The following is a 72,089-nucleotide window of genomic DNA, read 5'->3' on the forward strand; positions in this document are numbered from 1 at the left end:
TTACTGATTTTAAATTTTTAATTCCTTTGTGATCAGAGAACACACCATGTATAATTTCAATACTTTTTAATCTGAGCCTTGTAGAGCCCAGCATATGGTCTATCTTGAATTTACCATGCATACCTCAAAAAAAATAGTATTTTGCACTTGTTGGATGTAGTGTCCTATAAACATCAGTTAGATTGAGGTGGCTGATAAAGTGGTTCAGATTTTTTGTCCTGATTTGTCTAATTGTTCTAATGACTTCTAAGAAGTGGGTGTTAAATCTACTATGGCAGAATTATGTTTCTCCCCACAATGCTATAAACTTTTAATTCATGTATTTAAGGCTATCAGGCATCCTACATACATACTTACAATTGTACTATCTTCCCAATGAATTGTCCTGTTTATCATGAAATGTTCCTATTTTTATCTATGATAATCTTTGTCTTAAAGTCTATTTTTATCTGGTGTTTATATAGCCACTCTAGTCTTATTATGCTAATTTGCGTGTTCTTTGTTTTCCATCCTTTAACTTTCAACTTATGTGTTTCTTGTAGGCAGCATTTAAATGAACTTCTTGATTAGAATGTTAATGTGTTACTAATGTAATTATTGATATAGTTGGACCTTGGCATATTTTATTAGTTTTTTGTTTGTCCTCTCTTATTGTCCTTACCAACTCTCATGCTTTTTTTTTTTAAGGTCACTTCTCCAGGCTTTACTCCCATCCACAGTCAGTTTGCCTGTGTTTACTTTTTAAGTCCTCAGGTGGGTTGCTTTTCCTTTCTTTTTTTCCATTTTACTCAGAGTTTATCATCGTAAGCAGTGGAGGGATGGGTTATAGGGGCTTACATTGTGATACTGGAACCAAAACTCCTTGCATGAAGGTTTCATGGCTGTTCTCACTTACGCATAGACTACTTTGAAAGCATACGCAAGAAATTGGTGATTGTGGATATTTAGAGGGAGAAATTGTGGGGACCAAGAGGAAAAACTTACTTTTCAATAAAGGCCCTTCTGCACTTTGACCATTAGTATGTAAACATTTTTCAAAAAAGGCATTAACAACTAGTCAAAATAATCAATTTGGGATGGATTAAACATTAGGTAGTTTAAAGGACAGATGTAGCAAACTACAAAGGCTTTAACTCAAGCACCTAAGAAGGTAAGCCCATTGATAGCTACAAGGAAGATAACGGTATCTGATGTGTTAAATTCCAAGCGAAGGTATATGTTGCAGATAACCAACCATATGTCTCTTCAAATATTTGTTTAGGGCTGCCTCCTGGCCCATCACCTTTCACAAGGCACATTTTCCTTAGAATACAGTCATCTATTGTCTTGATTTTTTTTCCAGGCTGTGCACGTGGCTACTAATTCTGACAGGGGAAAGCTTGGACATAGGTGAGGCAATTAAAAGGCTTCCCAATTCTAGTGGCTGCAATTCCTGCAAGCATACTGAAGAATTCTGGCTGGCACTTGTAGCTACGAGATTCAGTTGTATAATGTTTTCTTTGGTAATTGCTTAGTAGAAGGCCTGTAAAATAAAACCCTTACCAATTATGCCTTTTACTATAGAGCAGCAGTGTCCACTAACCATTAGCTATTGAGCACTCAAAGTAGGGGTAGCCCAAATTGTGATGTGATAAGCACAATGGATTTTGAAGACTTAGTATGGAAAAAGGAATATAGAATATCTTGGAAATAATTTTTAATGTGTACATGTTAAAATAATAGCATTTTGAATATATTGATTTCAGATATACTAAAATTTCATGTTTCTTTTTAGGTTTTTAATGTGGCTAAACATTAAAATTAGATAGGTAACTCACCTATTTTGGAGGGGGAGGGGAGACAAAATAGGTCCTGCTAGAGTTTTTTTTTTAATTGAAGTATAGTTGATTTAGTGTTGTTAGTTTCAGGTGTACAGCAGAGTGATTCAGTTTTATATATTCTTTTTCAGATTCTCTTTCCTTATGTTATTATAAAATATTGAGTATAGTTGCCTGTGCTATACAGTAGGTCCTTGTTGGTTATCTATTTTATATATAGTATTGTGTTTATGTTAATCCCAAACTCCTAATTTATCCTTTTCTCTCCCCCCTTTCCCCTTTGTTAACCATAAGTTTGTTTTCCATGTCTGTGGGTCTGTGTTTTGTACATAGACTAATCTGTATCTTTTGTTGTTTTTTTTTATATTTCACATATAAGTGATATATGATATTTGTCTTTCTCTGTCTAGCTTACTTCACTTACCATGATAATCTCTAGGTCCATCCATGTTGCTGCAAATGGCATTATTTCATTCTTTTGTATGACTGAGTAGTATTCCACTGTATATATATACCACATCTTCTTTATCCATTCATCTGTCCATGGGCATTTAGGTTGCTTCTGTCTCAGCTATTGTAGATAGCGCTGGCTATGAACATTGGGGTACATGTATCTTTTCGAATTATGGTTTTCTCTGGATATATGCCCAGGAGTGGGATTGCTGGGTCATGTGGTAGCTCTATTTTTAGTTTTCTAATGAACCTCCATATGTTTTCCATAGTAGCTGCACCAATTTACATTCCCACGAACAGTGTAGGAGGATTCCCTTTTCTCCACACCCTCTCCAGCATTTATTGTTTGTAGATTTTTTTGATGATGGCCATTCTGACTGGTGTGAGGTGGTACCTCATTGTCATTTTGATTGGCATTTCTCTAATAATTAGCGATGTTGCGCATCTTTTCATGTGCCGTTTGGCCATCTGAATGTCTTCTTTGGAGAAACATCTATTTAGATCTTCTGCCCATTTCTTTATTGGGTTGTTTTTTTGATGTTGAGCTGTATGAGCTGTTTGTATATTTTGGAAATTAATCCAAAACAAAAAGACAACCTACAGAATGGGAGAAAATATTTGCAAATGATGTGACCTGCTAGAGTATTCTTACTGAAAACCAATGACCAACTGGACATCCACATGCAAAAAAAATGAACCATATACCCTTTACAAAATTACCTGAAAATAGCTCAGACCTAAATGTTAAATTGAAAACTATAACTCCTAGAAGATGACACAGGGAAAAATCTAGATGGGTTTGGTGATCCATGAAAGAAATAATTGATAAGCTGGACTTCATTAAAATTAAAAAATTCTGCTCTGCAAAAGACACTTTCAAGAGAATGAGAAGACAAACCACAAACTGGGGGAAAATACTTGTAAAACACATATCTAATAAAGGACTATTATCTAAAATATACAAAAAAAATTCTTAAAACTCAACAATAAGAAAACAAACAAACTGCTTAAAATAGGAGCAAAAGATCTGAATAGACACTTCACCAAAGATATACACTTGGTAAATAAGAATATAAAACATCTTGTCATTAGGGAAACGCAAATTAAAATGAGATACCACTACACACCTACTAGAATGGCCAAAATTCAAAACACCGACTCCACCAAATGCTGACAAGGACGTGGAGCAACAGGAACTCTCATTCACTGCTAGTGGGAATGCGAAATGGTATAGTTACCTTGGAAGACAGTTTGGAAGTTTCTTACAAAACTAAAGATACTCTTACCATATAATCCAGCAATTGCACTCCTTGGTATTTACCCAAATGAACTAAAACTTAAGTCCACAAAAAACCTGTACACGTTTATAGTAGCTTTACTCGTAATTGCCAAAATTTGGAAGCAACAAAGATGTTCTTTGGTAGGTGAATGGAGAAATAAACTGTTACATGCAGACAATGGAATATTATTCAGCACTAAAAAGAAATGAGCTATCATCAAGCCATGAAAAGACATAGAAGAATCTTAAATGCATATTACTAAGTGAAAAAAGCCAATCTGAAAAAGCTAGATTGAATGAATTGTATAATTCTAGCTATATGACATTCTGGAAAAGGCAAAACTATGGAGACAGTAAAAATATCAAGGGTTGCCAGGGGTTCCTGGGAAGGGAAGATGAAGAGGCAGGGCACAGAGGATTTTCAGGGCAGTAAAATGATTCTGTATTGTACCATAATGGTAAAAATGTCATTATACATGTGTCCAAACCCATAGGATGTACACCACCAAGAGTGAAGCGTAATGTCAACTATGGACGACAATGATGTGTCAAGTTAGATTCATTGATTGTGACAAAGGTACTTCTTGGGGGTGGGGCTCTCAGGATGTGGATAGTGGGGGAAACTGGGGTGGGAGCAGTGTGCAGGCAGGGAGTATATGGGACCTCTCTGTACTTTCTCCTCAGTTTTCCTGGGAACCTAAAACTGATCTAAAAAGTCTATTAGAAATGACAACAGTGTTCAAGCATTTTATTAAATCAGATAAGGAATCTCCACATTGTTGCACATACCAGATTGTTTACAATTATAAGGGCATATCACTTGTTTACGAAGACACAGCTGAGCAGTAAGTTGACAAGTCTAATAAACCATGTTTAGCCAACTAAAATTTCAAGAACATTCAAAAGGAAACACAATAAAGGTCATGCAAGTTCTAGAATAGTGAATCATGACAAAGCTCAGTCGTTTTATACTTTACCTTCAAAATGCACATGACATCTAAAACCAGAAAAAATCTGAAGACCAGTTGGTTGCCACTAGTCAGATACACATTTCATTCAGGAATATTAAGCCTCTTACCACTACTGACTTGTTTGATTGTAAATAACTTAGTCCTAACTACAGAAAAGGTTTTTGAACAGATTTACTGTTGTAAAATATATGCCCATTGTTCATAATATGCCTTGAAGTCACTGAACTTTCATTAAAATACGATAAAGCATGATACTCAAACCAGGAATCCCAGCTATGACCTTTTCACTTACCACTAAATATCAGTTCAAGATAAAACACCATAAAGACTAAAATAGACTGTAAATGGTCAAATCAGTGAGACTGTATTAATCTACATCTATTTTAACTTACATAAATGACACTAAGTTTAAGAATCTGAAGAGACCCTATGGACTTTTTCTTAGGCGACAGTATTGAACTGCCTTAGAACAAACAGCTGATTATCAGGTTTATAATGATGGCTGAGTAGAAAATAAAGTTCTAACTGATGTAGCTTCAAACTTATTTGTTCACATCTATGTTTAACTTATAACCACCAAATCCTAATGGTTGGGGAGACATGATCAAATACCTTTCTGCAAACTTCATCTCCCCAGTCCCTCCACTCCTCCCTCCCCGCCGAATTCCTATATAAGTTTCCCCTGCTTTAAGCTAAAAGGTCAATTCTGGATTCAAACTTGTATGAACTAAGTTTATAGGAGATAACATGCAAATAAGGGGATAAAGTTAAATTCATTTGACAACAGCAAACATTATAAATGTATGCTACTATCCCGCTAAACAGAAGACCTGGGGAAACCACAAATAAAACACGTTAGGTTTAAAAACAAAGACTCTTGAAGGAAGTAATTTTATTTTACAGTGGTTGAAGTTATCCACCAAATGCTTAATGACCTCCATGTTTCTGCAACTAAAACTAAAAGAGAATTATAGGGAGCTGGGAATACATGTTAGATACTAACGATCTTCAAGCTTTGAAGACGTCATTGCATGAAGAAAATTATGGGAAACACTGTTCCCGATAATTACGTACACCCTTAGTGTAACATATGGAGATCACTGTCTCCGATATAGACACTGTGGTAGGCAAAAACTACCTTGTTCTTTATACATTATGGAAGACACTGCTCCCGATAATGTGAGTTAGGTTTGTGACAAAGGTACTGGAAATTTTGCAAAATTCGAATTAAAGTTACACCTTGGATAAATCGAGTTGTAAAATTTTGCATGTATGAGTACACATCTTTTAAGTGACGTTAATTTATAACTTGGTCACAATTCACTGCATTTAGGGGAACTGCTGTTTTTATCTGGTTAGCTAAATAGAAATTTACCTTGATTAGCAACCACTAATTAAATTTAATTCTTCTCCAAGACTTAGCTTTATAATTTTATTTGGCTTGCGGTTGTTTTCTAACACCATAAGTGTCGACCACAAATGCAAAACTTCCAGTATCTGTTGGGTTTTATTAGCAGATGCTGCTATTATTTAAAAAAAAAACGACAGTATAACTGTCATAATTATGGAAGGCACTGCTTCCGATAATTATCTTCTATAAAAAAAACACCATTTATAGTGAACTCTGTCACTGATAAATAAACAATAAATATCTCAGTGCCAAAATGACAGGAAGCTTTTCCAAAAAATTAACACTTTGGCCAAAATTTGGCAGTGTGTTCTTTAAAGTCTGACGAACTGAGTTTGAAATTAAACACCTAAAACTTGGTTCTCTTTCAAAATACCTTGGAAAAAACGAAAACAAAAAACTAACAAAGGTTTATGGGACAAGGGACAGAGGAAGAGAAAATATACTAGGTCTTTGGCTTCTGGTCTCCTCTTTTCATACATAATCTTGAGGTTAACACATTAAGGCCTTACTCCTGTGATAAACAGTTGAGCCTCCTTTTATGCAGCTGAAGGACCTCTATTTCAGACCTCACTGGCAAGAAAACAAGTCCCATCTCTTCTGAAAATGAACTGTTTCACTTTCAGATGTGGAAACGAGCTAAATCCTTAAAGAAGGCAGAGATCTCATGTGGAGAGTAAAGCCTTACAGCCTGGGATCTCCTATCCAGCATCCAGTGAAGGTGGAGGATCACACTAAGCTACCACTTTCCACCTTCAGCAGGTATCACCTTCCTCCTCCAATTCAAAAGATACCAGTTCACATACTTAGGATTTAGAGCAATAGTTCACGTAACTGGTTCTGACTTTTTCATAACTGTAACAGGAAAGAGGCAGTTACCATTACAAAGCACTTAAAACTCTAGAGATAATCAGAGAAAATATTCTATCATGAACATTTTTTTAAGTGGTTAGTCACTTTAACTTGAAGTGCAGGTACCTACCCTGTATTAAAAGCTGCTGCCTAAAGACATCTATTAGTACCAAGATTGGGTAGAATTTTAACAATATTAGGTTTTGTAGCCCTACTGAAAATTTAGCACAACCAACACAAGTCTAGGAACCACACTACCCTGATGTTCTTATATAAGTTATAGGTATCACATTTAAAATTCATTGTCAATGTCCCAGATGTCACCAGAGAGGGCATTTGCAGCTCCCTGAATAGTCCAAGTTGCTAGAGCCAACTGGTTTTTCAACAGTGTTTGATTAAAAGCACCGTTATTTTTCTGCCGCAGCTTCAAGTGCTCTAGTAAAGCTGACAGAGTGTGAGAGCCAGAGCCCCAGAAGATATGTCGGAAAGGAGACTCTCTTGGAGATACATAGGGTGACAGGAAGTGATGTTCCACCTACGAAAACAAAACATACAGGGGAGCTTACACAGTGCTGTGACTTTTGTTGTGAGGAAAGGACCTGATAGAGTAAAACAACTGTCATTCTCTCACTTCAAATGTTAAAATTTCCCTGAATTTAAGAATGTTGAGAACAGGCTACTAATCTTCTAATGTTAAAATTGTAAAGCAAGTTGTCAATTCCTTTGTAAACTCTAACTGCATTGGGTTTTTTTTTTTTTTTTTTTTTTGGTCGGAGCCTATATAGGGAAGGGTTACAAGTTTCCACTGTAATGCAGTCTTCTGCTTCTTCCAAGCAGACTAGGCTAAAAGCAGCTAAGGGCTAAATTAAACAGAAATACAGAGAAAGTGACAGCTAAAAACCATTAATGATCCCTTCTTTAAAATGTTTTTAAAGCCTAAAAAAGTTAATACGAGGTCAAATGTCTTTTGTATTTCCAGTTTAGATATGTTGGCTTTATACCTTGCTAATAAGTAAAAGTTAAAATTTGTGCTGAATTCTAAAGCAGCAAAGGATTCTAGGCTTCTGGAATTATTACTCTACTTTTTAGAAAGACAAGATTTACCAATTAAAAATGCACATACTTGAATTCCTCCTTTTCTAAGGTTTTACGTACTTTCATGATACGGTCATTGATCTCCCTCATGACAAATCTGTTTGTTCTCTCAGCATTCTTATAATCTGTTGTTAGCCTAGACGTAGCACGGAAGAAGTCTCCACGAGCAGAATACAACCACTGTAGATTCAGACCCATCTCCTAAAGCAGAAAGACATTAAACTCACTATTTATTAGACGTTATATTTCTAAGGGTGTTATTCTATATACCTTTCTAAATTTAGGTGTACTAACTGAAATGATTCTGATAAAAGGGGGTGAGACTCACAGACAAGCTCAAGCCAGCAAAAGCTAGACTTAACCATCTTGTACAGGAGGTTCCAAGCTCTATAAACTCATAACACACTCATATTTAAGCTCAGCAGATAGTACAATTATCCATTCTTAGTCTCATAAGAAAACCATCCTCATCAAGAAATGTAACATAATGTACTTAGTAAAAGTATATAATCCTGTGTAGTATATTCTTTCCAGTTCAATTTCCCTTTGGTGGCAAACTTCAAACATTTTGGTTTAGTGAACTTCAAAATCTAGTTATTTCCATCTGGTAAGTCCCAGTTTCTGATCAGTTACAATTAGTTTCATGTAAGCCAATCCTAATAATTAGGATTCGGTTATCAATGATTTACTTCACTTAAGGGATATGTTAAATTGACTTCTAGTACCATAAAAGCCACTTATTAATTAATTTGGTTTTATCAAATGTTTGAATATTAGACACAAAGGATCAACACTAAACAACACTTTAACCACTGGCTATGTTCTCTCTCCATCCATGTCATCTCTGCAAGGCACATGTGGCCCAAACTCATAGGTTCAGAGTCATAGTTGAGATCTTTATATTCTCTAGGCCTAACTTCTTTATGGGTTGCTTGGAACACATGAATGAGAGAAAGCTTAACACCATTTTAGATTCTGAAAGACTTGCTGTGGTCTATCCTATATCTATAACCTTCAGCCTCCCAACTTCCCTTTCAAATGAGTTATGGATTCTAAGCAAAATTATACTTCAGTTCACTTTAAAACATACTTTGGCTACCAATCATGCTGCCCAGGAACAGCTAAACATTATTCTTCAAACTGCTTGATACTTCAGCAGTAAGAACCTGATTTTAGTTAGTGCTCACCTTTATGTCTGCTCTGAACTGGTTCATTTCTCTCACAAACCAAAGTATTTTGTCATTATACATCTCATAGTTCAGGTTCAATTCAACATCATGGGTAAGTTTAATCACAAGCAGACCGGCTACTTCTGCTGCTGCACGTGCCATTTTGTTCAACTGAGGAACATTCTGATTCAGTACCTCATAGGTATCCATGGGAGTACCCAAATAAGGGTAATCTTTGTCCTGGAAAACAAAGGTAGGTAAATGTACTCAGGTGGGTTGTAAGACTAGGAACCTCACATTCTAGTTTCCCCATCAAAGTAATAGTAACTGTAATTCTTCCTTTGCTTCTAATATATTCCTACTCCAACTTTATCTCATATCCACCTACTTTAAGAAGATACGGCTCTGAACCTAGCCTACTCCTGGAATGATTAGTTTCTTCTAGGTTCCATAGAATCCCTGTTCTATCACATCACAGACCCTAAACAGATTTCTAGCCAAATTCCTTGAGGTTATATCCTTATTCCCTTCTCTCTGGGAAGTCTGGACCATATTAATGAGGAAAGAGGAGAGCACGCATGAAATGTACTTTCAATATAAAGTGTTACTTTTAGACAAAAATTTACCTCCTTCTTCATGCAGCATTCATCCATTCATACATGTTACCTTTCTAACAAGACCGTCTGATGCTCACAAGAACTTCTCTCCACTTTCACTGGACAACTTTAGTAGCTATTTCTTCAACTCTATAACTCTATTCCCTACCACTGTCCCCAGTGACAATCTCATTGCCAATCCTTTGGTTTGACCTCAATTCTTTACTTTCAGACTGTATATATCTGTATTACCTATACCTCTGAACCAGCACTGCTAGGAATCATTAAGAAGTTTTTTAAAAAAGACATGACTTCTGAAGGTCAACAGAAATCATCCATAAGTTTCCTCAACCCTAGGACCTGACACTCCGTTCTTCCTAAAGTACTAAACAGACATAATGACCAGATATTTCAATACCATTCATACTGTTGCTCTAGCAGAAAGTCAGGGGAGTTCCAGCTATGTTAATCTCCAAATCCAGATCTTTCATCACTCCCTCACTTCACACCTTTCCGTCCTAGTTCCAGGCTAAAACATCCAGTGGTAAGAAGTCTATTAAGGACCTGGCCTCTACTGGATCATCAATTTGATGCCAAAGTCAACAGCTTCCACTCTGACTCCCTAGACTAACCCTGGGATCTCTTCACACCTCTGAAGAGCCTGCTACGGAGCTGGTTTTCCAACTCTAGCCTTCAGCACAGAAGCCTTCATCATGCTTTTTACTCTGCCTGGTTTTCAGTGCCTTCTAACTGGCTCTTGTACCAAGTCAATCTTGTTTTCCAACTTGGTCAGTTCAAAGTTCTGTCTCTTAAAAATCTTACCTCTGTTTGGTTTTTCTGCTTTTATCTATAATCCCCGCTTAAGAGACTAACATTTCAGGATGAACATCTACAACCATATTTCAACAGGCATCAAGAACAGTATTATCCTGTAGAACTTTGTTTGAAGGAAATATTCTATACTGCACTGTTCAATAGACGTCCTTGTTATTAAAACTCATCATGCATAACTGAAGAAGTTTAGCAAATAAACTCAAATGCTAACTAAGCTGAGATTAAAATTCTATCTTAAGACTGATAATAAGGGAGATTATAATAACTGCATGTATCTAACTTCTCAAAACATACTAAGCACTCTAGGAAACTTGGCCTCAAAACTGACGAAAGAAGATCTAAGATATAATGCCGTAGCGTTCTTCAGACTTACCTCACAAAAACAGAAAGAGACTGCTGGGATTCCAGAATATGCAAGGAAAGGGAAAGCAGCATTATCATAAGAAAGTTTCTCGCTGCAAGAAAAACAGGAATGTGTTTTTAGAAAGTTACCTAAAGAAAAAGACTGTGCTACATGCAACCCTACCCTACCCCCAAGTAAATTTTAACTCACTGCAAGGTTATGTTTAAACCTCTACCTAACACAGTAGGTGCTACTTACTGAGTGACTCTGCTTTTCTATTAGCTATTCGTTCATTTTTCTCAACTTACACTTTGTTGATCCAGTTGCTGTCCCGATATAGAGAGAGCCCAGTAACTGGATGTTTCACCTGTCAAATAAGGAATTATTTTATCATTACAATGAACCTTTCTAGACTTATTCATTCAGGCTACTCACTAACATTTTTCTCTATAAACATTTATTAAAAATATTAAATTTTTTATTGTATCTTCTTGAAAACAATTTAAGACAGTTAAAACAATCCCAGATTTCTGAAGTTACTTCTACTCGTCCTGTTAGTTCCTCTAGTTATGATGAGAAAAAAAAGTTTTCCTTCTTAACATTTTAAAGGTGACTTCACCACAGTTTTAAAAGCCCTCTCTAGTCTTTATGATCTGCCTATCTTCTTTCTGGTTTCTTCCTTCCAGCGCATTTTATACTACTGCCAGCCTAACCTGTAAGCACATTACTGCCCTGTTGGGGACCCTATAGCAATCCCTAGTTTCCCATGGGATCAAGGTCAAGTTCCCTGACCCTGCTGTCTCTCCAACTTCAGTCACTCCAATATATTGTCTCTAATCCCATCAGGGAAACTTTGTTCCTCACTCAGTCACATGTCTGTTTTTATTCAATGACTATCTCATCTGGCCTTCTTATTTAAGTCTCAGGTATGGTTCAAGTTCATTTAAACCTTCCTTAACATTCTGACTCTATAGATAACCTCTGTGGGCACCTACAGTTTAAATATCAATGTTTTTCATCTTAATTTTTTGTCTAATTTACATTACACTTTCATAAGTAGGTATACACTCACATCTTGCATCGTCTTCTCAATAAGCGAATACAACAGTGGGCTGGAAGAAACTTTGAACTTGCTGGTACCTGCAAAGAGATTATTTTAACATTGCTCCTTCTTTAGTCAAGCAATTTGCACACTGCTACTTCTATAAAACTACTTGGCAAACAGGAAGACAATAACCTAGATCAGTGGCATATACAACAACTATCCTCTTAATGAAGTAGATTAAAAAATGGTTGAGTCAAGCTCTTTCGTGACTGATAACCCCTAATTTCACTCAACTGAAGCTCTTGCTCCCTGAGTTTGCATATTTAATGTTAATGACTTGTTTTTCTGGTAACTTTTTGGTTCACCCATGTGAGGGCAGGCATCTATTAGCTACAGTAAGCTTGCTATATTCAGTACATTCTGCTGCAAAGGTAAAATGGCAATGACTAATCTAATAAAATTTAGTTTAATTGTAATGCCTTCCTTTTTATTCCCAAAGTAGACATTTCATTACTCTCCAGTTCATCCAGTTTATTCAGCCAGTTCATCCACTAGCTACATCTGTACTTTAAATAACACCGAACTCTTTCAGAAGTTTGATTATCTTGTATTTCTATCCATGATGCCACAATCTAGCAAGTTGTGAATTAGTCTCTAGGAGTAATACCATTCTATTGATGGTTTAGTTCCTTCTGGTCCAAAGTAGAGAACTAGTGTTTCTCAAACTTTAGTGCAACTGAATCACCTGAAGCACCTGTTAGAACACAGTTTGCTGGACACTATGCTCCAGATTCTGATTCAAAAATTCTGGGGTAGGGCCTGAAATTTTGCATTTCTAACAGTTCCCAGGTGATCCTGATGCTGCTGATCTGGGACCACATTAAGACCACTGCTCTAGACAAGGCAGTCTGTACCCATTCTATAACTTAATCCACTATTTAAAAGGAAGCTAGGGCTTCCCAGGTGGCTCAGTGGTTGAGAGTCCGCCTGCTGATGCAGGGGACACGGGTTCGTGCCCCAGTCCGGGGGGATCCCACATGCTGCGGAGCGGCTGGGCCCGTGAGCCATGGCCACTGAGCCTGCGCGTCCAGAGCCTGTGCTCTGCAACGGGAGAGGTCACAGCAGTGAGAGGCCCACGTACCACAAAAAAAAAAAAAAGGAATCTAAGTCAATCTTTTGATCTGGTTATATCCGATGTAAATCGTAAAAAATAACAAGTGCTGCTTTAGAAAGCTTTCTTCTACTATTCTATAAGTAGTTGATAAATTTATAAACAGCTAATGAAAGGATACTTACCAAGAATAGCTTTATCCAGGTTAATGTAAGTGAAAGCCTTTAAATGCAAGGAGGAAAGGTATCCCTAGAAGAGAAGGAAAAATACGAATGTACTAATATGTATTAACTTAATTATCACAGACAGTAGCTATTATTCGGGATTTCTGTTTAAGTTTGGATTCTATTGAAACTAAATATACAAAGGTAAAAATGATATAATCACATTTAAAAGAGCATGGTTTCTGGAGGACAGCTTAAGCCAATACCAGTTCAAGTGCCCATTCTGGGTATGGATGATATATAGACAATACCTCTAGCCATTCAGTGGCACCGATAGCTCCAAAGTCTCCACCACTCCAGCTGGCAAAGACAATGCTCCTGCTGGGCTTAAACTGACCTAAAAGACAACAAAAAGTTAGTTTTGTCTTGGTAAAGGTTATAGGTAGGAAACTGACTTAAGATGAAATCAGAAACTTCTAATTCAAGACTGCAGATTCAGAAATATTTCTTTTCCTTTTGAGGCCCCAGGTGAAAGAACCAAAAAAAGAAATAGAAATAAAATTTTAAAGTAATGTAGCAAAGAACAGGATAGGAGACCATTTGCCAATAAGATCTTAAGTACATAGTAAGGACCAGCTTCCTAGACCTCACTCTTTTACACTCCATTCTTTGAGTCCCTTATAACTTCCAGACCAAGAGATATTTGAAATCACAGCCAAAGTATCTTCTTTGAAAACAATTTGCCTAGAGGTAAGTCACTTAAAACACTAGATTACTTTCAAAACAACTGTTTGAAATAAAATTAAAACTCACAAATTTAAGTTTAGGAAAGAGTGAGTTTTCAGAAAAATTACATTAATGGCAGCTCCTTTCGGGGTTTTATGTGCAACTACCCTCCATCCCTCCCCCTCCCCTGGGTATGTACTTTTCTGCATTAATGTACTTCTGTATTAAAGTTAAGCACTGCAACTTACCCTGTGACCCAAAGATTCATGAATGTGATGGGGGTTTGCATGTGGGTGGGTATAAAGGAGTGGCAAGTACTATGGGAGAAAGGCTTGAAAGGAAGCCTTACATAAACAAATTATATACTATAAATATTATATATTTATAAATCAAATATATAAATACATATTCTATGTTGTATTTATAAATATTTAAGTTATATATTATCATTTTATAGCAAAACTATAGAACATTAGTGCAAAGGTATGACACTGCTTGCTTTCAAATAGATTCCTTAGGGACCATGTTAGATTTGCCATATCATTCTGGATATGTCAAACTAAGAATTTAGGGCCCAATATAATGCTTTCCAGAATCTCAAAGAAACTCATGATTCCCAGTACAATGAAGACACTGCACAGAAAGCTGTTTCAAAGTCAAAGGCAGATACAACAAAAGACAACCTGCTTTGTACTTAAGAATTCAGGGTCTAACACAAGTGAACCATAAGAATACAGGCAAAAGTGAGCAAAGCATATTATAACATTTGGAAATACAGTACATAGATGTTCAAGTTCTCAAAATTTGTACTCTACCTTTTAAGACCATGTCGGAAAGTATCTGGGCAAGTTTCAATAGGAGACTTGTTCCTACACTGGACTTTGCAGCTCCAGGACCCCAGGCATCCCTCTGGGCCCCTACTATAACATAGCGATCTTAATTAAAAAAAAAAAAAAAAGATAAATTATACAATCAGCTTTTAAACTGTTTTCTAATATTGAAGTCTAGAATAAGCACGTTAGTAGAAGGGTAAAAATGTAGTATATGTATTAAGGGTAAGAGAGCCTTCCTTCAGATCTGACTTAGGACTCCAGGGATTAAAAAATTCACATGACAATACTGGTCTCTTTTCCCTTATTCATACTGCTACTCTTTTTTCTACGTTACCAATAAGGTTACTCACTGACTACTTATTTGTGCTAGTTGTCTAGTAAGCACTGAAGTCCAAGGGCTTTCCTTACCAAATATTATTATTTGATGGCATTCAGATACATTGGCAGACTACAGCCTGCATGCCCATATTGTCCATGGCTATTTTTATGCTACAATGGCAGAGTTGAAGAGTTGCAATGGAGACTGTATGGCCTGCAACATGTTTATTATTTGCCCCCTTAAGAAGAAATTTGCTTACCTCTGGTCTATTTAATAACTTAACAAGAGATTTTCTAGTCATAATGGTCAGTTTTTGACAAGTTAATTTCCTAGGGCCTTATTACCTCCTACTAAAACTGACACCTGAACAGTTCACTTTAGGACAGATAAGATTTAGCATTTCAAGAAACCAAGCCAAGTCAGCCTTCCTACACTCCCTCCCTCTGGCCACATCCTTAAGAGTAAGGAAAACAAACGAAAAACCCCCAAGGATCTTTACCTGGTTCTTCAAAGCCCTTAATAACTCCAAAGATGTTAAAAATTCTTATCTCTTTCAGCACATTGTTCACAGTGAGCTTCACATTCTTGTTCTGTGAGGATACCAGCTTACATGAAGAGTCTATTCCCCAAATAGGAGGACAGTCTCCTTCCATATTTCTAGAAGTAGAAGACAGAGATCAGAGTTCCGAGTTATTGTTTACCTCCCTCCAGTTTACAAAATCAGTCCTTCCTACTGTCCAGTAAAGTTCTAGGTTAAGAGGACATATAAATAGAACATACAAAATTATTCACTAGTGGCCAAACATTTGTGTTTTACTCTGATCTGTAGGCGGTCATTTGAAAATCATGAGTTACTTCCTAATTTAACCAATGTTCTCTAAAAAATGTATTACCTATCCCGTCTCTGGCTCTCTGCCAGAGACATAGCTACAATTTACATTTGAAATAGATTCCAAGATGGACTCGGAAGGAAGTTCTTATACATTAAAGTCCATTAATATATTCTCATGTTTCCTAACTCTCCACTAACAAGGGTAGTATACATTCTTATTTCAGTTAAGAAAGAATATTCTCATGCTGCTGGTAGTTAGGTTAGATATCTTCCCCTATCTGATTCCTCATGTGTTATCCAAATGCTGACTACTCTAAAAGGGCTTACTTACATAAATATGTCAAAATATCATTACTCCCCACTACACAAGAAGATAAGGGCCTGGCTTCATAGGTTAGGAAAGACTTGTAGATGGTAGGAAGAATTAACTGATTCTAAGTTTGGTTTTAGTCAAAAAGAATCATCCATTACAAAAACCTCTTAAACAGGATTAATAGCCATATAGGATATTTGAAAGTCCTTACATGTAGATGGCTCTTCATTTGATACCAATAACCCTGCTAAGTAGAACATACTTTATAGCTATCCAATTAAGTCAAAGAAACATGATCAGTGGGGTTAAGAGTGACTTGTTCTATGTCACATAGCAAATAAATGCTCACATGAGTTTTGAAACTAGACTGACATCCCATGCCAATACCAGGTGGGAAATATATCCAGATCAAGATAAAACTTAATGACATGTACTCTAATCAGACTGAGTTCTATTTCTAAAGAGGGATACTAATACACTAGGGAGATATCCAGAAGGACTAATCATGACTATAAAGCATCTGGAAAGTGTCATGAGAACTGAGAATATTCAGTCTATAGACAAGGAAACTTGAATCATTCTGTTGCTTAAAAAGAAAATCCAGAACTAATGAGTGTTCCAGGGAATAAGATTTCAGCTCAATACAAATTCTTACAGATCTCCAGTAATTGAACGGGTTGCCATAGGTAACAAAATGCTTTACCACAGGAAGTACTTAAGCAGAAGCTATGCCGGGAATATTACACAAGAAATTCACTGGGTGGATTGAACAAGGACTCCTTGAGTTTATAAATCCAATGTCTATTATTAAGATCACTTTATGGAGGAAAAATTTCATTTTTATCTACACCAAGTTAACAGCTAACCATCCCCAAAATGTGGAAAATTATAACCAATTGTTCTAAGATTTTATCAAATCAACAAATTATTATTATTTCTCCCTAATCATAAAACCTGACCCTGCATTACAGTTTTCAAATAAGAACTTACTGAAATAGCTTTTCTGCACCAGCTCTGGAAATTGTTTGGACAGGTATGTTAGGCAATCCTGATGACTGAGATGGTGGAAACTGAGTGTGATTGAAAGAAGGGAATCCAGGTGTGTAAGGGTCACCTGTTCCCAGATGAGCCTAGTAAAACAAAAGAATAATTAGCTCAGGCATTTATTCAAGAAATCCCTATAAGATTCAAATTCAGTATGGGGCTATAACCTGAGTTTGGTTTAGCACCTTAAAGTTTGAAAGTCTGAGTGGTTCTATAATATGTGACTCTTATTTTTATATGGCATATGTCATATTCTCAATTCAAGATACTATTGATAAAGTACTTTTAGCAATAAGTAATAATTAGGTCTCAAAGTCATGTAATTCATCTTCTCACTTACTGCTAAAACTCTCCAAGGGAAAAAGAGTATTTAAGGATGGCACAGTTCTCTTTCTATTAATGTAGATGGAATCCAGCAACAATTCGGAGAACCCAGTAACTCATTTACTCAAGAAATAAAAACTCACATGTCCAAAAACTGGAAGATCTGCATTAACAATGGGAAATTTAGTCTGGTCCATGTATATCAAGACACCAATTGCATTTAAACTTTCAGCATTTGCAGCCTAAAGAAAAACAGGTAAAGCTCAGAAAATGAAGATCTAATCAACCAAAATTAGAAGAATACATACTGAACTTATACTGAAAGACAAAGGGTTACAGCAGACTACACCAGTACTCCCAATGTTTCAAATAGCTTATATGTTTAGAAAAAAATACTTGCCTTAAAATTTAACTCTTTTTTAAAAAATTTAACTGAAATTTTTAATGAGATAATTGTAGATTCATTTGCAGTTTTAAGAAGTAATAGAGATCCATTGTAAACTTTGCCCAGTTTCTCCCATTAGTCAAACTTTGCAAAACTATAATGTAACAGCCTGAATATTAACACTGACACAATACAATCCACCAATATTATTCAGATTTCCCCAGTTTTACTTGTACTCATTTCTGTGTTTGTGTGTATTAAGTTCTAAACAATCAAAATATTGAACAATTAGTTTTAATACCACAAAGATCCTTCCCATTGCCATTTGATATCCACACCTACTTCCTTTCCACCCTCAACTCCTGGCAACCACTAACCTAACCTCTCCTCCATTTCTAAAATGTTTTCATTTCAAAAATATTATATACTCAAAAAGCTAAACAGAGTTACCATATGACCCAGCAATCTCACTCCTAGGTAGATACACAAGAGAATTAGAAATATCTATTCACATAAAAACACGTAAATGAATGTTTATTGTAACATTACTAATAAAGCCAGAAAGTGGACACAGCCCGAATGTCCATCAATTGACAAGTAGCCAAGCAAAATGTGGTATATCCGCACAGTAGAATTCTATTCAGCCAGAAAAAGAAATGAAGTACTGATTAATGCTACAACATGGATGAACCTTGAAAACATTATGCTAAGTGAAAAGAAGCCAGTCAAAAGACACAAAATATTGTATGAGTCCCTTCATATAAAATGTCTAGAAGAGGCAAATCCATAGAAACAGAGAGCAGATTAGTGATTGCCAGGGACTAGGAGGGGGAATGGGGAGTGACTGCTGCTGGGTATGGGGTTTCTTTAGGGGACGATGAAAATATTCTGGAATTAGATCATGGTGACTGTTGCACAACCTGTGAATACACTAAAAACTGAACTGTACACTTTAAAGAGTGAATTTTATGGTATGTGGATTAAAATCAATTTAAAAAGTAAAAAAGAAACAATTCAATGTGGCTGCACAACAAAGTTTAACTAACTCTTAAGGAGAGTTCAAAAGATAAGAGAAATAATAAAAACCCATCCAAAACAACCACTGTCTTTCCATTCTAAGCCCTGTGTAGGTGACTTTTAATTTTCCTTTTTATGAAACATAGTTATAACTGAATTTTATATATATAATATATTCTATATATAACTCAGTTACACAGACACAATTTAAACTTCTTTCACTGAAGCATTTCTGATTACTGCATTTTTATTGAAAGACAACGACTGCAAAATACTCCAAGTGGATACGCCAGTTTTGGAAGTATCCTATAACTTTAGATAACTGGAACTTATTTGATTTGTAGAGTACTTTAATAAATTATATTATCAGGTATGAGAGTTTAAGACAGATGGTTTTCAGAATGTAAGAAAATTAACAATACCATTTAGCTGAAGAATGTTACGATACCAATGTATTTAATAACTCATACTCACCTTTTCAGCAAAAGTAATTTTCCCTGCTCTAACAATCACTAAAGATCCATTCACAGGCATATTTAAATCCTCAAAGTCTTTTTTAGTGCCAAAATTAGCATGGACCAGTTTACCCTAGAACAAAGACATTAGATTCAATGAGCATTATGGTATTAGAATAGCGACAGAGTCTGCCACCAAATATTTTACAGGTCAAACCTAAGAGAGAAAACCAAGAGAGAAAAAAAAGAAGGCCAAGGCCAGGAAAGAATATATGAGAGTTCTAAAGTCAAAACTGGTCAGGGTTAACAGGAGTGAAGTCAAGATTTCTGGTCTCCTATATTCATGCCATTTATTATCTTATGATGCCTTTAATTAACATTGATTATTTACATCAATTAATTTACATTGCTTCAGATATTTGGGGGGAAGAGAAAGGATAATAAGATATCCTTAAGCAAAGAGACATCTATCAATATAAATATGGTAGGCTAGCCAAGGCAGTACCAATTACATAATGTTCCCACACTTGAACTCCAGACAATTGAGGACATAAGAATTAACTAAAAGTTCTGATAATAAATCTGTCCAAAAATTGTTTTACAATAAAATGACTTGCATAGATCAACTTTTGATGTTTTTATAAGCTCTTATCATAATGCTTCTAAACTCTATCAGAGTTCAGACATACAGCTATAAACTGACATTAACAACCAAGTATCTAAATATAGACAGCTCGCAGGTGAACCAAAACTCTCCGCATTCTTTAACAGAACAATCTACCCACCTCCAAACCACTGGCTTGTGGGTGGCCTGGGAAAGTGATACAGCACAGGTGAACCAGGAAGGCAGAGAACAACCCTAAAACCTCATTTGGCTCAGAAGGCAGTTTTTAGATAGACCCTAGCATATAAATATGTGGTTTTTAACCTAAAAAACCTAGATAGATCTATGTAGCTGTTTTTTAATTTCTATAGTAGTCTGGCCATATTTGTCTAAATTTTAAAAGATCAAGCATTAACGAACCAAACTAAGACTCCAGCTGAGATGGTTATTTATATCTGTCCCCACATAAGGGGGTACCTGATACATGAATTCATTTAGTAAATACTACCATGTGTCAGGCACTGTCCAAGACTCTGGGACATAGCAGAACATGAAACCAACCCCTAGCCCTTCGTGTAGTTTACATTCTAGTGTGGAAACAAGTAAATAAAGTCAGGTGCTCTAAGTACTAGGAAGAAAAAGAAAGCAGGATAAGGAGAAGTGATTAGAGGAAGGACATTTTTGATCAGATAATCAAGGAAGACTTCCCTAGGGAGGTAATGCTGGGAAGAGACGTGCACAGAGTGAGGGAAGAAGCCATGCTAATATTTAAGGGAAGAGTGGGCCAGGCAAAGGGAAAGGCGATTTCTATAAAGGCCGTGAGGTGGGAGCATGCTTGAGTTTGAGAGTTTGAGGAACAGTAGGGAGGTTAGAGTGGCCACAGCAGAGTGAGCAAAGAGGGGAGCAGGAGAAGTAGGGCCTTGCTAACCAAGATGAGGACTTGGGATTTTATTTTAACTGTGGCATAGGAGGGTTGAGAACAAAAATATCCCAAGGTCAGTTACATTTTATAAGTAAATTTATATTCAGAACAGTAAAGATAATGAGTGTTTGAGCTATTCAACAGGGAAAAAAATGTCTCACGCACGGTTTTGCCTTACTCACAGTAACTGTCGTAGCCTTACTGTACGCCACATAACCCTCGGGATTCTCCACCTGGTACGCCATACTGCTGCTGCCGCTCTTACTCACTATGGTCACCGAGTTGTGAGCACTGCTAAAAAGAGATTAAGTTAAAATGAAGCTAAGACATTCCTGAGAAACAAATTAAATGGATTTAATACATTTAGCGTTTGACTTGCATTATTTATTTTGAAGGTCTTCGCTATAATTAGCACACCTGAGAATAGCTACTTCTTATAAAATAAGGTTACCATCTTTCAACATACCTGCCTTTGACCTGAATCTTAACAAAATGTTCATCATGCCAGACTTTGCTGAGTTTAAGTTCACGGAATTGATTTTCAATGTAAAAAGCAAGGCTTTCATCTTTTTGAGATCCAGCCTCACGAGGGACATAAGAATTTCCATTCAGCATCCTGGAGGAAAAAAAGTCACTGTTAAATGAACTAAAGTTTAACCTAAAATAAACATTGAACTCAAATATCAAGCAAATCGTTTTAAAAGCATAACTCAAAAAAATAAATTAACTGTGACCCAAAATCCTGGATTAACCAGATAGAGACAAGCTTAGAAGAAAAAAAATGTGTGCCCATATTTTAGGGAATTTGTGATGTCAAACTTGTTAAAACCTCTTTATCTGATGTATCTGCTTAGGGTAATTTTAGGGGAAATGAGTAGCTTCCAGAAGATCTGCTATAAACAAAATGAAAGATAGTATTACTACTGGTGAACTCAAGATGTACAGCTTCAATTTTCACTCTTTTGAAGCATTCTGAATACCCCGGAAGCAAAACTCCTCTTCATTCCGCTTTCTTTCCCATGACTCTTTGTAAATATACACATCATATTAGTTATATGATCTTTTTTTGATAGACCTTATCCTCACTTTATCCATAATGCCTAATATACAGTATACACAGAAGTATTCACCAGATGAAGTAAAAAATGCCAAGATTTCTAATTTAAGACCAAAAGAATTACTGTACCATTGAAACTATAGGGGGCTAACAAAAGGTAAAAGATGATTTGTTCTTTATACAGAGTTAGATATGTGTCCAAAGAAGACCTTAAAAATCTAAGGACAGGAACCTTAAGGACACTTCTTAGGGTATAGATTGAGTGAGAACCAGAAGAAATCAAGAAATACTAGAGACATATCAAGCTGGGCAGTCAAGTTAGTCCTGAACTAGAGGATGAAAAAGGCTACCGATGCCGTTATGGACAGTAGCAGGGCTCAGCATGACTTATAAGGGGTTGAGATGGAAAATCGGAGCAGAAGAAAGTCTGACAGCAAGCCACAGGCTACAAAGAACCAGACGACAAAAAGATCAAGAGCCTGTGAATTTTCTTAAAAAAGAGGAGAGTCCCCACAGAAATTCTAACATTTTTTCCTAACAACATAGTTTGAGTTCTTTACTGACTCTTTACCCTCTAACTGAACGTGGGAAGTCTCGCCTGCTCTATAAAGCTATTCCTCCAGACTATCACCTTTGTTTTGTTCCACTGCACCTAATAATCAATATTTGTTTAGGCACTGAGGTTGAACTTGTAAAGCAGCTCAAGCTTACCTGATGGCACTGGTGAAGTCTATGGCATCCAGTCTCTCGGACAACATTGATTTGAGGTCTGCCCAAAATATGCGACGTGTTTCGGGGAGCTGCTCTTCTGTTTCGAAAGGTTCTGTCTCGTCTGTGCACGAAGGCTGTCCTCCTGCCGGTCTCTCACAATCGGCTTTTGGTTCTACACGTTTACAATAGCCCAAGTAGCCAATCATAAATCCTAAGGATAAAAAGTTTCAGAGCTGAACTCATAGAATTTCATTTATAATCTATTCCTATAAGAATTGTTAATATTTTCAGCTAACCCTTGAAAATACTGGTTTTAATCAAATTGTAAGCCATTTGAAAGTAAGTAATGCATCTCTATTTTGTCTATTTTAAACCAGTCATTCTATTATATAATAATTTTATTTTAAACAGTTACCTTTTCAAAGCAAAGGTACCTTTTCTTCCCCAAAGCCTTCCTTGAATCCTCAGGTCCAGGGTCTATGCTACAAATATCCTGTGCATATTTCTAGTATAACATTTGCACATTACACTGAAATGATTCATGTGTCTCTCTTCTCCCACCAGGTTAACCTCAAAGGCAGGTACAGAGTCTTAGCCATCATTGTATTCCTAGTGCCTTGCACAATGGCACATAAAAAGGTACGAAATAAATGTTTGCTGAGCTGGATGAACAGAATTCCTAGAGTTGGTGACAAGGAACATTTAAGTTTTGAATGGCCATTCTTACCAATCAAGAAAAAGACGATTACAGCAATAGTCCCATAGCAGATATATCCATTTAACCTTTTTGGTTTTGTGACATTGGTGTGGTTACCCCTCATGTTATTGTCAACACTTTCTTCTTCATCTACAGCTAGTTTCATCTCCACATGACTGTTATCGCCATCTACTTGCCGAGCCAGACTAAACCGGGTGTATGACAATGGTTCTCCACCAAACTGAGATTTAAAAAAGAAAAAAGGACAGAGAGAAAGCATTATGAAGGAGAAGAAAGGGAATAGGTACAGTTAAAGAAAGTTTGGTGAGGTGTTATACATATTATTGGGCCATTACTATGACTTGCTATACATTCTCAAGGAAAAAGAAGTTCCCCCTTCAAATCAGCGTTCTCCCCTGTGCCCAGTTCTGTCAATGGCAGATGAGGGCTGGATCACACACTGGCCTTCATCTCATTCAGACTTTTCATTCAGGGTTTCTGTTATGCATGTCTACTGGTATACAATTTGACCAGTGCTTTCTTTAGTTCATCTTATCTACTTGATTTTCTCTCTGCCCTGAAACTTCTTACAAGATTTTCCATAATTAACTCTACTCAAGACTGAATATACCCTTCCTTTGTGAGATCAGTTATGCCTCAAGACCACCACTTCAAATATAAATGAATACCTGATGACAGCTTTGGGTATTATTTCCTGCTTACTGGGTGAAATCCATCCTTGTATACTTCGTATTCTTGCAAACTGGTGACAGAGAAATCTTTCTTACTGAAAATCTTACCAAGTTAGAGAATGCTGATCTTGCTTGATCCATCATTGCGAGCTGCCACACAGAAGAGCCTAGTAGTAAAAAAGAGAGTTAATATAATGAGATAGATACCACTGTATCAGACTGGTGAGGACTTTTCATTACCACACTAGATTATTATATATCAAATATCCTTTTAAATATATTATCACCTTTCTAGAAACGGTCTTTAACCAAGATATTTAGTTTACATGACAACTAAATTTAGTGTGATCCTTGAATAGATCCTGAATTGGGGCGGGGGGGGGCAGCTTGAAGGACATTATTGGAAGAAACAAGAAATTTGAATATAGACTATATCCTAGATAACAGGATTGTATCAATATTAGATTTAGGAGTGTGATAATGGTATTACATTTTTTGGAGGAGAACGCCCTTGTTCTTAGGAGATTAATGCCAAAGAATTTAAGGATGAAGTATTGTGATGTCTGTCACTTAATTCCAAAGAGTTCAGTTTAAAAAAGTATGTAAGAAATAAAGGAAATGTGGCTATCAATCAGTGAATCTAGGTAAAGGGTACTTGGATATACATTGTAATGTTATTTCAGCTTTTCCTGTAGGTTTGAAATTTTTTTAATTAAAAATATGAGGAAAACTGGGACTTCCCTTGTGGCGCAGTGGTTAAGAATCCGCCTCCCAGCGCAGGGGACACGGGTTCGAGCCCTGGTCCGGGATGATCCCACATGCCGCGGAGCACCTAAGCCCATGCGCCACAACTACTGAGCCCGCGTGCCACAACTACCAATGCCTGTGTGCCTAGAGCCCGTGCTCCGCAACAAGGGAAGCCACCGCAATGAGAAGCCCATGCAGCACAACAAAGAGTAGCCCCCATTTGCTGCAACTGGAGAAAGCCTGTGCGCAGCAACAAAGACCCAGTGCAGCCAAAAATAAATAAATAAATATATTAAAAAAAGAAAAAAATGTGAGGAAAACTAGTTAGAATGTTATCCATGGTAAGTAGATTTAAGTAATTGAATTTAGTAGTCATAGAAAAGGGACAAATACAAAAGAAAATAGACTAGCACCTGGAAAAAAAAAACCTAACAAAAGTAAAATTAAGTCAAGACTGGTTATGCTACACAAATCAGTAACAAATCACCGTCAATAGAAAAGGAGAGAAAACCTGATCCTTCTGATTAAATGAACAGTTCCTAACAAATGATTTGATAGATCTTCGATGCAAAAAGAATAGGTAAAAGTAAAACAGAGTATGCTATTTTACAGATGAAAAGGCCAGTTATTTGAGACGTTAAGTGACTTGCTCAAGGCTGAAAACTGATAGTCTAAAAATGAAGTCCAATGGGTTTCTATAAAACTGGTTTTATAGAAAGCACGTTCTCATCTCCAGAAATTTAAGAAATTAATTTCAACTTTTTTCAAAGCAAACTACACCTCTGTAACCAAGAGAGTCTTAAGTTAAAGCGTAGGTATTAACTGAAATCTAGATTTTCTAATTAATTTGCTTTGAGTCCATCTAGATGCTTGAAAGTGATAGTATGTTGAGGTGTATAAAATGGACATTTATTTCATACTATTTTAAAGCTTCTCCTCCACTACAAGTACGCTCACAGCACATTTAACACCCACATTGCACAAAGCAAGCTGTGATATATATGCAGGTTGTAAAACAAAGAAATTATAAAAACTGGCATTAGAAAGGTCTACCAAAACCTATTAACAAAAAAACAATTTTTAATCCCCAAGCTTTAAAGACCGGAGCCAATAAGCAATAGATCATATTCTTAGAAGCACAATCTCTTGCCCCATGCGGTACAAAAAGGTTATCACTATCACTGCACCAGAACCGTACAGACCCAATCACTAGAGCCAGAACTAGAAGGCCCCACCCTGAACCAACTTTAATCACCCTTTTCTAGGAAAAAACAGCTTACCAGTTTAATATTCATCTGACCCAGCCATTCCTCAAGGCTTCTGGTTTTAAAGACTTAAGTGACAACATATTTAAATAAATGATCTACATAAAAGATTTAAATAAACAATGAGACTGAGTGATTGCAAGTCTGAAAAAACAGATATTAATAGCACATGCCATGATTTTGTATAATTAAAAGTATATTTTTTACTGAGAAAACAGATACACTATTTCTATTTCAATCCCCAAACACAAAATTAAGACTATAACATAAAAGAAATCAAGTCAGAGGAAAAAAAGTGTGACCTAGGTAATTTCCATTTTAACTCCATCATTTAACCCCACATCTGTGAAGAACACAATTAATTCTATGATATCCACAAAAGTTATTCCTGAAGTTTTACACATAACAAAATTGAGTTATTCTTTCAAAATAATCTCACACACAGTAAAGCTATTTCAAAGACCCCTTAATGAATTTTCTTCTAACTGAAATAACTCTAATTTACATGCTCTAAAAGCATGGGAGAGAAACTTTTCATACCAGTTATATACCAGTCATATACCAGTCTATAAACAAGTAGTTCTCTTACAAGACTATGTATAAAAGGCAAACAACCCTTATTTGGCTTCTTTCAAGATGTCACCACCAATGCTAACAATCTATTACAAGAGACATACCAAACATCACGTTGATTTTTATTCATATTAGCATCTTGTATGTCCTTGGTGTTCTCAGTGATAACTGGGAAAACTATTCAGTTTCTCACAATAATTAAAATTAAGGTAAGCAAAACCAGTGCCCCACGTGTTTTGAACATGAAATGGAAGGAAGATCTGAAATGTTTTTTAATTGAGCCATGGGATGGAAGACAGGAGGCAGGCAAAGGTACTCGCTAGACTATACCCCCAAACTTCTTTCAAATACAAATCATCTTATTCCTACTTTCTTGAAATCTGGCATTAATTTCTATTTAATTTTTTTAATACAGTAATTATCTTATGGTCTTAAGCTACTTTGGGATGTCTTAAAACAATAGTTCTGTACAAAATATGTACAGCTAAAAGGGCTGTGGGGATCAGGTACCAAAATACACTTTCACCTATATATAAAACATACCCAAAGCTGCTACTCCACTTTACCTGAAATAAAAATAAGACACTTGTTTGTTATTATTGAAAAGCCCATTTCAATTTAGAAAACAAGCCATAGTTTCAAGTCCTTGGAGATCACATAAAATGAAGTTCCTCTGCCTGCTTTTGAGGCTCTGTTCTAGAGACCTACACTACCTAATTACTTCGCCGCCCTCTACCTTCTCCAAAATGAGACAGAATCCAGCCCCTGCCTGTACCCACTAACATTCTTCCTCTGTTCTTAAAGTCCTACTCATTTCTTCCAGGATCTGCTCAAGGGCCATCTCCATGAAGCCTTCTCTGACTGATATCCCTATCCTATAATACTTGATATGCAATTATATCATAATCAACAAAGTTTAAAGATATTTTATTTGTTAACAGTACTGGGGCATGCTTAATGTATATGAAGTTCACTTTTCATATCATTTGGAAATTATATGAAAGAGAATATGATGAAAACCTTGGATGTGGGATCTTCCCATCCTTGCTACTATTTTGGTTTATCCTGAAATCACTGGGTAAAGCTTGGGTAGTAGGGAAACTTTAAAAAGTAGAAAAACTGAGGGCTTCCCTGGTGGCGCAGTGGTTGAGAGTCCGCCTGCCGATGCAGGGGACACGGGTTCGTGCCCCGGTCCGGGAAGATGCCACATGCCGTGGAGCAGCGGGGCCCGTGAGCCATGGCTGCTGAGCCTGCGCGTCCGGAGCCTGTGCTCCACAACGGGAGAGGCCACAACAGTGAGAGGCCCACGTACCGCAAAAAATATATATATATATTAAAAAAAAAAAAAAAAAAAAAAAAAAACTGTAAAGAGACGGTTGGTCAAGGTCTTTACTAGCTTCAAGAGTTAACTTTATGGGCCTAAAATGAAAAGGCAGTGGAGGAAATCAAAGAAAACAAGCAAAATCTTCATTCCTATTTAGCTTTCTGAAAAGAAGATTGCTCAACTTGAAGGTCAGGACCACCTGAAGTCCCTGCGGTCTATTTGTGTAGTGCTCATCTGCGAGAGCAGACAGAAGGCACACACACAGAAGAGTTCCAAAAGGCCTCAGAGAATCATTTTTAGGAGCTTTCAGTTGTTGTCTGATTCAGGTTTAGCTGGGAGCCTTCTCCATTACAGATAACTACATTATCAGAGGCAAATAAATGCCACCCCTTAGGGCACAGTTAGCTGAGTTGTTGGCTATCCAACAATATTCAGCACAGGCTAGGTTCACAGCCACCACTACAATGTTCTTGTCAGAACATTCCATCAAAGAAAAATTAGAGGATGCTATGCTATATATAGACTTTTGGAAAATATTTCATATCAATGACAAAATTTTTTTAATTCTGGATTTTCTTGTGAAGCATATTGAGTTTATTATAATCCAAAATTGAGAGGGGGAAAAAACAGCAGGGCGAACAAGTATACTTTAGATAGCCTAACCTTAATTTTCAAAGCAGAAAATCAGGGACCTCCCTGGCAGTCCAGTGGTAAAGACTCCGAGCTTCCACTGCAGGGGACGTGGGTTCGATCCCTGGTAGGGGAAATAAGATACCACCAAAAAAAAAAAAAAAAAGGCAGAAAACCACTTCTGGAAATCACCTTAAATGTCTTTGTCAATAAGGTCAAACTCCCTAGCTCAGAGACCACAGAATCAGCATCTAGTATTCCAAAGTCCTATCGAAGCCTAGAATAAAGGTATCCAAATACTTTTGTAACACGACAACTATTTCCTACTTCAATCTTCTCCGAAAAAAGCAGCAGCAATCAATTTCCTTGGTATACCCAAAGTCGCCACAAGCAGTAGGCAGAGGAAAGACGTTAACCCGAGTCAAGTCACAACTTACCCACCTGCCCCACTACGAGCTTAGAAAGCTGTCCACCCGAAACAGTGACACAATGGGCCTCTAAGCCCATTTATACCATACGGCACAGCCTTTTTATACCATATCCCTAATTTCCTGAAGGCAAAAGCCGATTCCAATCCAAATAGCTTTTATTTAGCCTCTAGACCATAGCTTTCACAAAGTATAAGTCTTATTCCTACGGTCTCCCATCAGTTAGTGAGGAGGGCCTAGCAATCCGAATATTCTTAGTATGAACACCTGCGGCTTTCAGTCGGCTTCTGCCTTGGGAAAACTGAGAACCCACACACAAGGCCAACGCGCAGCGCTGAAAGATCAGGTTGTACTAGAGTTCAAATATACAGCTTATAGAAACCCCCGCTTAAATGCCCAGGACACAGTCGTAATGCAGTCGAGGACAGCAATGAGACCAGGGCCCGGGCGGGCCCCGAGGAATCCAAGGGCTACGAGCTCAAGGTCACCCACGCACCGCGACAGCCATTCCCTGGGAACTCTTCCTAGAGCGGCCACGTGCTCCCCGCAGAGCGGCTCTGCGCTGCGGCAGAGTGGCTCACGCCTCGCTCCCGAGCCCTCAGGCTAGGGCTGTCCCACGAGGGCCTGCATCTTTTAAGGGCAAGCTACTGAGGACAAGGGATCCGGGTGGCCTGAGGAGCCGGAAGAAGAATGGCGGGGCGCAGAGCGACAGTGGGGCACCCCTCATCTCGCCCTCAGGGCCCTAACAGAATCCATTCGCCGGTCGGGGGCCGAGAGGAGGAGGGCACCAAGAGGAAGAGAAAGGTAGGGCAGACCCTCTCTGCAGCGCGGCTCCACCCTGCTTGCACTTGCAGCCTACTCCGCTCTCCGCCGCAACCCCTTCCCCGCCGCCACGCGGCGCGCATCCCCTCCTGCCCCACCCGGAGGCGCTGCAGCCTCCCCGCGCCCCCGGCGGCTCCCCGAGGCTGCTGGACTGCACGCCGGAGGGCCGCACCCGAGACTGCTCGGAGCAGCCCCGCAGGCTGAAGGGAGGGCAGGAGGGTCAGCGGGATTCTAGCAGCAGCGTGTCACTCACACAGGCGCCTCCCGGGTCCGCCGCTCCACTACCCGTCACCGGCCGATGCTGACGCCCTCTGATGGGTTGGTTGTCTGCAGTCAGCCGTTTATAGTCTCCCGCCCTCTCCAGATCCTCGGAGACCCTTTGCGTCACTTCCTGCCTCACGTACACCTTAGGAGGCGCTCTGGAAACAGACAGCCCGGGGCTAGGGGTGGGCACGCAGCCGGATGAGGGCCCTTCGCTGAAGCGCGGGACCCGAGGAGGCGAGGTCGGAGGGAAAAGGCGCCAGACTGCAAGTGCCGGGAGGGGTCGAGGGGGTGGCGCACCAGCTTCCTCCTCGAGTCCTCGGCTAGCCGGCTGGCGCGCGGGCCGCAGCCCTTCCTCCCGGAGCCCTCCGTCTAACCTTGACCGGTCTTCTGGCCCTGCAGTGCAAGGTCAAAGGGTGTTAGCGTTTACTCCTAAATGCTGGATACTTACACTGAAATAACACTTTAAAGTGTATGTCGTTGATGGAATATTAGGTAGTCACTAAAGCCATGTGAATATTTTTGCAGCATCAGAAATACTTAGGATAAGTAAAAAGGAAAAAGAAAAGCAAAATGCAACTGTATAGCACAGGGAACTATAGTCAATATCTTGTAATAAACTATAATGGAAAAGAGTCAAAGAAAGAATATAGATATGTACATATATATGTATAACCAATCAGTTTGCTGTGCACCTGAAACTAACACAATATTGTTAATCAACTATAATTTTTTTAAAAAAGCAAAATGCAAATTTGCATTTAGGATGTGTAAAAGCTTCCCGTGAATCCCTAAGGCTGGCACAGAGCTTTGCAGAATGTTTTAATGCATGAGGAAATGGAAGATAAAATAGAAACAAGCGATTTATTAGGATCATAGAGTTGTAGAACTTTCATGTACATTTTCATTGTTATTATAGGATTGTGCAATGCATAATAAATAAATAAAATGGGATTGTTGTCACTTTCTAAACTCTTATAAACATTCTCACCCTCTCCCTCCCTTTGGTCGGTAACCTACAGTCCTGTGAGCGCGATTAGACAAGTTTACAAATAGCCAGGAAGCGAGAATACGTCTGGGGCCATAAAAGGGTTACAGATAAAGCGCTTTCCAGGTCAGAGCCCAGAGGGAGGCACAATAGCCCTTTGAAATCCAAATCCGTTTCCCGGCCTCGGGCTTCTGCTCTTCCACTTATTACGCGCCGAAATAAGGAAGTACAGGGGGGTGTGCCCGCCGCCCTAAAATCTCTCCCCAATGAGAAATATTTTAAAATCTTTAAGTAGGAATACCGCTGCACCTTAGTGGCTCTACAGAGGAAAAAGTTAAAGCAGGGAATGGGATGGATTCGCTGTAATGGGGCCAACTTGAAATTCTGACAGTAGGTCCCAAGTCCCTTCTCTTTCCCAGACTGGTGGGACCTTAAAAAAGAAAAGAAAAGAATGCTAATATGCAGGTGAAAATCTTATAATCACGTGGAGAAAATAGACTTAGGAGACTGGAGGTCAGGATGGAACCTATGAAAATCCAAATTTAAAAGTTTACATTCAGCAAAATGAAACAATAAAGAAGACACTAAAAAAGCACGTCAATCATATGTTTATTTTCATGCTTTTATTAGTAATAACGGATACTGTGCAATTACATTCCCTTCACTATCCCTTTCTCCCTGGAAGCTTTGCGGGATCTCCCTCCTCTGCAATTTCAAGTAGATGAAAATAAATTTGTCTTGCTTTGTTGTAGAATCTTTTTTTTTTAATTGGGGTATAGTTGTTTTACAATGTTGTGTTAGTTTCTACTGTACAGCAAAGTGGAGTTCCCTGTGCTATACAGCAGGTTCTCATTAGTTATCTATTTTATACATATTAGTGTATATATGTCAATCCCAATCTCCCAATTCATCCCACCCCTCTTTTCCCCCTTTGATGTGCATATGTTTGTTCTCTACGTCTATGTCTCTATTTCCGCCTTGCAAACCAGTTCATCTGTACCATTTTTCTAGATTCCACATATATGCATTAATATACGATATTTGTTTTTCTCGTTCTGACTTACTTCACTCTGTATGACAGTCTCTAGATCCATCCACGTCTCTACAAATGACCCAATTTCGTTCCTTTTTATGGCTGAGTAATATTCCATTGTATATATGTACCACATCTTCTTTATCCATTTGTCTGTTGATGGGTACTTAGGTTGCTTCTATGACCTGGCTATTGTAAATAGTGCTGCAATGAACATTGGGGTGCATGTGTCTTTTTTTTTTTTTTTTTTGCGGTATGCGGGCCTCTCACTGTTGTGGCCTCTCCCATTGTGGAGCACAGGCTCTGGACGCACAGGCTCAGCGGCCATGGCTCACGGGCCCAGCCACTCTGCGGCATGTGGGATCTTCCTGGACCGGGGCACAAACCCGTGTCCCCTGCATCGGCAGGCGGACTCTCAACCACTGCGCCACCAGGGAAGCCCGCATGTGTCTTTTTGAATTAGGGTTTTCTCTAGGTATATGCCCAGCAGTGGGATTGCTGGGTAATATGGTAATTCCATTTTTCGTTTTTTAAGGACCCTCCATACTGTTCTCCATAGCAGCTGTATCAATGTACATTCCCACCAACAGTGCAAGAGGGTTCCCTTTTCTCCACACCCTCTCCAGCATTTATTGTTTGTAGTATCTATACACACTGAGAGGCAATTTTGCTTTGTCTGGTATTCCATACATATGTTCAAAGATTTTATTTTTTAAATCTGATTTTCATTGTTGTTGTTGCCATTATTACATAGCATTGGGTCCCACTTCTAGAGACCCAGTAACTTGGTTGCTTGCAATGAAATAAATTTTTGGTAACTTTATTTAAACTATCCAGCATAACTGAAATGGACATTATTCAATTTCCAACTTTCCACAGACTGTTACACAAGATTTACCTTACAGTGGACCTAAAATTATTGTGGTTCTTCCAAAAGGTACACAAAAAATTTTTTAAATCATGTATGCTAGAATTTTGCATAAAGGAAATTGGAGGTTGGAGAGGGATGTACAATGTGCTTAAATAATAAACAAGCAAGTAAATAAATAAAAGCCCTGGAGATCTGGGAAAAGAGCACAAAACCTGGAGTTGAGGAACTGGAGTTCTCAACTTTCTTGAGCTTGAGTTTTATCAGCTCTTAAATGGGGATAAAAATACTTGCCTCACAGATTTTCTGTGGGTTTAAGTGAGATAAGGCAGGTGCAGTCTCCTAAAAACACACAGTAATAGTGGTGAGAGTGGGCAACCTTGTCTTGTTCCTGATCTTAGTGGAAATGGTTTCAGTTTTTCACCATTGAGGACGATGTTGGCTGTGGGTTTGTCATATATGGCCTTTATTATGTTGAGGAAAGTTCCCTCTATGCCTACTTTCTGCAGGGTTTTGGCACATATATACAATGGAATATTAGCCATAAAAAGAAATGAAATTGAGTTATTTGTAGTGAGGTGGATGGACCTAGAGTCTGTCATACAGAGTGAAGTAAGTCAGAAAGAGAAAAACAAATACCGTATGCTAACACATATATGTGGAATCTAAGAAAAAAAAAAGGTCATGAAGAACCTAGGGGTAAGACGGGAATAAAGACACAGACCTACTAGAGAATGGACCTGAGGACTTGGGGAGGGGGAAGGGTAAGCTGGGATAAAGGGAGAGAGTGGTATGGACATATATACACTACCAAATGTAAAATAGATAGCTAGTGGGAAGTAGCCACATAGCACAGGGAGATCAGCTCGCTGCTTTGTGACCACCTAGAGGGGTGGGATAGGGAGGGTGGGAGGGAGGGAGACACAAGAGGGAAGAGATATGGGAACATATGTATATGTATAACTGATTCACTTTGTTATGAAGCAGAAACTAACACACCATTGTAAAGCAATTATACTCCAATAAAGATGTTAAAAACACACACACACAGAGTAAACTGGCACAGAGTAGACTCTTCATTGAGTCAATCTGGGTGGGATGGAGGAGGATCAGGCAGGAAAGTAACACGGAAGATGTCTTCAGGCTAGACTTGGATTGATGAGGAAGAAATAAGGTATTTAGCCAGAGGAGACTGGCTTGCCTGTGGTGTGTATTTCCTACTCTATGTAAATACCTCAGGGAAATCACTGGTGGAAAAGAGATTTATAGAAATCAGCTGCACAATTCTCCCTCCCTCTCTTTTTTCTTCACCTTGAGATGAAAGCAGGAATCTTCCAATTTAGTGAGGGAGGAATAGGAGGGAAAAACAAAGCAGAGAAGCCACTAATGTACTGAAAAGAGCCCCGGCCTCGAAGTCAGCAACTAGTCCAGAGCTGTCACCAATTGTGCTGCAGAACCATGGGCTTAATGGCTCTATGCCTCAGTTTCCCCATTGGCCACATGAAGATAACATCCCTTTATGGCCTTCACCAGTGGATTAAAAAGTAGGAAAGCTCCTTTAACTACACAGTTATACAAATACAAGGTGCTGCTAGTTCAGAGCCCAAGCCAAGTGAGTAAATGTGGCCTGAGGGGGAAAAGCCTGGAAACAGAGAAATTCTAAGCAACTAGCAATGAGGTTATTGCTCCAGAAAAGGAAAGTTGTCTTCAATGGCATTTGACTGCCCTGATTCCAGTAAAAATGACTCAGTTATTGATAATGGCTGAGAAGAAAAAGTAATCAATTATCATTTATTGCATTTATACAATTACGTTTATTGAATAGTATTGTGTGTCTGGCAAAGACACGTAAAGAGATAGGAAAGGAATCTGTACCCCTGAAAAGGCAAACAATGTAGCTGGGGAAACAATTTATACTTAAAGGACAAAAAACAAGGATGCAAATATGAAATATAAGCAAAAATAAAAGTGAGTCAGTGTCTGTAACAGACAACTGCCCAGATCTGAAGAGGAAGGTAAGACTGGTATGCTCACCAAGGCACACTGTAGTTCTCTAAATCTTGTTCCAAATTATATGCCTATTTAGATTCTAGTTAATTACCTGCTTTTTAACAATCTATTTTGTAATGTAAAAGTACAATTGAATGTAAACACACTCTCCTCTCTAACTCAGTCACAGGTACAAAAGGGGACTTTTGCTACTTGCCCCATAAGATCAAAATCAAAACATACACCTGTTCTGGGAGATACAGACCAGGAACCTAGTCCTGGTCCTAGTCCTAGGAGGAAAAACAAGGGGGATGGGAGAAGGGGGACAGCATTGTAAACCCAAACCTTTAAGATGATACAAGTTGGGGATGGGAGGTTTTTAGTCTTTAGACAAAGGCATTTAGTGCTTTTTCCCTTACATTTTAAAACGTTAGTCTGTTTATGTTATGTATATTTTATCACAATTTATAAAAATACATTAATCTGTCAACTCAGTAACAGAGGATCCAAAATCATTTGCTTTTTCTGGGGTCCTCTCTGTGGCCCAAATCCTAAATAGGTTCTCTTAGGTCAGCATTTGTCAAACATTTTTGACTGTGCTCCATGGTAAAATGTTCACTTTACTGCACAATCCAGTATACACGTGTGTGTGTGTGTGTGTGTGTGTGTGTATATATGGGTATGTGTGTGTATTCACATGAAATAAGCAAAAGTTTTATTAAATAAAACTTGCTGTGTGCAAAGAAGTCTGGAATTTTCTATTTAATTTTTTTAAATGCTGATTTCAACTTATTAAATTGATTTCTCAATTTAATGGGCTCAATTTAATGGTCGTGGGCTACGACCTGTGTTTGAAAACCACAGTCTTAATCCATCTCCTTTCTCAGAGCATAAGTCTTTCTAGTGAACAGGACAAATGACTTGCTCAAAGTTAAATATCAACTTGCAAGTTTTCTCCCTGTTACTTTGCCCACTGTTTCGACTTTCTACCACCCTGCACTTGAGCAAATATTGAGGTTTTATGAATTGGTAGGCAGTGTTAGAAAACAAAACATAGATAAAGCCTTTTCAAATGCTTTCAAACATGCTTTGGTCAGTCATGGCCGTACTCTGCTGGTCACATAGTAGGTCCTCCCAGCAACCACTACAGACGCCACTCCAACCTACATTCAGCTCTGACCACAGCTCCTATTTGACAAGCTGTATCCACTTTCTTTACTTTGGAACCCTAAGCCCAGGGCAATCACTTTACGGCCAGAATCATAAAATAAAAATATGGAGCTCTGCACACTGGAACAGGATGTGTTCCAGAGAATGAAGGTGAATTGTCAGCTCATATATTTGAGGTTGATATTTGAGGTTGGTACTATTTTCCATTTTATTTTGCATTTTTTCCCTTTAAAATGTACTTGGAAACCTTCAGTTTCCTGTCCTAATACTGCTGACTAAATTATTCTTTGTTTCCCCTGTGCTAAAAGGAAGCTTACATGGGAGAACATGGAACAGGAGCAATCCAGGTTAATATGGTGGAATTTGCCCCTACTTTATAGCAAGTGGCAAAAGTTACTCAGGTCAGGGAAAGAAGAATATATAATTAATTTTAAAATTAATTACAAGAATATTTATGACAATGAGTATAGTGGTCAAAGTCAGAGTTTTGAGCAGGATATAAGGTCCTATTTAGCTCTTCTAGTTTCATAATAGATTTCAAGTCTGGCAGGAATATACATGGCCTGTAACAGATGTCCACTAAACATATGTTGAATTCATTTGACAAAATTCCTCTACTTTACCCCATCAAGTGGTTGTCTAGCTTCTCCTCAATCTTTCCAATGAGAACAAATTTATCACTTCCCAAACCAGACAGCCTTGGATGGTTCAGACAGAAAGTTTTCACCTAGGGAATTCCCTCGGTGGCCCAGTAGTAGGACTCTGAGCTTTCACTGCCAACGGCCCGGGTTCAATCCCTGGTCAGGGAAGACCCTGCAAGCCACACAGTGTGGGCAAAAAAGAAAGAAGTTTTCACCTATGTTATACTGAATTCTCTTTCCCTCTATTTTTGATAAATTGGTTATTGTTTGAAGACTGCTCTCATGTCCACAGCTGTCTTCTCTCCTTCAGGCAAAATATCTTAATCCCTCCTAAGGGCCACCACAGGATGCGATTCCACGCCTTTCTACCCACTAGTCACTTTTGGAAGCATGGTCTGACCAATCCAGATGGTCAAACAGAGGACTGGAGCAGGGCTACCTCCATTCCTCTGTTCCAGAGGCTTCTGCCTGTACACATCCCATTTGTCTACCACCACATTCACTGCATTAACAACCACTGCACGTTGTCAGCTCATGCTGAGCTCTTGGCAACAGGGTTCAAAGAGAACAGATTGGCCTTTAGAGCAGAGAGACCTGGGTTCAAAATCGAGTTTTGCCATGTACTAGCTGATTGTGCTACTATTCTGTATTTCTCTTTCTTCTGTGGATAATGTGATATCCACATATTGTTGCAGTCTGATACACTATGCATAGACTATCTTCCCCAGTTTATTGCCACTCTAGTTAGCGAATGATGGGGAAGAATCTAGTCTATTTGGCTGGGAACATCCTTGAATATAGAGCTGAATGACAGACAACAGTTAAGATTTACTGATAATCTACTGTGTGCTGGTAACAATTCTAATCCCTTTATAGTATTAGTTCATGTATTCCTCATAACAATCCTTAAAAATAAGAATAAATATTATCTCCATTTTCCAGGTGTGGAAACTGGCATTATACAGAGGGAACTTGCCCCAGGTCACATGGCTAATTAGAGGTGACAACGAGAATTCAAATCTAGGCAATCTAGCTACTGAACCCAGCCCCAAAGGACACCACTGTACTGACTCATTATAAATCTAACCGTGACACAGACTGACTGCAAGTCAGAATTTTTATGAAAGACGTTCAGGGAACATCCAAGTGGGATTTGAAAAATTTGAGGGTGGGAAGGAGACGCAAAAGGGAGGGGATATGGGAACATATGTATATGTATAACTGATTAAATTTGTTATAAAGCAAAAAAATAAAAATAAAAATAAAATAAAAAAATAAAAAAAAGAAAAATTTGAATATTTGGGGGGATCCATTTATTTTTCATTTCAGATTTAATTTTATTTCAAAATTTTGATTCAGATTCATGTTGAGGGGGAAATCTCAAATAATTCTAAAAATAAGACTTTGGAGAGTGACTGATGCTCCAGAAATCTAAGTACAGGTTTAACAGAATTGCGATGCAAGCTGATTTATTAAATTCTCAGTATGTGTACTTATCTTTGATAAGGAGAGTTACTGAATTAAAATAATTATACTTGTTTCTAAAATATCAGTGAATCAGTTTCATATTCCTCTTTTTGACATCTGTAGCTTACAACTCTTTCACTTATGTCTTAGTTTCCCTTCCTCTATGGTGTAAATCTGGAATCTTAATAATACGTCTGATAAACTCTGTGCAGTATGGCCAAACCTAGTATAAGTTGAGGTCTTAAAAAAAGGGGGGGCTAAAAAAAGAGGCTTTTGAAAGAATATTGTGAAGTGCTGGCTGGCTGCTGATGTAAAAGGGGAACATGAACAAATGTGTAAAGAAAATATTTGCAAACATAATTAAATCTAAATCCTAAATCAGCAAATCCAGGGTTTGGAAAATATCATATCATCTGAAACTTTCTGGTTTCTTTAGCTTAATATATACAAGTAGACAAATGTTCCCTTGGTTTGGAAAATTATCCTGCCAGAAGTTTTATTTCTCATACATGGAAATGTGGTCAAGGAGGCGACTGTTTGGTGGTTACATCCGTGAGGGCTGGCCTGCCTTCCCTGCTTTATCGCACACAGTCTCTTGAATGGTAGGGAAGCCGTGTCCTACGGCTAAGATTCCCAGGTGTCAGTCTATTAATATTCACTGAGCCCCTACCCGGTTTGGGTAATGGGCTGAGTGCTTATACTGGGTCAATTTTAGCCTGCCAACAATTCTGTCAAGTAGGTACCATATCCGTTTTATAGATGAATATGTGGGAGTGAAAAGAACACACAGTAATTTATTCCAAGTGGAATAGCTTAGCTTCAGATCTTGGAGATCTTCTATCTCAAAGCCACCTTTCACACATCTCAGGTATTGAGACACTGAAATACTATCCAGCAGGCAGATGGCTGAAGCTCTGTGCCCAGAATAGAGTGACTTACTGCCAGGCTCCAGCCTGGACCTTGTAACCATAGCCATCTTAGGAAGGTTTGAGTCCAGTTTATATTTGAATTTGATGCCACAGGCATGAAATAAAAGACCCTAAAATATAAAGACAAGGTCACTAAGTGCAGTGTGCCTGGGATAACTATCCCCCAGAATGTTTCCTAGAAATAACCTGTGCTAGAGTGAGATTTGAAATTTGCTTAACTGATGACATGAAAGTCCACAGCCCCCAACCAGGTGATCAGAAAGCAGCTAACCTAAAATATAATCATTGTAAACCATCTCTAAACGTCATAAGGTTACTGCTTCTGAGACTGGATTCAGACAGTGAAGCATTTGAAGAGACCCACGACTTCCACAATAAAGTCCACACCAGAACTCAAAATAGGCAATGGGTGCAGAGAGCTGCAGAGAGAAAGAGAATCCAGGAACAGGAGGCAGCCCTGCTGAGCCCAGTGCCCTCCCCATTGCCAGCGGGGGATCCCGGGTCCAGCCTTGAGGGACCCTGTGGACAGGAAGGGCTCCCTGCGGGTGTTGAGATGAATCAAGATGATGTGGATTTTGAGATCCACATGGAGCCTAGACTCTAGCCCAGGGCTTCTTTTTTTTTTTTTTTTTTAACATCTTTATTGGCGTATAATTGCTTTACAATGGTGTGTTAGTTTCTGCTTTATAACAAAGGGAATCCGCTATACATATACATATATCCCCATATCCCCTCCCTCTGTGTCTCCCTCCCACCCTCCCTATCCCACCCCTCTAGGTGGTCACAAAGCACCAAGCTGATCTCCCTGTGCTATGTGGCTGCTTCCCACTAGCCATTACATTTGGGAGTGTATATACGTCAATGCTACTCTCTCACTTCGTCCCAGCTTACCCTTCCCCTTTCCCATGTCCTCAAGTCCATTCTCTACATCTGCATCTTTATTCCTGTCCTGCCCCTAGGTTCTTCATAATCATTTTTTTTTTAGATTCCATATATATGTGTTAGCATATGGTATTTGTTTTTCTCTTTCTGACTTACTTCATTCTGTATGACAGACTCTAGGTCCATCCACCTCACTACAAATAACTCAATTTCATTTCTTTTTATTAGCCCAGGGCTTCTTAAACTATAAAAAGCATGGGTGTCCTGGGAGTCTGTTAAAATGCAGATTCTGACCCCAGGTGGGGGCCTGTGACTCTGAATTTCTAACAAGATCCCTGGTGATGCCCAGGCAGCTGGTCTTCAGAGCACACTTGAGTAGGTTTTAGAGCAAGGAGAAGTTTTTACTAGCAGTTTCTCCAGTACTCCCACAGAGAGGACACACTGTGTGGCCAGCTGGCATGAAAGTGGTTTCTGCATGGCAGCAATCTTTATGTGGCTAAAGGCAATTACTGGGGCTATCACAGCTTAAGTAAACAACCCTCAAGACCATTTAGCTTCTTTGCTGGGAATCCACAGTTTCCAAACAACCCACTCATCCTGATTTGAGAGAATTTTCCCCCAAGAAGCCCCTAGACCCTGATGTGGAGATTTGGCCTAGAGGACAGTTCTCTTGCTCCATACAAGTTAATAAACAGGCCTTAGGAATCAGTGTTTGTGCCCCTGGGTAGCAGATTACCTGATGACCCTGGGTGAACTGATAAAATTGAGTCTCCGAAACAGAGGAATGTCCTAGAACTGTTGTGAACTTCACCAAGGACTCTGGTCTGAGAAGACCAGTCCCTGCACACTCTGCTCTGGAACCTCTCCTGAGACAGGGCCTGGGCTGGAATGAGGGTAGATATTTTCAAAAACAAGCACCACCCCCAATTTCCCCCACCCCCACCCCAAACAAAACAAACCAACAAAAATTCTTACTGGAAAACTAAAGGGAAACAAATACTAAATCACTATCCTGCCTCCTTCCTCAACCCACTCACACATTCATAGCATATGAAACAGATCACAGACTGCACATCTGGAAGCCTAGTTTTGGAGCCTAGGTAAAGGTCGGCTTGAGTAGGCACTCGCCTTGACCATTTTCCTTTTCTTCACCTGAGTTGGCAGAGGGAGTGGCTTCTGGGTAAGGACACTCATACTTGGAGCTGGGGAGGGTTGGTGCTGGCACAGTGTGGGTGGCACAGCCGACTCTTGCCTGGGAATGCACTGTCAACGTTATCCTTTCCCTCCCCCCACCCCACCAGGATTGCCCTGACCTGAAACATCCCTGGCCACCCAGGCCCTCCACTAGAAGCTGAGCCTCAGGTGAGCCCCTGATCCCTCCCCCAAGGCCCTGCCCCTCTGCACAGTGCCCACAGATGACACTCCAGCCTGTCTGGAAAGCACTGTGTGGTTAGCTCCTGGAAGGCCAGGCCTTGCCTTGACTCATTTCTTTCAGTCACTAGGCTCAGTCACGAATGGCCCTAAACCAGCATCCTGCCTGAGTGGCAGGGGGCACATACCCTGTGCTTGTCTGCATGGCGTCAGCTCCCTCTGCCAGAGACACTGCACTACCTCATCCTGTTTCTAAGCCTGAGCTTGCTTTGGGACCATCTGTCAAGTCCCCTCTCCCTGTCTGAGGGATAACTCTGATTTTCCACATGTTCAGAGAATAGAGAAACTCTGTTCCCATTCTTCTCACCTTATTAACAATGTATTGGATGAACATTTGTGGAGGATCCACTGTGTGTCAGGCACTGTGTTGAGCCCTGGTGATGATAAAGAGCTGCCTCAGAATGCTTTCCTTGGGTTCTCTCTGATGACTTACCCGTCTTCCAGAAGCCTACCATTCCACTTCTATAGTATCAGAAGCCTTTGAAACATTAAGAGAAGCTTCCTTGTTTCATATTAAGATATCACTTAAAACAAAATGACCAGCACAGAGGGCCCATAGAAGTGTTTCAGTGTTATCCACTTCCAAGAATTTTTGTAAAAACAAGCTAGGCAACAGATGTGCAAATGCCATGAGTTATCAGAAAGAAGATAAGTGATGAGTTGAAGGTCAGGTACCCACATGCTCCCATCTTCACCTCTACAGTGGAATTCATTCTGCTCGCTATACAAACACCAATTTGTGTCCTCTCTAAGTGCCAGATCTTTATTCTCAGGTGCCTGCTGGATGGCCCCACCTGGATGACCCACTCAGGTTCAACTTGTCCCGAAGAGAACCCAACACCTTCCCCCACAAACTTGGTGCCCCTGCCTCCTGTCTTCCCTGCTCCATGACACTGTGCTTTACAGATTCTGGGGACAGTCCTGACAGTCCTGGGGACTCTCCCACAGTCACCTGTTGGTGCTCAAAAATGTTTATTGAATGGAGCTCCTAAAACAAACTGCATTTAGAAAAGTACATCGGCGCGTACCTGAGTGCACAGAACATAGCTGAAAGGGAGACACCCCAGACTAACAGGTTATTATAAGGGAAACTGAGTGTGGGAGATACATGGGAACTCTGTACTATCTCTATAATGTTTCTGTAAACCTAAAAGGGTTCTAAAAATTAAAGTCTATTTAAAGGGAAACAAAAAAGAGTAGGAAAAAAATGAAAAGGTAAGTTGTTGGACGTTCAGGAATTGCAATATAAATGCAAAAGTTCAAACTCAAGGTGAGATGTGCTTGCTGAGGAATCATTAGACAAGGGTATCTGGGAGTTCAGAGGAGGAAAGACTGTGACCAGGGATCTTGGGGTGGCTCCTGGAAGAAACAGACCTGAGAGTCCTGAAGGTACCGTCTGCACAGGCTGTGAGCACTTTGATACCCCACCTTTAGATGTTCAGGGTTGCTCACAGACACAAAGAAGGCAGCTCTGAACCAAACAAGCCTAGGTGTTTGAACTCTCAACTTAAGATCTCTGAGTATCTTAGAGATATTCATCTCTAAGTATCTTAAACTCTCTAAATCTCCATGATCTCTAATCTGTAAAATGGGAATAATAATTCTCACTTCACAGGTTTAAGTGAGATAATGCATGTTAAGTGCTTAGTACAGTATGGGCACCTTAGAAGGACTCAAAACGTGTTAACTGTTGCTGATGCTGTGTCAAAACTTCAGGTCAAATACTGTATGACGTCACTTACATGTGGAATCTAAAAAATACAACAAACTAGTGAATAAAAAAAAAAAGAAAGCAGATTCAGAGATATAGAGAACAAACTAGTGGTTACCAGAGGGGGGCAGGGAGGCAATATTGGGGTAGGGGAGTAAGAAGTATAAACTACTAGGTATAAAATAAGCTACAAGGATATATTGTACAATACAGGAAATATAGCCAGTATTTTATAATAAGTATAAATGGAATATAACCTTTAAAAATTGTGAATCACTATATTATACACATGTAACATATAATATTGTACAGCAACTATACTTCAATTTTTTTAAGTATATGAAAATTTGCCATTTTTGGAATCCACAATAAAAAATACTTCAGTTTTGGAAAAACAAAAAACAAACAAACAAACAAAAAAAACACTTCAGGTCAGAATGACTCCTAAACTAACTGTCCTCCCAGTTTCTTCTCCCCAAGTCTCTCACTCTCAGCTCCCATTCGGGTCAGACTGCATTTGCCCCCATATCCTGACTTTCTAGGCTGACTTCTTGCATCTTTCTTTCTCTTTACCTCCTCCATTCAGGCCCATGGTGTTCTCTGCCATGGACCCCTTTCCTCTTCCACAAATAGGTTCTTATTCTTGTTGTCTCTCCCCATCACTGACTGTGGCTTCCTGACTCCATTTCTCCCCACTTGTCCTAATGTGTGTCAGTTCCTCTGGGTCTTGTTGCAGCCAGCACCCCCAATGCCATATTTATCTGTCCCATCATAGCTATATCCTAAGATTCATCTTTAGTTGTAATTCAAAATTAACAACAAAGGGACCACCTTATCCTATAACACTTCAACCCAAATGTATACTTTTTTTACTAGAAAAGAAAGCATTTTCTGAGAAGTATAATATCTGTAGTACCCTATGGCATGGTACCATCTGGTTTATTGGGAAGGGGTGAAAAATAGACATGGCCTGAGGGAAATCTCAAGTGAGGGTTGAGATTATCAGTTTAGTGAGGAAAGAACCCTTTCTCTCTGTAGCAATAGCCCTTTACTATTAGCAGAATGAGATGTCCTTGGACATCTGGTGTTTATAAGGTTAGCCATTGACCAGGAGACTGATAAAATTAATCAAAGGGTCCATATCTCCCTCCTAGGCACACCCTTACTTTCCTGCAGTCTCCCACAGCCTTAGATCCATCAGAGCAGTAAAGAGCAAGATTAGCATAGGGCCATAAATTTAGAACCTGAGTCATTTTTGCTGAAAAGCTCTCTATCACAGTGTATAAGAACCCTCATTCATTGCTGGTAAGTATGCAAAATGGTAGAGCTACTCTGGAAGAGAGGTTGGCAGTTTCCAATAAAGTTAAACACAGTTTTAAAGAACAATCCAACAATCGCACACCTAGGCATTTACTCAACTGATTTGAAAACTTAGGTGCACACAAAAATCTTCACATGAATGTTTAGAGCAGCTTATTCATAATCTCCAAAAACTGGAAGCAACCAAGATAGTTGCTTCACCAATAGGTGAATGGATAAATAAATTTTAGTGTATGCATACAATGAAATACTATTCAGCAATAAAAAGGAATGAGCTATCAATTCATGCAAGAACATGGAAAATATTGCTAAGTGAAATGCATACTGTTAAGTGAAAGTAGTCAGTCTTAAAAGAGTACATACTATATGCTTCCATCTATACGACATTCTGGAAAAGGCAAAATTATAGAGACTGAAAATACATCAGTGGTTACCAGGGGTTTGGGGAGTGGGGAGGGCTTAATAAATGAACTATATTTTAAAGCAGTAAAACTATTCTTTGTGATACATGAGACTATGCATTTGTCAAAACCCACAGAACTTTATAGCACAAAGACTCAACCTTAATGTATGCAAATTAAAAAAAATAAATTAGTAGGTCAGGGGAATCCTGGAGTGGAATACAGACTGTGATAAAAGAATATTATTAAAATGTACTATATAACCTTACTGAAGAGAATGGAGGGTAAGTGCTGACATAAGTGACTTTGGAAATGAGTGGAGGCTGTAAGACTAAAGACTAAAGGAACTGTACATAAGCACTGTACTCTAATTGATGAAGTTGTTTCCCATGGGGGCATGGGTTAACAATTCTGAAACCACTATACATGTATACTGAGATTGAACAAATAAATAAATGAATGGCAGATAGTGGGAGGCAGATTTCTCACTCTTGGAGTGTGAAGTTACAGATAAGCAAGAGGGGAGTCTAGAATGAATCATGTGATACTACGTAGTTGCAGACATCACTATGAATCTGTGTTTAGCTTAATGTGGATACAGATAGATATAACAGTAACAATTATGGATGTGTGTATATACACAGATTAGTATATACGTATGAAGATAGAGAGAAAGTCAACAAAACCAAAGTTGGTCCTTTGAAAAGATCAGGAAAATTGACAAACCTTTAGGTAAACTGACCAAATTTAGAAAGAGAAAAGAAATCCACTCAAAACCTGAAAATCAGGAATGAAAAAGAGGACATCATTACCAAACCTACAGAAATTTTAAAAGACTATAAGGCAATACTACGAACAACTGTATGCCAAAAATTAGATAACTTAAGATGAAATTGACAAATTCCTAGAAAGGCACAAACTGCTAAAACTGACTCAAGAAGAAATAGAAAATCTAAATAAGCCTATAGTAAGTAAAGGGATTGGATTAGTAATTTTAAAATTTCCCACAATTTAAAGCCCAAGCTCAGATGACTTCACAGGTGACTTTTAACAAATGTTTAAAGAGGAATGAATAAAAATTCTTCAAAAACTCTTCCAAAAAATTAAAATGGAAGGAACACTTTCCAGCTCATCCTATGAGGTTAGTATTACCCTGATGCCAAAACCAAAGACTTTACCAAAAGAAAGAAAGAAAAGAAAAAATAGAGCAATATCTCTTATGAATATAGATTGGAAAATCCTCAACAAAATACTTGCAAACTGAAATCAATAACATATAAAAAGGATTAGACACAATGACCAAGCAGGATTTATCCCAGAAATGCAAGGTTGGTTTAACATCTAAATATCAATTAACATAATCTACCATATCAATAGAATAAAGGACCAAAACCACATGATCATCTCAGTAGACAGCAGAAAAAGCATTTGACAAACTCCAACACCCTTTCATATAAAAACACTCAACAAATAGAAAGGAACTACCTCAACATGATAAAGAGCATTTACAAAAAAACCCACAGCTAATATCATCCTTAGTAGTAAAACACCGAATGCTTTGCCCTAAAATCAGAAAAATGACAAAGATGTCTACTCTCACCACTTCTATTCAACATTGTGCTGGAGGTTCCAGCCAAAGCAATAAAGCAAGAAAAAAAGTATCCAGATAGAAAGGAAGAAGTGAAACTATCTCTATTTTGTAGGTAATATGACTTTGCCTATAGAAAATCTTAATAAATGTACTAAAAACCTATTAGTATATACATGTAAATATATCTCCTAGCTCTGCTACAGAGAGGGCCTAGAAGCAACAACATTCAGGTACAATGAGCACATCTAGTACCAGATCTTGGTTTTTAATACCATTCTCCAATAAAAATAAACCAGGCTCCCTGGAGAAATGGCTGGGGCAGGGAATATCCAAGATGAATCTAGAGCATATTCTGGTGCCCAAAATAAGGAAGTGCTCAAGGGACAAAATGATGGAGATATGTCTATGGCACAGGAGCCAACTGAAGGAGCTCCCTGTGGCCAAAGCTGGAACAATTAGAGCAACAAAGTAAATAGCAAAATACTAGATTATCATCCAAAGCATAAAATAAATATTGATGAGATCCTACTAATATAAATAAATGATTGACTAAATTAATAAATGGGAAAGATAGACAAATCTTCTGTACAGAAGAATCCCTATACAAATAATATATGTAGATACTGTTCCATTAAAAAGGTGGAACCTAACTCCCTACCCCTAGAGTGTGGACTATGCACAGTGACTTCTTTCCAAAGAGTACAGTATGAAAAAGGGAGAAAAAAGAAAACTTACAAATAGTAGTACCTCAACTAGGTAATCAAAGTCAACATAAACAGAGATAAGCAATGTTGATAGGACTCTTGATATAATGTGATGAAAACGACACTTTTCTTCTGTGGTTTTCCTTCCCCAAACCCGTAACTCCAATGCAATCAGATGGAAATATTAGACAAACCACAATTGAAGGAAATCCTACAAAATATTTGACCAGTACACCTTAAAACTGTGAAGTTCACCAAAAGAAAAAAGAAAAGCCTGAGAAACTTGTACTTTCTAGAGGAGACTAAGGAGACACAACTACATGTAGTATGGTATCCTGGATGAAATCCTAGAACAGAAATGGAACGTTAGGTAAAAACAAAGAAATCCAAGTTAACTATGGACTTTAGTTAAGAATATGCATCAATTTTGGTTCATTAGTTGTGGTAAATGTACCTCAGTAATGTAAGATAACAGTAGCAGAAAGTGGGTGTGGAGTGTATGGGAACTCTCTGTACTATCCCTGTAACTTTTCTGTAAATCAAAAACATTTTAAAGTAAAAAGTTTATTTAAAAATATATATATGGGTGAACGAGGTCAAAAGCTACAACTTCCACTTATAAAGTCATAAATGTCACGGGGATGTAATGTACAGCATGGTGACTATAGTTAATAATACCGTATTACATATTTAAAAGTTGCTTAAAAAATACACACACGGGGCTTCCCTGGTGGCGCAGTGGTTGAGAGTCCGCCTGCCGATGCAGGGGACACGGGTTCGTGCCCCAGTCTGGAAACATCCCACATGCCGTGGAGTGGCTGCGCCCGTGAGCCATGGCCGCTGAGCCTGCACGTCCGGAGCCTGTGCTCCGCAACGGGAGAGGCCACAACAGTGAGAGGCCCGTGTACCGCGAAAAAAAAACAAAAAAACCCACACACATTATACAACACATATACCTAGTTATAGAAAAGGAATAGAAGAAAAAATAACAAAAAGTTAATAGCAAACGATTAAAATTTTTTTCTTTTTCATTAAATGCTCCTTAAAGAATGTATATTACTTTGAACATAAAAAAATTGTTTTTAATAAAATAAACCACTTTGCTGGGAACTTCCTGGCAGTCCAGTGGTTAAGACTTGGCTCCTTCACTGCCAAGGGGCCGGGTTCAATCCCTGGTCAGGGAACTAAGATCCCACAAGCCCTGCAAAAAACAAAACAAAAGAAAACAAAAACAAAAAAAAAAACTTTGTTGTTGTTGTTCTTTCCAGCTTTATTGAAGTATGGTTGACAATTTAACCTGGCATATATATATATATGTGTATATATATATATATATATATATTTTTTTTTGTCTGCGTTGGGTCTTCATTGCTGTGTGCGGGCTTTCTCTAGTTGTGGCGAGCAGGGGCTACTCTTTGTTGCGGTGTGTGGGCTTCTCATTGCAGTGGCTTCTCTTGTGGAGCACAGGCTCTAGGCATGTGAGCTTCAGTAGTTGTGGCATACAGGCTCAGTAGTTGTGGCTCACAGGCTCTAGAGCGCAGGCTCAGTAGTTGTGGCACACGGGCTTAGTTGCTCCGCGGCATGTGGGATCTTCCCGGACAAGGGCTCGAACCCGTGTCCCCTGCATTGGCAGGCAGATTCTTAACCACTGCACCACCAGGGAAGCCCTAAACTTGTATATATTTAAAGTGTACAACTTGATATACACAGACATCATGAAACATTTACCACAATCAAGCTACTTAACATATCTATCAGCTCACATAGTTACCACTTCTTTTCTTTTTGTGGTGAGAACACTTACGATCTATTCTCTTAGCAAATTTCAAATATACAGTACAATGTTATTAACTATAGTCATATTGTTAATAACATTAGACCTCCAGAACTTATTCATTGTGCATAATTGATATTTTGTACACCTTGACCAACAATTTTTCTTTCCCACAATGTTTTTTTTAAACCATGGAAAGAGAAAATGAGTATTTGTTTAAAAACGAACCCTGGCTTCTCACTTCTACTATTTTATATCTACTTCTATTATATAACAGGAGGCACATCTTTCTCTTCTGCTGAACATGGTACAGATAATAGATTTGTGTAGGTAGCTAACTCCTTCTGAGCACATACAACATGCATTTATGCGTCAATCAATTTTCATAACAATCCAGTGAGGTGGGTACTAATGTAATCATCCTACCCATTTTCCAGCTGAGAAAACTTAGAGTGGTTAGGAACTTGCCCAACTAATAAAGGGTAGAGGCAGAATTTGAATCTACGTCAACTGACTCTATGAAACCTGCAGCCTGCAGGCTGGCTGATGTTGGTTAATACCCAGGGTTCAGAGTGATGGCAGAAGAGTAGGTAGGCAGGTCCTGAGCATCTCCGCCTGGCAGACACCTAGGCCACAGTCCCCTTGGGGCTTCCTGGTTCCCCCCAGACCCCAACCACTGTAGAGCCATGGGGATGGAGTGGAGTCTGTCCTTCCCTCCTCTGCAGTAAGCCCCCCCTTCTTCCCAGGAGACAGTGAGGGGAAACAAGGCCATTGTGGACAGGGTCACTGCATTGCACAACATCCACGTTTGTGAGTGGTGCTCCCTGGAGCTGCAACTCAGAGGTACGATGGCCAGTGGCTTGGTCTGTGAGATAAGAGAGGGGCCATCCCAAGTGAGGGAGCAGAGTGGGCCACAGTATGTGTGCACCAGCAGCTTCCCTGTGGCAACAGGTCTAAGCCAGAGACACAGGGCCACCTTGGAGAGAGCGGTTCCTCTCAGGAACCCTCATTAATACCGGAATGCCAACTTAACAATAATGAGAAAGAGAACACAGAGCTCTGACTTGGGACCACACTGTTGACATCTGAAGCCTTCACTAAATTCTTCTTTAGCATAATGCTATCTGCCTTCATTGAGGGACTTTATAATGAAAAGTCATAGGAAACTCATGATTGAGCTTATCGTAGGAGCCATCAAGGAGGGTGGCCATCAGTCTCTCTTGTGAGGTTCTAGGAATTTTTCTAGGGTTTCAGTACCAAAAAAGGCTGAGCTTCTCCTGATCAACTGCAGAAACATTGCTGTGAACCTTGCTCCTGATTGTGTTTCTTTCTCTGCTGTAGCCCGAGGAAGTCAGGAAGAATCCATTCTAGGGCCCTATTCCAACAGCTGTGAAAGACTTCAGGATGTGTGTTTTTTAGACAGAGGCCCAACCCACCTTGCTTCATCGTATTTTCCTGTCATTCTCAGTAGGAGAATGGCTGAAACAACAGACTTGGAGTCAGTCCAACCTTCTGCATTGCAATTTACCAACTGTGTGACCTTAGACAAGATACTTCACCTCTTTGAGTCTGTGTCCTTATCTGTAAGATAATAGTACCTACCTCACAGGGTTGTTCTGAGAATTAATAAAATTATCTGTGTAAAATAATTAGCCCAGTACACAGCCTATACTAAATGATAAATGATAGCTAATGTAATAATTTTTAAGTTGTATTTATTCTCCATTGCCACCTCAAATCCTCTTTTGGAATGATATAGGGGTAAAAATAAGTACAAAGATGAAACTCTTAGGTAGTCCAGACTTTCCCCATGTGCCTATGTGGGACATTCTTTCCCTATTAGATGAACACAGAAGAAACCAAAATGTAATCAGAAGAGTGGTAGGTAGAATGGAATTAGGGTAAGGGAAGTCTTTCTCTGGAGATTACCCGAGGCTGAAGAGACCTGCCTCCCCAAGGTCATACCTTCCCCATGGAAAGGGTTATACCAGCTCCAGAGCTTCCTGTTGTAGGGTTAGCTGAGGCCTTGGTCACACCTGCAACCCAAGCCAACCTCTCCCAATCCAGCTGCACTCCCCTCTCTGCAGATGTTAATCCTGAGGGCATCTTTAATAAACTTCCTGTGTGCAAAGCTCCCTCTTGGTCTGTTTCCCAGACACCCTACCTGTGACAGTTGTAAGGTTTGATTATCAAATGGCCCCATCTCCTACAGTCTAATGCGTTTTTCTCTGTGATGGGCACGTACCCTCCTAGTTCCCCTGACAGGGCACTGTCCCCCCAGGGATCCCTCTAGACCTGGTAACCTATAGAAGCTAATCAAAATTAGAGACTGGGAGAAAATGCAGAAATCCTAATGTTTCCTACATAAAAGAAAATAAAATTTTAATAATCCCATGAACCACTAAAGAGGAACAATCCAAACCATACTTCTCAGAAGTACTTTGTATTGAAGTTGCTTCACTCTAAAAGGCTCTTTAGTAACAACTGAGTTTTTGGCTCCTTCCCCCAACACCCCAGCTCAAGTTAAGCAAAAAGGGAAAACCCACTGTTTGCTCTGGGTAAGAAACTGTACAAAAATTTTAGAGGCTAATCAAAAGTTTAAATTTTAATAGCAATAATGAGTTCCTTGAAGGAGCTCTCACTGCCTGGATTTGAGCAGAGGGGGAACATACACAGAGGTGTCAAATTTCAGCTTGCAAGATGAAGCTTACCCCTGAAAACACTATATGAACTAAAGCCTGTTCTCCTAGGTACCTTGCAGGTCACTGATTCAATTAGAGATACTAAAAATAATGCATCTGGGGACTTGCTTGGTGGTCCAGTGGCTAAGATTCCATGCTCCCAATGCAGGGGGCCCGGGTTTGATCCCTGGTCAGGGAACTAGATCCCACATGCCGCAACTAAAGGTCCCACGTGCCACAACTAAGACCTGGCACAACCAAATAAATAAATTTTTAAAAAAAATGCATCTGTAGTGATTTGGTTGAGAGGGGTAGGGTTGTAGTAAACCTTATGGAACTCAGGGGCAACTATTCTAAATTTCCAAAGAGAGTCCTTAGAGATCCTTGACACTGTTTATAATTATACACACATGAAGTGTGAACATGTTTTTGAATGTGTATTTTACCACTTTTGGGGGACAGAGTCATAATAATAATTATTTACGTGGGCAAAATTTTCTCCAGGATATCACTGGGGTGCAGAGTGGGTGCTGGCAAGTGGGTGAGCAGCTGAGAGAAGGTGTCTTCTCCGAGGAAACGGCTCATTGACCTCTGGTCCACACCGCCAGGTTTAGCTTTATCTCTTTTTCGAGGAACCTGGTCTTGGGTCTGTTGGCCAAGCTCACCATGATCTATTATCAGATGAGATACATTCTGGATTTCCAACGGACACAATGTATGATAGACACTGAGCTTCACACATAAAATTTTAGTTATCAAGATCATATTGGCTTTATTTTGATATAACTTGATTTTATTATTTGCTTTGGTTCACACCAGCATCACATATTTGTTCACTTTTTTAAAATATGCTCTAGAATGTGCTTATGACTTAAGTAGGATATCATGTTAGCCATTTCTCTGCATTATATACTTTATTAAATATCAAAGTAGCCTTTCTTTTTCAAGGATTTATTGGTCTGTAGTGCCTCTACCTCAGTTCCTTTTTGTTGATTATTTTTAAAAAATATTTTAAAATGTATGCCCATAATGACATTTATTTGCCCATTTAGGTCCCTTGAGCATCAGAGGCTTGGAAAAAAGATCCTCAGTGGCCATCTCATCCCTCTCCATAGTGTACAGATGCAGAAACTGAAGTCCAGTGAGCCCCTATAAAGAGGAGTAGTTTCTGGTAAAAGATTTCAGAAATACTGTATTTGTTGGTAAGATTAACAGCATGATTCCATTTGTGTTATAAAAAAGGAGATATAAATATTTTTTGCTTATAAATATTTTTAAATAATTTCTGAAAGGACACATAAGATATTTTTGATAATGATTAACTTCAGGGAGTGGGCCAGGGAAAAATTCATTTTTCGTTTTATAGCCCTCTGTAGTATTTGAGATGTTTTCTTCCCCTTTGTTCATATATACATAATACGTTATATCATATATAATCCCATACGGCTTGTGGGATCTTAGTTCCCCAACCGGGGATCAAACCCAGGCCCTGGCAGTGAAAGTGCGGAGTCTTAACCACTGGACCGCCAGGGAATTCCCAGGAATTTTTTATATTGAATGAGAAAGAACTCCCCTAACAACCTCTGTTCTACAAATGCAAACATGATAGACTATCAGCCTTGAGTGGTTTCTCTACAGTAGTAGTGGTAGGCTCATGGTAAGCCAATTGTTTTGACCTAATGACCCAAACGTGGCCCCATTGATTTTAACCATAATTATACCTAGCTCTTGGAGCATTTAGCCATGTGAGTACCATACTTGTTTGTAAACATCTATCCTACTTGTGAAAAAGTAGAAGGTGATTGTAAGATCTTAGGAAAAATTTCTGGACCACAGCATATCTCTGTGGAGAAACATAAGTAACAAAATAGAATGTGAACAAAACCATAGGCTCACCATGACATACCAGTGTTTACCGGATACATTTCAAAGGACGTGAGTTTGGGAATCCCCAATGGCCCATAGAACCCCTATAAACCTCTATATGTGAAAACAATGAATCAGGAAGCTAGAAAATATGTTATGTTCTCTTTACCAGTAAATTCCTAATTAATGATTCAAAACTGTAGCAATCCGTAATTTCCTTTTTTGTTTCTATACAAAACCTACTTCTAGGGCTTCCCTGGTGGTGCAGTGGTTAGGACTCCGCCTGCCAATGCAAGGGACACGGGTTCAAGTCCCAGTTCAGGAATATCCCACATGCTGCAGAGCAGCTAGGCCCGTGTGCCACAACTACTGAGCCTGCGCTCTAGAGCCCGCGTGCCTAGAGCCAGTGCTCCGCGAAGAGAAAGGCCACCGCAATGAGAGGCCCACGCTCAGCAATGAAGAGTAGACCCTGCTCACCGCAACTAAAAAAAAAAAAAAGAAAGAAAAAGCCCACGAGCAGCAACAAAGACCCAACACAGCCAAAAATAAATAAATTAATTAATTTTTTTAAAAAAACAATCTACTTCTAGAGAGGCCCACAGTAGATACTAGATAAAATCTTATAAAATCGAAATGTATAGTTCCTGTGTGAGTTTAGAAAGCACACACATTGTCTATAATTAATATAACATAAAGAATAAGAACGCTACCTTACATCCCACTCAAAAAAATTCTGGGTTGGGCTTGCCTGGTGGCGCAGTGGTTGAGAGTCCGCCTGCTGATGCGGGGGACACGGGTTCGTGCCCCGGTCTGGGAAGATCCCACATGCCGCGGAGCGGCTAGGCCCGTAAGCCATGGCCGCTGAGCCTGCGAGTCAGGAGCCTGTGCTCCACAACGGGAGAGGCCACAACAGTGAGAGGCCTGCGTACCGCAAAAAAAAAAAAAAAAAAATTCTGGGTGGTTTAAAGATATAAATGTGAAAGACCAAACTAAAAAACAACATAGAAAATCATATTCTTTGGATCCATCTCCTAAAACAAAGGAAATAAAAACAAAAATAAACAAATGGGACATAATTAAGGATCACAGCAAAGGAGACCATCAAGAAAATGAAACAACTTACTGAATACGAGAAAATATTTGCAAATGATATGACCGATAAGGGATTAATATCCAACAACCTGATTAAAAAATGGGCAGAAGAAATGAATAGACATTTTTCCAAAGAGGAAATGCAGATGGCCAACAGGCACATGAAAAGATGCTCAACATTGATAATCATCAGGGAAATGCAAATCAAAACCACAATGAGATATTACCTCACACCTGTCAGAATGGCTATCATCAAAAAGACCACAAATAACAAATATTGGCAATGATGTGGAGAAAAGGGAACCCTTGTGCACTGTTGGTGAGAAGGTAAATTGGTGCAGCCACTGTGGAAAACACTATGGAGGTTTCTCAAAAAACTAAAAATAGGGACTTCCCTGGTGGTGCTGTGGTTAAGAATCTGCCTGCCAATGCAGGGGACACGGGTTCAAGCCCTGATTGGGGAAGATCCCACATGCCGTGGAGCAACTAAGCCCATGCGCCACAACTACTAAGCCTGAGCTCTAAAGCCCGTGAGCCACAACTAATGAGCCCACGTGCCACAACTACTGAAGCCCGTGCCTAGAGCCCATACTCTGCAACAAGAGAAGCCACCGCAATGAGAAGACCGCGCACCGCAACGAAGAATAGACCCCGCTCTCTCCAACTAGAGAAAGCCCGCGTGCAGCAACTAAGATGCAAGGCAGCCAAAAGAAAGAAAGAAAAAAAAAAAACTAAAAATAGAATATCATATGACCCAGGAATTCCACTCCAGGGTATATATCTGAAAAAAACAAAGACACTAATTCGAAAAGATGCATGTACCCCAATGTTCATAGCAGCATTATATACAATTGCCAAGACATGGAAGCAATCTAAGCGCCCATCAACAGATAAATGGGTAAAGAAGATGTGATGCGCGTGTACACACACGCACACACACAATGGAATGCTAGTCAGCCATAAAAAAGAATGAAATTTTGCCATTTGCAGCAACATTGATGGACTTGGAGGGCATTATGCTCAGTAAAATAAGTCAGGCAGAGAAAGACAAATACTGTATGATATCATTCATACGTGGAATCTAAAAACTACAACAAACTAGTGAATAAAACAGAAAAGAAGCAGACTCAGATACAGACAACAAACTAGTGGTTGGTTACCAGTGATGGTGGTGGGGGGCAGTATAGGGGTAGGGGAGTAAGAAGTACAAACTATTAGGTATAAAATAAGCTACAAGGATATATTGTACAACATGGGGAATATAGCCCATATTTTATAATAAATAAGTGGAGTATAACTTTTAAAAATTGTGGATCACTACATTATACACCTGTAACTTATATAATATTGTACATCAACTATACTTTGAAAAAAAAGAAAAAATATAGAAAACCATCTTTATAACTCTGGAATAGGAAATGATTTTTTAAATAAGCTATAAAAAGTATAAACCATAAAAGAAAATATTGATAAATTCTATTCCATTGAAATTAAGAATTTGTTTTTATTAAAAGATTCTATAAAGAAAGCAAAAAGTAAGCTACAAACATTTCTAACATGCATAACCAATAAATTATCTGTATACAAAATATATATTATAGTTTGTTAATCCATTTACATATGTTATATATTCTATTTTGAGAACATATTTTACAGTAAAAAAAAAATCAAGAATGACAAAATGTAGATTTGGAGCTGGAGTGAACTGGCTCTGTGACTAAGTGACTTAAGCTCTCCAACCTCAGTTTTGTCATGTTATGAGTGACTGTAATAACAGTTACTTCCCCATAGGGCTCTCAGAGCCAAGTCTGAGTAAGCAAACACCTGATATATGGCAAGAGTGCAACAAACGGTTAATGATTATAACCATAAATAAATAGTGTCAGAGCAGGGTCGGAATCAAATTCAGCTCCTTAATCATCCTGATCTAAAACAGGACTGTTTCTAGAACACGTGGTTGGACTTAAATGGCCTTGGCTGTGGAGGGAAGGGAAAGCAGATATTGATGGATAGAACCTGTCCACTAGGCTGCCTCTTACAAAGCCAGTGGCGTAAGCTCCCGGTTATTTCTCCTGTTCTTCCCATTCACTGGCTCTGAGGCAGGCACCGTTTACAGCAAACATCACCTCTCACAATGAGTCCCTGCACAGAGCCACCCGCCGGCCTGTCTGGGAGTCGGGGTGGGGCGTGTGGACTGGATTCTGGGTCTGGACACCTGGGAGGAGAAAGCATCTCAATTAAGACCCGTTCCAGGAACGAATTTTCATCCCGAGGCTCTCTGTTCACCAAAAAATACTCCTTAGCGGCGAATAACCTCCTTACATTTTTTTTTTTTTTTTTTTTTTTTGCGGTACGTGGGCCTCTCAGTGTTGTGGCCTCTCCCGTTGCGGAGCACAGGCTCCGGACGCGCAGGCTCAGCGGCCATGGCTCACGGGACCAGCCACTCCGCGGCATGTGGGATGTTCCCGGACCGGGGCACGAACCCGTGTCCCCTGCATCGGCAGGCGGACTCTCAACCACTGAGCCACCAGGGAAGCCCCTCCTTACATTTTTAAATCGGAGAAACCAACTTCTAAAACTCACTATAACCCCAACTCAGGAGCACTGAAACTAAGAACTCTTACTCTGAACAGGTTGAGCTTCTGAGAGAAATTCCTCCAAATTATTGGTCCATTCTTAAATTGTCTATTTTGTTCATCATCACACTTAGAAATGTCAAGTAAGGAAAAAAAAAAAGAAGAAAGGCATGACTAAGGCTGGCTTCAATCCTGATGGCTGAGACAATCAGGGCCAGGCCAGCTGAGAAAGCCCAGGACTCCAGGGGGCACTTCTCCATGGAAGGACCAGAATCCAAAGTGCCCCTTCCCTGCTGGGACTGTGGAGACAGGAGTCCCCTCCTCTGGAGTCTTTAATAAAAAGCTCAGCACTCAGTGGCTGGGGGTGGATGGAGGGTGGTGCCCTGTAGAGGCTGGAACAAATGAACTCTGTGGAATGAGCAGAGACAGCCCCATTCACACCATAAATAAGCCCCTTCTTATCTGATCCTATGTCTGAATTTTTTATTCCAAAAGTATAGTCACCATGTCCCTTTTATTCTAGGACTTTTGAGGAGTTGTTTGTTAGTGTAATGAGAGCTTAGGTCAAGGAAATTTGGTTTCTCTCCAAAACACTGAGGGAAAAATAGGCTTATTGTAAATGGCCCAAGCAACTCTGGCCCAAAGGGCACAGGCCATGCAGTCCTAGTGCCCTATGGCCCCCAGTGGGGACAGGATCATTCTCCACATTGTCCCATCCTCACAGTCAAGGGCCCAGAGAATTGGGTAGGATCAGCAGAACCTGGGAGTGGGGGCCACTCTGGATCTGCTGGGCTGTAGCTTGGCATGGGGTTCAGCTGGGGCAAGGGAGGCCCAGAGCCAAAGCTCAAGCAAGTGTTTTCCCTCTCTTACCCTTGCAGCCCTCACTCTAACGTCTACCTTGGTTCCCAGCCCAGGCAGGCCCCGGATAGACCAAGGGTCGGACATGTGCCAGGGGGAAGGTCTCCCATGGTGGCAGCCGACAGGGAGCCAGCCAGCCAGGACGTCAAGAAGAGAAAGCTCCAATTTCTCAAAATCCACACGGCAAATAACAGCAAATGATGGCGGGGCTTCCGCAGGGAATTTCATCAGAGGAAGTTGATCCACAGAGGCATGGGTTGGTAGCTTCCTTCCTATGAGCCTCTGCTCTCATTTTGCCACTCTTCCAGTTTTTATCTAAACCACAAAGAATTTCCTTCAATGCCATAGAAAGAACCTGCTGTATCAGGAAAATATATTGCAATACCATTCCCAGCATTAACACATCTGTTTTTTCTAAATCTGTATTTATCTCTCAGCCATGTCATCAAAATAGGACCTGAAGAATTATCCTCACACTCCAGAGACCTAGCCCTGGTTCTCAACCAGCTGGCTTTAATGCAAGCACCAAGTGGTGCCCCAAAGACAGAACAATAATTTAGGTTCAAACTCTGACGTTTTGTGCAAGTACAGGCAAAATCTGGAACTTCCATTAGAATATCTGTAGAATTATTCCTCATATTGTTCCCACTGGATTCTTTCCTTGATGGTTAAATTTGGAAGTGATTCTCACAGGGCACTATTCAAAGATAAACTAATCTGTACTTCCATCCTTCCTCACTTTGAGAAGTGTTTGTTGTTCAGTAGAAGTATAATGCAATTCACATGTGTAATTTAAAATCTTCTAGTAGCCACATTTAAAATAAAAAAAGGAACAGGTGCAGTGAATTTTAATAAAGTATGTTATTTTACCCAACATATCCAAAATATTATAATTTCAACATGTAATCAACATAATATCAATGAGCTATTTTACGTTTTTTTCATATGAAGTCTCAAAATCTGGTATGTATTTTATACTTGCAGCATATCTCAGTTCAGAGTAGCCACATTTCAAATGTTCAGAGCCACATGTGGCTACTGGTTGCCATCTTGGACAGTGCAGGTTAGAGCATCAAGTCTGAATTTCACAGCTTGACCTTCCAAGTCCTTCTTAACTTGACCTCCATTTACGAATTCAGGCATATCTACCCTTACTCCTGAACAGAGAGAAGGGATCTTAGAGAACTTCCTTCATTTTACATCTAATCCCATATGAGCTCAGACATGGAAAGTGACCTCCTTGAGGTCATTCAAATATTTAGTAGCAACAACAAAGCTTTTCTGACTTCTAAAGCAAGTGGAACCATTTGCGCCAGTTAAGTAAAATACAGTCTATGATAAAGACCTAAATGTAAGGCCGGATACCATAAAACTCTTAGAGAAAAATAGGCAGAACACATTCTGACATAAATCGCAGCAATATTTTTTGATCCACCTCCTAGAGTAATGAAAATAAAAACAAAAATAAACAAATGGGACCTAATTAAACTTAAAAGCTTTTTCACAGCAAAGGAAACCATAAACAAAATGAAAAGACAACCCTCACAATGGGAGAAAATATTTGCAATCAAAGCGACCAACAAGGGATTAATCTCCAAAGTATACAAACAGCTCATTCAGCTCAATTAAAAAAAAAAAAACCAAACAACCCAATCAAAAAATGGGCAGAAGATCTAAACAGACATTTCTCCAAAGAAGACACACAGATGGCCAAAAAGCACATGAAGAGATGCTCAACATCACTAATTATTAGAGAAATGCAAATCAAAACTGCAATGAGGTATCACATCACACAGGTCAGAATGGCCATCATCAAAAAATCTACAAACAATAAATGCTGGAGAGGGTGTGGAGAAAAGGGAACCCTCCTGCACTGTTGGTGGGAATGTAAATTGATACAACCATTATGAAGAACAGTATGGAGGTTCCTTAAAAAACTAAATATAGAATTACCATATGATCCAGCAATCCCACTCCCGGGCTTATATCTGGAAAAACTATAATTCGAAAAGATGCATGCACCCCAATGTTCATTGCAGCACTTTATACAATAACCAAGACATGGAAGCAACCTAAATGTCCATCGACAGAAGAGTGGATAAAGAAGATGTGGTATATATATGCAATGGAACATTACTCAGCCATAAAAAAGGATGAAATAATGCCATTTGCAGCAACATGGATGGACCTAGAGATTGTCATACTGAGTGAAGTACGTCAGACAAAGACAAATATCATATGATATTGCTTATATGTGGAATCTAAAAAAATGACACAAATGAACTTATTTACAAAACAGAAATAGAGTCACAGATGTAGAAAACAAACTTATGGTTACCAGGTGGGAAAGAGGGGGGAGGGATAAATTGGGAGATTGGGAATGACATTTATATACTACTATATATAAAATGGATAATTAATAAGGACCTACTCTATAGCACAGGAAACTCTACTCAATACTCTGTAATGACCTATATGGGAAAAGAATCTAAAAAATAGTGGATATATGTATATGTATATGTATAACCGATTCACTTTACTGTACACCTGAAACTAACACAACATTGTAAATCAGCTATAGTCCAATAAAAATTTTTTTAAAAAGGAAAAAAAATACAGTCTATAAAAAATGTTACTGGAGAGGATTAATGGATGAATGGTTCCTCCTCTGCTTTGCTGAGGGTTTTTAGTTGACCCCAAGTTCTTGGCATTAGTCATCCCCACAGCCAGCCCCATGACTGTCTCAGTGGCGGAGTGCACTGACCTTTGGATGGTTATTGGGAAAGTTGCCTCAAGCTCTACATGCCACAGGAATTTGTATACGATCCCCCTAGGCCAAAGCTAGTGCCTCCACAGAAGATGCATCACCAATTCCCTGCTCCAGGTAAACTCAAGGCAAGGTCAGTGTCTCCCACATGCCCCCACCTGTTGGACCCAAACCAGAGAGAGGGAAATGGAAGTGACCTCAATATTTGCAGAAAGCCAGAGTCAGGATGAACAGGCCCTGGGGCCAGGCATCTCCAGGCAGCCGGAGGGAGACAACACAGCAGCTCCAGAAGCCCTGGTCTCAGGACCAGGAGGGCCAGCGGGGGCCTGGCCACAAAGGGGCCAAGGCCCCTCCACTTGGAGATGCCTTTAGTGCTCATTTCAGTGAACAATCCCAGTGCTCACCTGAATCCCCTGGGGATCTTGTTAGAATGAAGATTCTGCCTCAGTAGGTTTGGGGTGGGGCCTCAGATTCAGCCTTCCTAACCGTCTCCCAGATAATGGTTACCAGTGGTCCAGGGACCACACTTAATAGCAGGAGCCTATCCCCGGCTACCCGCAGGTGAGTGGTCGGTGACTAAGGAGGCCCAGTCAGGCTGGCTGCAGCTGGGCTATTTCTCCTCGCCCAGATTTTGGAACTCATAAAGGTAGCTAACACCAACAAAGCACAACCACCACTCTTTGCCATAAACGCTAACTCAATAAATCTTCACAACATCTCTATCAGCTGGTGACTATGATTGTCATCCCTAGTTACAGATGAGGAAACAAAAACAAGAAAGGTTAGGTGACTTGCCCACAGCTGGTAAATGAAACTGGTGTTTAAGCCCAGGCACTCTGGGTAGTTCTGCGCTCTGGGACTATGTCATGAGAAGTTTCGAAGACTCAGGCTGTTGTGTGTTGTCTCAGCTGGGCGGTGACAGACACATCTGCCGTCTACTAGCAAAATGCCTTTCAACCTGTCATGAACTCTCCAAAGTTTGTTTCAAAATACCTGTAAGCGGGCTTCCCTGCTGGCGCAGTGGTTGAGGGTCCACCTGCCGATGCAGGGGATATGGATTCGTGCCCCGGTCCGGGAAGATCCCACAAGCCGCGGAGCGGCTGGGTCCGTGAGCCATGGCCGCTGAGCCTGCGCGTCCGGAGCCTGTGCTCCGCAGCGGGAGGGGCCACAGCGGTGAGAGGCCCGCGTACCGCAAAAAAAAAAAAAAAACCCGTAAGCCTTCCTCTCGCCAGCCTTGGGCCATAACATACTTCTTTTATCTTCAAACAAGTTCAAAGCTTGTTTGTAGTTTTTTGAATAAAAGTTTAGTTTCTTAGGAATTCTGAAAGGGTATTAAAAGTAATCAGTATGAGCTGAAGGAATTTTATCTTTAACTTCCTCACGCTGGGGGACAGGCCCTATTAATATGCTTCAAACGTTGTTGATCCTTCTTCTCTGTTTGCTGTGTCATCCTGTTGGGCCCGGGTTTCTCGTTTGTTCTCTTTTGATCCACGGCCATGTGTCGCTAGGAGAGGAGCTGAGGGGTGCTGAGGCTGTGCTAATCCAAGGACCAGGCCTGCTCTGCTTCCAGGTAGCTGTGTGGCCTGCTCAGCCCACATCCCTGCTCAGGGCTCAGTTTCCTCATTTCCGTCATGAAGGGTCTGGCCAGATGCTCTGCAGTGCTAGCACATGGCAGGTTCTTTTTGCGGGCTCCTGATCTTTGTCAGGCTTTCTCCAGCAGCTGCTGATTTTCTGTGTGATTGACTGTTCCCAGCCTCAGGGTGATTGGTTCCTACAAAACAGAGTCCCTTCGAGAAGGTCCGAAACAAAGGTGAGAAATTCTTTGGCAAAAAACCTTGACACTGATTCTGGCTCCCTCTCAGTGGTCTGGGTCCCTTCGACCGTCCTCAATATTCACTCGGCCTCACGGATCCCAATCACCTGGATGTCTTGTAACCTGCTTGACTTCCTCCTGCTCCCACTTCTAGCCCCTTGCTTAAATCCCCTCACTGGCTCCCTACTGCCCCCTCAGCCAAGTCCAGACTTCTTATTCTGACTCCTGGTCCCTTGTGTCCTGCTCCTGTTCCACCAGATGCCTTCTCACCTCTCAGCAATCTGTGAGTGGCCCCTCTAACCTGCATCCTCCTTCTTGCCTCCATGCCTTTTCACATGCTATTCCACTGCCTGGCATGCCCTTCCTTCCCCTGCCTGCCTAGCAAACTCCTCTTCATCCTTCAAGACCCTCCTCAGGGTTGTTTTCTGAGAAGCTTTTTATGATCCACCTGGATAAAACACGTCAGCCATCCTTTGTGCTTCTACTGTATTCCATCCCACAATGAGCTTCCATTTTATCAGTTTGAATGCATCCAGGTGCAAGTAACAGAATACCTGATTAACAGTGACCTAAACAATAGAAACATTTCATTATCTCTCAGAAAACTGATGGTGCACTCTTCAGGGTTGGTTCAGCAGTTCACCTCTGTCATCAAGGACCTAGGCCCTTCCTCTTCCATCACCCTCAGCATTTGGGGTGTGTTTTGCCTCATGGCCACAAGATAGCGGCCGTAGCTCCAGGTATCACACCTCAGCATCCGAGAAGGAAGAAAGAGGGTAAAAAAAAATGAAGCTTTCGGGCTTTCCTGGTGGCGCAGTGGTTGAGGGTCCGCCTGCCGATGCAGGGGACACGGGATCGTGCCCCAGTCCGGGAAGATCCCACATGCCGCGGAGCGGCTGGGCCCGTGAGCCATGGCAGCTGAGCCTGCGCGTCAGGAGCCTGTGCTCCGCAACGGGAGAGGCCACAACAGTGAGAGGCCCGCGTACCGCAAAAAAAAAAAAAAAAATGAACCTTTCATTCCTACGCTCACTCTTGGCCTGCTGATACCTGTCCTTTCCTACCCCTGGTCCCTACACTCTATCAGATGCTCCAATTAACTACTCAAATTAAATACTCAAATTAACCAGACACCTTTAAATATTCACACTCAGGACCTGACTCTCAAGTACCTGAGGTCAAATACCTCTTTAGTTCTTAAAAAACAAAATCAGTCTCACAGTCTGAAAATCTTGAAAGGTTTGCCTGTCTGAACATTTATTCACTTTTGAATAGTTCTCTAGTATGTGTGGCTTCTATTGTGAGCCATCTCAAATATGTTTTAGAAGTAGGTGTGGTATAAATAATAAATAAGTGAGTGAATATCTGGAAGTGTGGCTGTTTTTATTTAATCTTGGGAAAATGTGGTAACCACTGCGATAAGCCCTTCTGGCTAAGAGTAAACAGGATGGCCTGATCTCTGTCTAGAATATAAAAGCTGCAAGTTAATATAAGGTGATAAGGCCAGTGGTGGGTGGAGGTGGGGGGCATTTGAGACTTGATCTTGCTTTTTGGTACAGCTCATTGAATGCATAGTGTGTGAACTTTGGAGAGGGATAAGGTCTGAGGCCTCATCACTGACTTCATAGCAATGTCCTGTGTAACGGAAGGATCCCTCTCTCTGGGTCTCAGTTTCCTAAGCGTATGACAAGGAGTTTAGGCCAGAAGGCCTCAAAGGGCCCTTCTAACTTGGCTGCTATATATGTATTGGGGAGGGGAGTTGATGAGGTGCCTCCCTGGGAGCAGAATTGTCCATTGGGGTGTAGTGGGAACAGGCAGTGGAATCCCTCACTACTTTGTCTCTCAACCACTGTGGCCTTATCTTCCCACAGGATCTGGGAGGAGGGTTCATCATCCCCCACCTGCCTTGGAAGAATACAGTTCCCACATTTGAGGCTATTCTCTCCTCCTCAGGAGGCTCAGCGACAAAGTCGCTGACACTCCTCTCTGTGCTCGCAGCTTGGGGACTGCCCCCTCCAGGCTCCAAGCAGCTCAGGGGTCACGCCATGCCCCACCCACACCCCCAGCTTCAACCAGGACCAGGCAGGCCGAGAGGGAGGGAAAGGGTGTGAAGGGGGGATGCCAGGGGCGGCGGACATCTCTCAGATGCCTGGGGGATGCGAGGGGGCCCCCGACTGCAGAGAGAGCAGGAGTGGAGCCAGAAGCACGGTGTCCTGGGCGGCAGGGAGGGGCTCCCATTTCCCTGGAATCTCTGTCTCTGCCTCCTCGGGCACAGTAGTGCCTGACTTGCTGAACTGAAGCAGGAAGAGAAGGGAAGGGCTGGGAGAAGTACCCTTCGTGATGTTCCATCTCCTCACCTTACCTGCCTCACCTCACCTCACCTCGGGTGTGGCTATCAGCAGCGTGGCTTTGCCAGACGGATTGAAGGTCAGCCAGGAATGGCTCCTCCTTGCCTCTGACCTGGGCCCTCCCGTTCCACAGTCACAGAGGAGGGGGCCCACCTTGGCCTAGCCTCCAGGAATCAAAGCCCTTCACCACTATTCTTGGACGTACCTGGAATTCGGGTCGATACCAAGTGGTGGGCTGAGTTTTCCCCTCTGCCCCTCCGGGCTGAGGCGTTAGCTTGTGGCTCCTAAAGGGCGGAATACTCAGTGATAGAATAACTTCCAGCCTTCTGTTGTAGAGTACTCTCCAGTTTACACAGCGCCTACGTACTTCTGATTTCATTCAGTTGCTACAGCAAGTCGGCAAGATGCCTACCATAAGCATTGTCTCCATTTTACAGCTGAGAAAATCAAGGCTCAAAGAGAGTATCCATCTTCTGTTCTTGCTGTGACAAATCAGCACAAACTGAGCAGCTTAATAACACACAAACGCATCATCTCACCATTCTGTAGGTCAGCAGTATGGGCACAGCCAGGCACAGCACGGCTCAGCTGGTCCTCTGCTTTGGGTTTCGTGACATCGAAATCAAGGTGTCGGCAGGGCTGTGTTCCTTTCTGGAGGTCTGAAGATGAATCTGCGTCCAAGCTCATGCAGGTTGTTGGCAGAATTGAATTCCATGCAGTGTAGGATGAGGTACCAGTTGGCTGGCAGCGGGGAGCCCTTCTCAGCTTCTAGAGACTGCCAGCTTGTAGCTCCCTTCCGCCATCTTCAAAGCCAGTGGTGGTTGAGTTCCTTTCATGTTTTGAGTCTCTCAGAGGTCCTCTTGCGACTAATCTCTCTTCTGCCTTGAGCCAGAGAAAGCTCTCTGGTGTTGAGGGCCCATGTGACTAGACTGGGCCCACAGGGATGATCCAGGACAATCTCCCCATCTCTAGGTCTGGAAACTTCATCACATCTGCAAAGTCACCTTTGCCATGGCCATGCAATGTACGACCTGCACAGTTCTGGAGATCATGGCACGGGCATCCTTGGGGACCATTATTCTGCCTCCCACAGAGAGGTTTTGAAACCTATCTCTCAGCTAGGAAGTGGCAGAGGTAGAACCTGAATCCACATCTCCCAGCTGCACAGTGTGTACTCTTTCCACCACATCTCAGCTGCCTCAGGAACTTCCGGGGCATCATTTAATTCATCCCATTTCTTTCTGGTAAACCAGAGGCTGGAGGAGAGATTTCATCTTTGCATAACAGAGCCTGGGGAGAAATGTGGGAAGCTGAGGAAGGTGGACCCTGGCCTTGGGCCAGCTCAGTGGGATAAGGGGGTGGGTGGGTTCCTGGGCCTGTGTAGACTAGGCTGGTGGGGCCCATCTGGGGACCCTGGCAGCAATGGGTTATCGCAAGGAGACCAGATGGGAAGGACAGAGATGGGGACTCTCCAGGGTCCCACAGGCTGAATGAACCACACAAATAGCCAATATCCAAGTCAGGAGGTGGGAACAGCCTGCTCCCAAATCAGAGACTCAGCAACGGTCAAGCTCTGGAAGCCAGTCAGAACCTCTAGCTTTCTCTGTATGAATTACCCAGCAGCAAAACCAAGCAAAACTGGAGTGGTCTCGTTGGGCCTGTGAGGGAGACCCTGGGAAGTTTGCGTAGAGCCAGAGCCAGACAATGGAAATGGTGTGGTGCCTGTCATGTGAAACAAAGGATATGGCAGCGTTATTGGTGTTCCTTTGTGCAGGGTGCTGTCTTGATTTTGTTAATAAACAAAAACATACTGTAATAGGGGCTTTCGTAGTCTTAATCCCAACTTGATGTCCTTCCCCTCCAAGTGTCCTTCCCCATGTGGGTTTAGTCCACAGCCAAGGAAATCTGCTTCCTTGTGGGGTTCCAGGACAGCACACACCGAGGGGAAGAGGCACCTGAGTCTGTACAGGTGCTCCAGTCAGAGGTCCACCGGCACCGGCCAAGCCCTGCCTGGGGAGCTGAGCCCCAGGGTGAGGCTGCGAGGTGCTTTCCCAGGGACCTGGGGAGACTGCGTGCTTGATGGTAAATGAAGAGATCAGGACCCCACAGGGTTACATCATTTATGCCTATGTCTATGCACTGAAGTGGAGAAGGAAGTCTACTAAAAAAATGAGTGGTTATATTCCAGGGCACGGGTTTATCGGTGATAACTTTCTTCCTTATAATTCAGATATATTCCAAGCATATGTATTGTTATATCTTTCAAGGATTCTACAATGAGCAGAAAACAATGAAAATATTATACTTGTAATAATAGTGGCAGAAAGCTTAATTAGGTGTATGGAAGAACACCCTGAGTGGGATTGACAGGAAAGGGGTCCCCAGGGAGAAGGCTCTGCCACCCCTCCGTGTGTGTGAGGATCAGACACCCCAGTGCCTAGAAGGGGGCTGGCACTTGCTTGGGGTCCTGGGATGGAGCCGTTGACCTCTACCCCACACTGGACCGGGACTCTGTGGCTCTGAAATCAATTTTGCATCCTAGCCCCATGATCCCTGCACCTGGCAGGCTAAGCCTTCAGTGTACTGAATGAACATAAGCTTATTAGAGTTAGTTGACTGGGTTTCAATACCATCCCCATTCAGGGAGGATTTTGTTTCCTCTGAGGATGGATGAGAACTGAAGTTCCTCCCTGAGGATATTGCTCCCTGAGATCGCACATGCTTTTCCCTTTATTCAGCTCACACCTGTCAGGTCATATCGCCTAAACCCTACCTCCAGAGTATAGCCTAGAGTGTATTTAGCTTTATTTTCTTTTCATTTTCATTGTCCAAGTATTTATATTTATTGCAGAAATTCTAAGAAAAAAATAAGCAAAAAAGTACAGAAATCACTTGTAGGCCCACCAACCAGAGATAACCAATATATTTTTGTCTCATACATAAATATAAAATTGTCAAAATAAAATAATATCAAACATACTGTTTGGGAACACTGTTCTTCATGACATATACTTCTTGAGTACACTTTTGGCACTATACATATGCAGGGCTACACATATGTTTTAATGAGTATGTACTATTCCATCGAGTGACTCTATCATTATTTAACCATTACCCTATGGTTGGACAATGCTTTTCCAGGTTTTTGTCATTATCAACAATGTGGGGATGACCATTCTTGTACTCATCTTTGCCTTCATCTTGTCATTATTTGATTAGGCCAAATTATAGGAAATATACTGCTAGTTTGAAGGAAATGCAATCTTTTAAAGCATGTCTCTTTAAAACAGGTGACATCTAAAGCCATGAGTCTTTTTCTCCACAAAGCACAGAAGTTGGAGATGTTAAGTATTTGCTCAGATGAGCTCTGGGGCCCCTCTAGCTCAGACCCTCTGATTGTCACTCCATAGCCCCAGACACCTCTCTTCTGGGTTTAAAAGGTCTTGAGTGTGTTGGTGACCTCTTGCCAAAGAAGTGCATTCCCGCCCTTTTCCAAACTGTCCCACAACACAATTTCTCCACCACCTTATCCTCCTCCTGAAATCATTCCCCCCTCCCCCGGCTCTGTTTGGTTCTACAAATGGCGACCACAGTGCTGGCCACACTTTCATTCATTAAGATAATTCAGTAAACAGTGAACATGCATGAGGATTTACTCTGGGCTAAGCCCTGGGAAATAACAGAGATGACTTCCATGACCTCATGGAAGTTATAAACACTAAGAGAATTTCACTAATATGAAGAAACACCAGAATGACGGGAGAGTGAATGGTCATGAAGAGATGCTATTAATCTCATGGTGCGGTGCATCTTCTCTGAGGAGGGGATACTTGAATGGAGAGAGTATTTCATTATACTTCTCTGTTAATGTGTCCTCCCCCCTTTGTTAGATGGGGACCGAGCCTTATTATGCTATCCCAGAGGCAGCACAGTGCCTAGCTCAGGGAGAGTGCTTGGTAGACATGCATGGAATGAATGAATGAATGAATGCACAGGTGAGTCAGTGGAGTTGATGGCCCCACCATCCTCTGCTCTGTTCACATGCATGTGGAGCTCTGAGCCCAGAACCAGGGAGGTGGGTTCCTCCCCAGGGCGCCTCTCCTTGTTACCTACAAATGGCTAGGAGATCAGAGAGGTTAAGGAGCTCACTCCACTGCACAGCAAGCCGCGGGGCAGAGCTGCCCAGAGAAGCCAGCACAGTGGAGCAGCGCAGAAGCCAGAACAGTGGAGCAGCGCAGAAGCCAGCAGCAGCAGCTTGACTTTGGCTCTGCTCCACACCCTGTGACCTTGGGCAAGTTATCAAACTCTCTGTGAGTCCGTTTTTAAATCTAGAAAATGGAGATAGCAGCACCTACCTCACCAAGCAGTTGTGAGGATTAAATTGAGATAAAGCTTGTAAAGAATTTGGCAGGGAGGTGGGCTCAGCAAAGGGGAGCGCCCGGGCGCCAGGGCCTGCTCGTGGCTGAGATGAAGTTTACCTAGCTGGCTCCCTTCAGGACTCTCCCAGGTTGTGGACAGCAAGGGCTGGCAGGACGGGGAACCTGGGCAAGATTTCCAGAGAGGAGGAGGTAGCATGGGAGCATATTTTCCACATCATTCCACATTTTTACCCATATCCTGACCTCTCTTTAAAAAGAATTATTGTAAAAACAATACAAAGATGTTAAAGGAAATTTTTTTTTTTTGCGGTACGCGGGCCTCTCACTGTTGTGGCCTCTCCTGCTGCAGAGCACAGGCTCCGGATGCGCAGGCTCAGAGGCCATGGCTCACGGGCCCAGCCACTCCGCGGCATGTGGGATCTTCCCAGACCGGGGCACGAACCCGTGTCCCCTGCATCGGCAGGCAGACCCTCAACCACTGCGCCACCAGGGAAGCCCCGTTAAAGGAAATTTTAAAGGAAAAATAAATCACCTTATAGGATCTCAGCATTCTAACCCAAGGATGTTATTTCTTTCTGTCTAGTCTTTCCTGTTTGTCCAAATACATACATATTTGATATCACTGCACTTGTAATCTGTTTTATAATTTTCACATCACTTAACATTTCATCATAAATGCTCTTTCATAATGCTATAGTCTTCACACATAGAATTTTTAATGGCAGGCTGATCATCCATCAAGTTGATGAACCATTATTTATTTATTCACTTTCTTATTGCTGAATATTTAGTTTGCTTCTTTTTGCAGCTAAAGGTAAATACATGTTTGTTTATAGCCTTCCTGTTTTGTTTTGTTTTAAATTTTTATTGGAATATAGTTGATTTACAATGTTGTGTTGTAAAGTGACTCTGTACAGGTGTACAGCAAAGTGACTCGTTATACATATACATATATCCACTCCTTTTTAGATTCTTTTCCCATATAGGCCATTACAGAGTACTGAGTAGAGTTCCCTGTGCTATACAGTAGGTTCTTATTAGTTATCTATTTTGTTTACAGTAGTGTGTATATGGCAATCCCAATCTCCCAATTTATCCCTCCCTTGTTTATAGCTTTTTAATCCTTTATGGCTCTGTTGTTCCCCAGGGTAACAATCTTCGCTTTTCTAGCAGTGTGTGAGCGGGTCTTCACCATCTCTGCAGAGAGCTTTAGTGTTGGTGTTAATATAACTGAATATGGTTAACTAAATCTGGTACAGCACGGTGTTTATTTACTGTTTAATTTCCTCTTGAAAGAAATTGAGTTCATATTCCTTGCTTATTATCCGTCTTGATTAGTTATTTATGAACCTAATTTTTTGTCTTATTTGTTGCAAGATTTTTCTCCAGTTTGTCATCTATTCTTTTTCCTTTCAAAATTACACTTAAAAAAGAATTATAAAAGCGATACATGTTCATGGTAAAAAATTTGAAAAACAAAGTATTAAAATCTATGTTACCATTTAGAATTAATCTTTATTATCCTGTTTCAAAACCAAGTGTAAAGAGATATTTTTGAATCTACTGGGAAATGAGAATATGGACTGGTTATTAGATGACATTAAGGGATTATTGTTCATTTTGTGGGGTGTGAAAAAGCAGGGTAAATATGTAATTTTTAGAATGAGCTTATCAGTTAAGATGCTTACTGGAGCATCAACAGGAAAACTAATGTGAAATCTCAGAGTTGCTTTTTAAAACCCCAGGGCAAAAAAATAAACAAAAATTGGGGAAAACTAGATAAAATCAAATTAGCAAAATTAAATATTTGCTGAAAGTGAGTGATGGATATATAGGTATTTGTTTTATTATTCTAACTTTGCATATGTTTGAAATTTTCTGAGATGAAAAGTTTAAAAAGTTCAGGAGATCGTCCAGGCCCCCTATCTAAAACTCTAACACATCTCCTTCGTTCTCATTTTGTATTTCTCATCCGTGATTTTTGTTTTTTCTCCTTAGCATTTTGTTAGTATCTACCATGCTAACCTTGCTCTAATTTCATCTAATTTGGCTTATTATCCTTCCCCAACTGGAATGCAACTCTCCCAGAATCTTCATCTGTTTTGTTCACTACTCCTACCATCAACAATGCCTGGCTACTCAGATAATTATCGCATGAAAAACAAAGTCACCGTTAACATTTAAAAATTACAGATATTCATTTTAACTTTAAATTTAACAGAAGAAAAAAAGATACTGTAGTAGAATGAATTACTGAACATCAGATTATGCTTCTTCCTAAAGGACCCTTTTTTTTTTTTATTTTTTATTTTCGAAGTACGCGGGCCTCTCACTATTGTGGCCTCTCCCGTTGCGGAGCACAGGCTCCGGCCGCGCAGGCTTAGCGGCCATGGCTCACGGGCCCAGCCGCTCTGCAGCATGTGGGATCTTCCCGGACCGGGGCACGAACCTGTGTCCCCTGCATCGGCAGGCGGACTCTCAACCACTGCTCCACCAGGGAAGTCCCCTTCATTACTTTACTTTTTAAAAGACTCCATCACAGGCCTTTAATCGCTGGCCAGTCTGGCAACAGATATACCTGGACAGACCTAGTCAAGAGGCAAGAGAAAAATGCCCTCTTGGTTCTCTGTCACCAGCTTCTTCCACCATCTTCCTCTGCCATCCTCACCTTAGCCTGTCTATGTCTTCCCAGTGT

The 72,089-nt window shown here is 40.4% G+C and overlaps 1 protein-coding gene across 3 annotated transcripts; it reads right to left on the reverse strand.

The window, feature by feature from the left end:
* Positions 1-4,280: 4,280 nt before the first annotated feature.
* Positions 4,281-30,213, reverse strand: TFRC (transferrin receptor). 3 transcript variants are annotated; one of them, XM_082625294.1, is made up of 19 exons: positions 30,111-30,213; positions 24,177-24,235; positions 23,407-23,617; positions 22,680-22,890; positions 21,378-21,527; positions 21,094-21,202; positions 19,405-19,518; positions 17,672-17,770; positions 17,151-17,290; positions 15,515-15,672; positions 14,679-14,798; positions 13,449-13,534; positions 13,159-13,222; positions 11,890-11,957; positions 11,126-11,184; positions 10,848-10,929; positions 9,063-9,284; positions 7,936-8,076; positions 4,281-7,315 (listed from the first exon to the last, which is right to left on the reverse strand). In XM_082625294.1, the coding sequence occupies exons 2-19, from the start codon at positions 24,210-24,212 to the stop codon at positions 7,073-7,075; spliced, it is 2,313 nt and encodes a 770-aa protein (XP_082481420.1). In that variant the 5' UTR covers positions 24,213-24,235; positions 30,111-30,213; the 3' UTR covers positions 4,281-7,072. The 3 variants fall into 3 exon arrangements, with proteins under 3 accessions (XP_082481420.1, XP_082481418.1, XP_082481419.1); XM_082625292.1 differs by having other exon boundaries at positions 21,094-21,205; XM_082625293.1 differs by lacking the exon at positions 30,111-30,213 and adding an exon at positions 30,030-30,069 and having other exon boundaries at positions 21,094-21,205.
* Between the last annotated feature and the right edge of the window lie 41,876 nt (positions 30,214-72,089).

Source organism: Mesoplodon mirus (genome assembly GCF_964341445.2).
Source record: "Mesoplodon mirus genome assembly, chromosome: 6".
Taxonomy (NCBI): domain Eukaryota; kingdom Metazoa; phylum Chordata; class Mammalia; order Artiodactyla; family Ziphiidae; genus Mesoplodon; species Mesoplodon mirus.

Coding starts and splice junctions, on each gene's coding strand:
- TFRC (XM_082625292.1), bottom strand. CDS start 24,212: ATGATGGATCAAGCAAGATCAGCATTCTCTAACTTG. Junction 17,771..19,404: donor AAATTACTTTTGCTGAAAAG/GTGAGTATGAGT, acceptor GTTTTTCTTTAG/GCTGCAAATGCTGAAAGTTT. Junction 9,285..10,847: donor TCTCTTTCTGTTTTTGTGAG/GTAAGTCTGAAG, acceptor TTTGTTTTCCAG/GACAAAGATTACCCTTATTT.